The 72,089-nt window shown below is 40.3% G+C and overlaps 3 protein-coding genes across 3 annotated transcripts; all 3 read left to right on the top strand.

The window, feature by feature from the left end:
- Positions 1–4,525: 4,525 nt before the first annotated feature.
- LOC119767364 lies at positions 4,526–9,017 on the top strand. The gene is made up of 11 exons (XM_038255835.1): positions 4,526–4,676; positions 4,737–4,936; positions 5,070–5,174; positions 5,235–5,405; positions 5,469–5,603; positions 5,654–5,767; positions 5,825–5,970; positions 6,032–6,178; positions 8,325–8,599; positions 8,658–8,819; positions 8,883–9,017. The coding sequence occupies exons 1-11, from the start codon at positions 4,526–4,528 to the stop codon at positions 8,987–8,989; spliced, it is 1,713 nt and encodes a 570-aa protein (XP_038111763.1). The 3' UTR covers positions 8,990–9,017.
- Positions 9,018–16,999: 7,982 nt separating this feature from the next.
- Positions 17,000–65,281, top strand: LOC6034273 (protein patched). The gene is made up of 7 exons (XM_038254056.1): positions 17,000–18,387; positions 59,381–59,931; positions 59,996–60,476; positions 60,543–61,913; positions 61,984–62,191; positions 62,257–62,528; positions 62,594–65,281. The coding sequence occupies exons 1-7, from the start codon at positions 18,250–18,252 to the stop codon at positions 63,320–63,322; spliced, it is 3,750 nt and encodes a 1,249-aa protein (XP_038109984.1). The 5' UTR covers positions 17,000–18,249; the 3' UTR covers positions 63,323–65,281.
- Positions 65,282–69,315: 4,034 nt separating this feature from the next.
- On the top strand, positions 69,316–71,760 carry LOC6034272. The gene is made up of 3 exons (XM_038257210.1): positions 69,316–69,560; positions 69,973–71,031; positions 71,088–71,760. Exons 2-3 carry the CDS (start codon positions 69,988–69,990, stop codon positions 71,730–71,732), a joined length of 1,689 nt encoding a protein of 562 aa, XP_038113138.1. The 5' UTR covers positions 69,316–69,560; positions 69,973–69,987; the 3' UTR covers positions 71,733–71,760.
- The last annotated feature ends 329 nt before the right edge of the window (positions 71,761–72,089 follow it).

Here is a 72,089-nt window from a genome sequence, read left to right as displayed (position 1 = left end):
TACAATGTGTGAAGTGGAGGTTTTCAAACATTTGGGTTGTTTTTGAGCAATTCCAACAAAAATATTAGAAAAATGATTTTTCGAGAGGTAATTTTTGGCCAAAAACGTACCTCAACTTTAGACAGCTGCCAAAATAACAGGATTTGTTCTAGGAACGAGATTTTTTCAGCGAAGCGAAGATTGTAGAGGACCCTTTTAACAGAATCCAGTTTTATTGAGAAGAATCTGAGAAATGGTGAAATCCGTAAAAAATCACTTTGACCCAATCTCACCCCCAGACTCAATGTCACCCCAACTGACGGTATGCCAAAAATCACTTTCAATTCATGTTTCGAAAGATTTAAATAGATTTTGAAAAGTTTAATGACGAAAAATCAAAGTTTCTCATTGTAACCCATGGGCTGAAAGGAGTGGGGAACAATGTGACAGCCCTGGATTCTGGGTGCATTCTAAAGTTTGGACAAATCTAATGAAAAGACAACCCAACTCATACCCTATCAAATGACGAAAAAAAAAATGTTTTGTGTTAATGGCAGCCTATGAGCGAAAATGTAATGTTTAGTCCTAATTTACTTTAACACCCCAGAATCAAACATTTATGAATAACTTTGCAAAGGAGCGTCTTTAATCAAAACCATTATTATGGCAAAAGGGTATCGAGTAGACACAACTTTCTCCCAAATATGAGCCTGATTGGATAAAACTACGATTTGTTAAAGTCATTTTATCATTGTTCCCCGTGTCTCATTGATCTACCCTACATCATTGCGAAAATATATTTAAAAAATGTTTTTGAAGTTACAAATTATATCGATTGAGTAAATTGTAACTGTAATTGAGTTTTCTGAATTTGTGTATAATTTTAAATTTAGAAGGATTTCTATAATTTTGTTCAAGCTGACTCCCATCATTATATTTATTTAACTCACTTTGTTATTTTTCTTCGTTTTACTATATTGCCATTGAAAAAAATGGCAATAGTCTTTCTTCAAATAATCCCGATGGCGTGACGACAATTTCCCACACGTAGGACATTATAGCCCAGCAGTGTAGCGGGCCCCCTAGGTTGATGAGAGTTGGGTGTTAGTTAAGGCCCTCCTGGCTTGCGTAAAAGTTTGTACTTTCCGTTGCGTATTTCTCTCTTTCACTCATTAAAAGCGTGGTCAGTCGTCATACGGTAGATTAATGGACCCTTTTTGGACCAAAACGGAACGAAAATGGTTTAGGTTAGAGGACTCTCCCTCTCCCTCTCACCCTCTGTGGCTGACCATTGGAGTTGGTCGACGGTTGGCCAGGCCGGGGTTCCCGATAGCCAACAGCATAACAACTCACTCTCCAGAGCAACACACGATTTCTCGGTGGAAGATCAAAAGAATTGTGCCGACAAAAAGAGGCAGACTGTTGGCTTTGTGTGGAACCAACCAACCTCACACACAAATTGAGTTTGAGCGGGACGCAAGATCTGGCCGTCAGGTGAACCGATGAAGAGCGAATGGGATGGTCAGCGACTCCCGGCACGGCACGGACCAGTTGTTGTTGGAGTTGCTGTTTGCCGATGATGATCGAGATGTGCGGAAGCTGCGAAATCGAGAAAAGGATGGATTGATTGGGATCAGAGTCGAAGCGCCATCACTACTGGGTGTGTTTGAGTGTGTGGAGAAACCAAGGTTATGTGCCAAAGCCGTTGGAGAAGCCGAAGTCGATGTCGGAGAAGCAGCCAGCCGCCAAGGCAATGATTTAGTGCTAATTCATATTATCGAGTTCGGCTGAATTTCGTATTTAAAATGCAAATTCCGACAAACTGCCGGCTTGGGAAAACATTAGCTAATTTATGAATTTTTAATGCTCCGTTTTTCCGAGAGGGGACCACCTAGTGCGTGTGAGATGAGATAGGATTCACCACGATGCCCTCGGGGTCAAATACCTGAAAAGCGACAAAATTAACCCGCGGCGAAAAGCCTAGTGAATGGGTATGTGGAATGTGTGGCAGGTGGAAGATGAAATGCATTTTTTTTTTGTACGTAACTTCGGAATTTGGAACGTACAAAAAGAGATGGACTGTTCCCATAAGAGTACAAGTTTTAAGATGAAGCAAGCTTTCATTATCGTAGAAAGTTAGTTATCATTAAAGTTCTTCTTCATCTGCATCCAATAGAATATATGGAATAATTGAAGTAAACAAACACATTGGAATCACGAAAATTATGTTGTTTTTTTCGTGTGTTATTGTTAGCTTCTCCATGCTTATGGTTATCTCACCATTTTGTTTTTTTATGTCCAAAAAATAATTTTACTTATTCACAGAAACAAGTTAACCATCTGCAGCCCAAATTTTTGTTTCGTTTTTTTATTTTACCCTTGTTCAGGAGGACATTTTGTGGTACTTTTGTTCTACAAATAACTTTACTCCTCTTGTTTTATGTTTTTCTTGTTTTATTTTTAGTATTTTAATTTGCATTTACTTGTTTAGTTTATTTATGTTTTTTTGCCTATTCTACAACCTCCTATCATTACATTTTGTTTTTCTATTTTTGTCATGTTTTTGCAGTATTGAATTGCACCATTATCATTTAAATTGTAAAAAATGCGTAGAGGCATAGAGAAGAAAACAAAAGTCCAATTTTTCAGAAGGCCGAACAACTCAAAAGTCCGAACCTCAAAATGCCAAACTAGTCTGATTCGGAACCATTATTTTAAATTTAAATATTAAATGAAAGAATATTTTATTTTATAAAAAGGCAAAACTCAATTATCCATTTTATATATTTAAAAATATAGAGAAAAAAAATCATATGCATTATAAGATTATTAATGACTTTTCTGCAATTTTTATAAAATTTTAAGTAAATTTGTAATAATGCTTTAGTCAAATAATTTGATTTGCCTGTTCAGTTTACTAAATTTTAAATTCGTGGAGAATTAAGTCGCGATGGTTTAATTTATTGTTTAAGCAGAATGCCAAACTGAAAATAGATTGAAAATAGCAGTACTGAAGATTTAAATACAAGAATAATCTCGAACTATTAAATTTAATAAACAAAAACAAAACTTGTCTTTGGTTTATGGATATTTGATGAATATTATGTTTGAATTCTTTTAAAAAGAAGGTTGCATTGTTGTATAAATAAAATCTGTTTTTTACTGTTAAGTACTATTTATCACACATATCACAGAAGAAACAGAGGAGGAAGGATGCGTTAACATACCGTACTAAACGCTCGGAATAAGTTGTGGTGCATTGTGTAAGTGTAAAGTGGAATTTGGAGTGTGAAGAGAGAAGGTGGGGAAGAAGATGTTTTTTTTTCAAAGATGAAAAGTTTTTTAAACATGCATAGTTCTATTCTAAATGTTTGTTTTTATTTTGAGTGTTTTTTTATTATTTGAATTAATTTTTATAAAGTATGCTTTTGTTGTTAGTTCATGTACAGTCGACTCTCTGGCTGTCGATCTTCTCGATATCAATATTGCTCCATGTACCGATGAATTCTTCAGTCCCTTCAAACTGCATACTTCGGTTGTCTTTATTCCTCGATATTTTCTCTTGCTTGAAGAATCTCTTCCTCGACGGTCCCTTGGATTCTATTTGCTTTAAATATCTATTCCGGTTGTCAATAATTTCACTTTCTCGTGGCTTGCATAGACACTTTTCTTTGAGAAACGAAGCTTTGAAGGGTGTTTGACATTTATTTGTTTTTGTTTGCTGGGCGTTGCCATGATTCTCTCCCATAGCTGGTTAGCAAGAAAAAACAAATTTCAATCGAGTCTTCATTTTGCATCGTTCTGTAAACTGATGCTTCTCTTCCTCGACGGTCCCTTGGATATTGACATCCAGAGAGTCGACTGTATTTCTGGCAGCTTTAACTCTTTTGGTCATTCGCTGCACTAGATATAAAGGGCTGCAAACAAAAGTGCGAATACTCGTAATTTATATGTTAAATTTTGAATATTTATTACACAGTCCATTAGTTTACAGTTTTTGTTTACTGCTTAAATTTTGTGACAAAAATTGTCAGCATTTGAATAAAATAATTCGAATTTTGTTACGTTTAACCCTTAACAAACCAATACAACGCAGCGGGCTTTGATCTAAAAAAATCCCTTTTCAACAAATTTTTGATTTTCAGGTGGTTTCTGAATTCCCGAAAATCCCTGGACGTTATATTTGAACAAAACCCTTAAAGGTCTACTATAAGATTAAAATATGGTATTTTGTAAAAATCATGTTTTTTTAAAATAAAATGATAATAAAATAAAATGATGTGATACAGTGCATATTGCTAAAGATGATTTTTTGTTTCTAAAAACATTTTGTATTTTTTTAAGTACTATCAGTAGAGGTGACATTGGGTCTGGGGTAAGATTGGGAATTTCTGTTAATTTATCAAATTCTTTCCAATTCAATTTCGATTTATTTTAAGGAATAAAACAGATGCATTAAAGAATTATACAATTCAAATCCAAGCAACATAAATTTTTCAAGTACATGTCATTTCAGTTTGTCAGCATTAGCAGACAGCACTAAAGAATGGCCGCAACCAAGGGTTACTTCCAGAGCAAAACCGGCGAGAACCATGGCATTTTCGGCTACAAATATCTCAAATTCCACCGCATGCGGGACCCAAAATGGGCCGCCGGGGACAAAATGATCCAGTATGTCGGAATCACCAAATTGTATGGTAAATAGAGTTGCAGATTTTTTAGTTTTGAGAAAGAATGGTACGAATCTGAAATTTTAGAACGCGACCGAAAACTGCAAACATTGAAAACGGTGCTGAAACGGAAAGGCAAGCAGCGGCACACGCAAAATGTTCGGAAAACCTTGAAGGAAAATACTGGCCACTTGAAGATTGCAACATTTGGTGATGCCCAATTGATTAAAACTATCCTGCAGGAGCATTCCGAGATTCAGCGGGCGTATCACCCGCTTATGATTGAGGTGAATTTTAGATGAAAAGACAAACTACCGTGCGTCTCCGTCTTTCTAAATTCCATTGGTGATATTTCATGGAGACGCATGGTATGTCAGGGTAGATTTTTCTTCACAATTTCTTCTAAAATATTTTTGACAGCAAATTGTCGACAAAATCGACCAGAGAACGTTCGCTAAACGTAAAACTTTGGACCAGCTTCAACATCAGCTCAAGTTTTTGAGCGATTCCTATGAAAGTGAGCTGGTAAGAGGTTTTGACTTAATGTTTGAAATTTGGTATAATTTTCAACTCCCTCATCGATAGCTGGCGGTCGCCGAGTTACAAAACCGGACGAAATATAAAGATCCCCAGGAAGTTTTCGAAGAGACTGAAGCAAAAAGCTACGAACTCGAGCTGCGACACTGCAGCACCCGGATCAGAACGGCTGACGCCGTCAACAGGGCTTACAACGAAATCATTCGAGTTATGCTGAAGGTGTGAATTTATCTTACACGCTTATTTAAAAAGAGTATTTTTTATAAAACTTTTTTACCACAGGATTCAATTTACTACGATCCCGTTTTGAGTGCTCTAAACGAAGACTTGATTGAGCAGTATCGATTCATTCGTAAAACTATCGACACTGGACTTCCAGTGATGAAGAACATTCAAAGCTTGCAACGGGAATTTGAGGTAGAATTTCTTAATTTAAATTCCAGTTAAAAATGTTGAACTCTTTGTAGAAATTGGATATAAAAACTACCAAAGAACTGACGGATCGCTTCAACACTCTGATGGAACATCGTGAGATTCTCAACAACAATAACATCAAGGTCAAAACGCTTGTTCGGCGGGATGTAAGTCAGGCTCGAGGTATCACAAATCGAACAAGTAAATTGACTCGACTCTTCTAGAGCGACTTTGACGTAAATCCGTCCCGTTACGATCGCGACACGCGCAGCATGGTGGATTTGAAAATTCAAATGGAAGACATTCAGAAAATTTTGAAGCAACTCAAAAATGCAACCTCTTGCGGACGACCGCAGGAAATTTATCCAAGGTTTAAAATGAATTATTCAGCTGGGCTCAAATTACACCTTAACAATTTCAATTTCAAACAGAGTGAAGCAACAGGTTCGCGATAGCGAGCAGATGAAGAAACGGCTCGCGAAACGGGAACTGCAGCGCAATTTGGAGCAAATTAACACCGATGTTGCGGGCGTGCACCATGACGAGCTGGCCAACGATTTCACGCCGGATGAGTTGAGGTGAATTTAGTTCTTTAGAAAAATATAGGGTTTAGGGTGGAACGAGGTACCTATTAATTTTCAAGTAAGTAAGTAAGGGTAAGTAAGTAAGGTAAGTAAGTGCGGTAAGCGTAAGCGTAAGTAAGCGCGCGCGCAAGTAAGCAAGCGCGCAAGCAAGCAAGCGCGTAAGCAAGCAAGTAAGTAAGTAAGCAAGTAAGTAAGAGAGTAAGTAAGTAAGTAAGTAAGTAAGTAAGTAAGTAAGTAAGTAAGTAAGTAAGTAAGTAAGTAAGTAAGTAAGTAATTGAATAGAGGCTGCGTGTTAAGTTTTCGCTATAAACTACATTTGAAAAAAGAAAAAAGATGCAGTTGTGCAAACCAGAATAAACTTTTTTTTAGTATTCAAAATTTACAAAAATTCTGTGTTTTCTGCAGATTTTTAAGTTTCTAATTTTTTAAGTCACAAAATACATCAAAATGGGAGAAAAATGCAATATGTTTGAATTAAAATTATTTTTTAACGTTTTGACGATCTTTTGTCTTATATGGGTAATTCTCTACCAACTCACACGAAATCGAGAAAAGTTTCCACGACCCCTCTTCAATTTGCGTGAAAATTTTGTCCTAAATTGTAACTCTTGTCCCTGATCACGAATCCGAGGCCCGTTTTTCGATATCTCGTGACGGAGGGACGGTACAACCCCTTCCATTTTTTAACATGCGAAAAAAGACATGTTTTTCAATAATTTGCAGCCTCAAAAGGTTGAGTTGGAAATTTGGTGTCAAAGAAATTTTATTTTATTTTATTTTTTATGTAAAATTTGACTCCCGATTTAATGGCGTACTCAAAATTCCGAAAAAACGTATTTTTCATCGAAAATAAATAAATAATAATAATAGTACAAAAAATGCTTTAAAATCTCTGCCATTTTTCGTTACTCAAATGTAAATTTTTTGAAATGTCACCAAACTACGTATTTTCGAAAAAAATACTCATAGTTTCAGTTTTTACAATATGGGTATCAAATGATCGGGATTTTTTCATACATTTCGAATGTAATAGCAACGTTTTTTGAAAATACTCAAAATTTTCACAAAACTACGTATTTTCGAAAAAAATACTAAAAAATTAAGTTTTAACAATATGAGTATCAAACGATCAGGGTTTTTTCATACATTTCGAATGTAATAAATAACAAATTTGTTTGAAAATACTCAGAATTTTCACAAAACTACGTATTTTCGAAAAAATACTCAAAATTGCCGTTTTTACAATGTGGGTATAAAACGATCGGGATTTTTTCATACATTTCGAATGTAATAATATTTTTTTAAATACTCAATTTTTCACAAAACTACTTACAAATGTTTGAAAAAAAACCCGATTGTTTGATACCCTTATTGTAAAAACTGAAATTTTGAGTATTTTTTCGAAAATACGTAGTTTTGTGAAAATTTTATGTATTTTCAGAAAAAAAGTTGTTATTACATTCGAAATGTATGAAAAAATTCCGATCGTTTGATACCTACATTGTAAAAACTGAAATTTTGAGTACTTTTTCAAAAATACGTAGTTTTGTGAAAATTTTGAGTATTTTCAAAAAAAAGTTGTTATTTCATTCGAAAAATTATATGAAAAATCCTGATCGTTTGATACCCATATTGTAAAAACTGAAATTTTGAGTATTTGTTTTCGAAAATATGTAGTTTGTGAAAATTTTGAGTATTTTCAAGTTGTTATTACATTCGAAATGTATAAAAAAAATCCAGATCATTCGATACCCATATTGCAATAACAATTATATTTTTGGTTTCTTAAATGAAAAAAAAAAATGCATTTTCAAAATACAGGAAAAATACGTATTTTTGTAAAAAAAATCATGAAATTATAATTTTGATGGATAGCTGACATCAAACACTATAATGTTTGATGTTTGCACGATTTTTCATACGATTATAGCCAATGTCTCCTATTTAGCCAACATCCCATAAGCTCTGTGACTTGGTTATGCAAGCCTCGGTTTTGCATCCCCCATATGCGGTGCTAAACCTAGGCATGTCTGTATAAGAAGTTTGCTTGTAATAATCACGAGTTTTCGCAATTTCACGAAAAAAAATGATATGTCAAACTAAAATTTGTAAAATTAAATCCCATTTTTCTCTCAAAAAGACGCGTCACAGACTACAAAGCCCTGCAGGATAAAATCGGCAAGGAACGGGAAAAGCAGCAAGCTCTAGCCACCAAGAAGAAACATACGGAGGATGTGCTGCACATGTTGAAAGCTTCCTTCCGGCACATTGCCGATGTGCTGCGAAACGTAGACGTCAAAGTGCACCCGCAAACCTTTACGAAACCCAACGACGGAGACTCGATGCTGAACTTGCCACTGTTGAACTTTAGTGCTGTCTTTAGGAAGTTGCCCACGCAGCAAAACATTGAGATTTGTAAGCTTCTAACGCATATTTGATTTTGTTTTAATTTAATCGAAATTTTAAATTGTAGATTCAATTTCATCGGCAAAGGAGAAAATTTCCCATCTCATGAAGATCTATTCGGAAGCTGTTAACGAACCACCTGCTGTTGCACCAGCATTCGAGTACAAAACCAACATTCTGAAGGAGTGCAACCAGTTCCAGATGAGAAGCATGAAGGAAACTGGAAAATGTGAGTGTCTTTACAAAACTTCAAGTTTAACAAAAGTTTTAATTTCTGTAATACAATTTGTAGCAATTATGGATGACATGATTTTCGACGATCCGAGCGTTTACAACAGGAAGCAGATCAAACAGATGAGTGCTAATATTGTTGAGAAGAACTCAAAACGGGAAGATTAACTGGACCGAATTTAATTTATATTTTCTAAATATTTATTTTAAAATACTCTCACTCAAAATTGTTCCTTTTTTTGTAACTGCTTAATCTAGACTCTCTTAAAATTCCCAATAAACTCATCTTAATTATTCGTTGGTGGTTTTCTTTTTTTCCGTAGTAGAGTGCACTCTGTCCTGGCTACCCGTGTTTAAATTTAAACCCAGCGGCCGTTTGTAGACGCACCGCACACCGCCCGTGCACAAATTGTGCATATTAATTAACGTAAACTAATTAATTGCGTATCTTAACTATAAATTAAGGGATTATTATGTCTCCTCCTTCTCGCCTCTCCTTTCACTTGTGCAAAGTTATCGTTTATCATTTGCTACCACTACCCTGGGGGGGAAGCAGCACCATGGACATGGCCAGCGGCCACCGTGGACAGGACCACAAAATGCCACTGGCTGGCGGTGGCGACGACGACCTAGCCGGTAGCAATCACGTCGCGACGACGACGGCGCGAAAGCCGATGAAAAGTTGGTGAAAATTTAGTCTGGACGGGGTGTGCATTGAAGGAATCCAAAAGTTGCTTGGTTTGAAATATTGGATGGGTTTGAAGAGATTCAATGGGTTGTTTACAAAGAGATTGAATCGAATTTTGTTTGTTGATTATTTCCCTAATCGACGATTTCTCGCAACTTAACGGTCCTTTTCCGATATATTTTTAAATGTGTAGGTTACAATCCTACACAACTTGTAAAAGAATAAAATATTGTTAGTGAAGCAAAATTTATAACTAAGTACGAAAAATCCTGGTAATGAAGGAAGCCATCACCTTAACCCTCTACAACCCAACCCCGCCTTTAGACGGGCTTCAATTTAAAATAAATCGCCAAAAATCAATTTTTCAACCAATTTTTGATCTTTAAAAAGCATTAGAAAGAAGAACTCATAACATTTTAGGAAATTTCGGGGTTGGAAGTTTGACTTGTTTCATGTGACTTTGACAATGTTTTTAAAAATGTATTTTTTTAGGGGTTAACTATGGCTGTGTTTTTTTACTAAAATTTCCTACATTTTAAGTAAAAAGACGTATGCAGTAATTTTTGCAGTGTCCCAGACTATGCATCTACGCATTTTTTACAATTTAAATGATAATGTTGCAAAAAATTGAAAAAGTGACTTAAAAACATGAAAAAATTAGATAGGCAAAATGTAATGATAGTAGGTGGTAGAATAGGCCAAATACTACCAAAAACAAAAATGAACTAAACAAGATAAATGAAAAATAAAATACTAAAACTGAAACATGAAAAACCTAAAATAAGAGAAGTCAAGTTTTTCGTAGAACAAAAGTTGCTCAAAATGACCTCCTGAACACGGGAAAAATAAAAATGTTCGAAAAAAAATTGGGCAGTAGAGGGTAAAATTGGTTCACTGGAGTGCGGAAAAAATAGTCACAATTTTGGTCACATAACTTTTCGCTATCTATTACAGGCCTAAATAGTATGATTGTACTTAGCAAAAATCACGAATATGAGCTCGATTGGACGAAATGTCTCAATTGATAAAAATGAAAATCAAACGTAATTATCGTAGTTTTTCAACAAGATGCATGATGATGGCAAAGCTGTAAAATTCGTGCTGAAAATTCCGAGTTTTGCAACAATTTTTTCTCATTTCCGAAAATCACTTTTGACTATCGTCAATTCAAAAACCAAAACAGTGTCGAAAGGTGTTACTTTTCGATAAAAATGCTAAATAGTCAAAATTTTCAGCACTCAAATAAGTGCTATAATGGATTTTTCAGCACTGTAATTCGTGGTGATAATAAGTAGGCCATAAAAAGAATGAAAAATGAGATGTGTCTTCAAAACGGAACTGCAAAAAAAAAATCCTATATATCAAATTTTCAGGGTGGCCACGCAAATCCCATTTTCGACTTTTCCATATCCCCAAAAAATAAGCATTGCTTACCCAAAGAATAATTGCTTATATAAACTGTTAATGTTGTTAATGTTAACCATCGAACAATATTTCGAATTAAATTTAAAAATCAAACTATTGAAAATCACAATTAAAATAAAATTTAACAACAAAAATGAAAGCTCTCATAATTTTGAATCGGAGAGAAAACTCAATCAGTGTATAGAAAATAATCAATAGATTTTAAATGCAAAAAAAAAATCAAGTTTTATTTTGAGAATTACCAAACATAAACATTCATCTCCATCTAACATCTATGTTTGAAAAGGAAATTGCAAAAATCTAAAAATTTACTAAATTTAGAATTTCATTCTTTATTTTTATACTAAAAAAATGCTTTTAACTCAATTTTAGTTATTATTCTTTCAAAAAATCAGAATATCTAAGAAATCATGCAAAACATGTTTTTATCTAAATTTGTAGACTATGATATATTTCCAGTTCAATGTTGATTTGTCAGTAGGTATTTTTTTTATGCAAAAGCAAGTTTAGTAAGAATGCATGTTTTGCCTCTCATTTTACGCAAATTTTTTGAAAGATGGAAATTCTATAAACATATTTGTAAAGCCTAAATGAAAACTTCTTGAATAAATTTTGTCGTTTATTAATTCAATTTCAAAAGGTGAAAAGTGGTTTTTATTTGATATCGTCATCAGGGGTGACATTAGGTCTGGGGGTGAGATTGGGTCATACAAATTTCAGCATTTTTGTATGACCCAATCTCACCCCCTAGAACCAACGTCACCCCTGATGACAGGGGTGACCCCTTTGTATGGGACGTCCTTTTGGATCTCACCAATCTACCAATCTAGAGGTTTGGGTGCTCTCCCCATTCAAGCCTTCGGACTCCTAGGTTCGAGCAGAAAACTTGCAATAGAGACCACAAAAGACCCGGGGGTCGTTAATGTGGATGGTTTGATTTTTTTTAAAGGGTTAAAATGGATGAAAATAAACATTTTTGTGCATGTTTTTATTGTGAAATTGTCTCAGGAACACGAATATGATAAAATTATCACCAGAAAATGGGATCTAAGGGGACCCCCGAGCAAAAATGTACAACCAAAAAATTCACAAAAAGTAAAAGTGTCTATTTAATATGTTAAACTGCCTTATCCAAAGCGTTCTCAGTCTCAGATGGTAGTCCCAGATGTCCCCTACAAGCTGCAGGTCGAACCGAGTTGATATCTGGATGGAACACTTTTTTATTTGAGTTTGAAAATTATGCTATTTTTTCACCAAAATGCCAATAACTCTCTTTAGATTTAACCAATTGGGGTGCTTCTCCCTGCATTTTGTTGCATTTTTAAGCCCTTTCAGATGCATTTTGAATTTTGAAATTATATTGAATTTTGCCAAAGTTATAGCATTTTAAAGATTTTTGACGTTTTTGAACCTTCAAACTTTGTGTCCCGATTTGCCCCACTTCCCGTTGACCTAGAGTGCTCATATTTTGGCCAGATGCTAGTTTTATATGTACAAACATTGGTGAGGTCGATGCGAGATGGGTATGCTTTGCTCGTGGACTCGCTCTTAAGTTTTTCTGGCAAGCGAAAATCATACATACACAGCAAAAAAAATCATAGTAATATTACACCTGGGAAAGGGTACATCATTTATGTCAGAAAAATGTGTAATTTTACCACTATTCTCGTGTAACGTCACTTTTTCAGTCTAAATTGAGGTAAAATTACATCATAAAAGAAGTAATATTCAACCTTCCAAAATTATTATTGTGTAAGTACCATGCTTCTTCATTGAAATGAGTTCTCAGTACATTTAGCTGGAGACGCATTTTTTTTTGAAAGATTAATCAAATCCGGTAATTTTTAAAAACATCACAATCTCAGAACCCTGTTAATGTATTCTCACCATTTTTGTAAATCGAAATGTGGGTCTAATTATTTTGGCCAAGGAATTCCAATGTCAAGTTAGAGCCTAGTCCAAATATTTAAATTCTCCTGGTTTGGTGTGAAGTCGCTGAATAAATGCTTTAAACGTGTATTTTAATGGTAGGTACACAGTAAAAAAAAATTATGGATATATTATATCTGGGAAGGGGTTTTATATCAGAGACAATGTGTAATATTACCTCTGAAAATGTACAATTTTACTAAATTGAGGTAGAATTACATCATTAAAAATAATCAACCTTCAAAAACTACACCATTCAAATTCGTACTTTTTTTTGCGGTGTATGCAACTATTTTCAACAAAACATATTGTTTTCGATCATATTAATATATCAAAGAAAACAGTGTTTAGAATTTTAAACTCCGAATTTAAATATTTTCTTTGTTTTGAGGAGAAAACGCAGGAAATGCATTTCAAATTGTTGGGCGATATAAATTTTGAGAATAATTTGCAACGGCATTTCAAAATAATGTTTTCGCGGTTAATTTTTAAATTCTAAATTATGTTATGATTTTTGACCTCTCCTCCCCCACCCAACAGTACGGTGAGGAAGCCCGGCCGGATTGGGAGGAGTTGCCTGCCCGCCCGACGACGACGACGATCATTATCGTCATCGCGCCCTAGTCATCATTCGTAATCATCAATGGCAGCGCGCGCGATCTCCTCCTGGCTGATGGGCGGAAGCATGCGGGTGGTCTCCCCATAACCGTCGTGCTATAGTAGAGTAACGTGCCTTTGAGCTGTTTTTCTGCTGCGTTGGTAGTTGTGGTCGTCGTTGTTGTTGTTGTCTTAATTTCGTCTCTCTGTTGATGACGACGGCGACGTTGGCCACAAATCCAAATTTGAAGTAAACACGGAGTTCAGAGAGGGAGAATTACGGAAAGAGAGCCATCACACGGTCGTATTGGTTTCTGTCATGTGGACGTACGACCCTTCGATTCGATTCAGTCACCATGACGAAATGTTGGATGCTGGATGGTTGGCAGATCTCTCTGCTCCCGTTGATGAACAGTATACAGTGTATTTCAATCTGGACGATCCTTCAGGTTCGTCGGTTGGCAGTGGTGTGGTGACTGATCAACTCTCTCTCAGAGATTTCCCCAGAGTTTGGAGGAAAAGTTTAGAATAAGTTGTATTCGTGATCACCACCAGTTTAAGTCACGAATACCACGATCGTGATGGACAGTGTTGGAAGAATGGTCAGTTCATTGATGACTTAATTAACTCATACCTTCAATCAGATGGATGTTGTATGTGATAAATGGAATTAAAATTTAAAAATTCGGCAATTATAATGATCAATTATATAAAATCCCAACAATTTAGGAATCAATTTGCACAACTGACAACACTGTCCCTATGGTACCTTCTAGATCCAGCCGGAGGCTCTGCTCGTATGGACGATCCTCTCGGAGAGGCAGCATAAAAATTTGCCGTGCTATGCAAAACGAAGGAAAACAACAACTTTCAGCAGAAAAGTTGTGTCCAGCAGTTCTCCCTTGCCAGCTCGGTTACATCCTTTGCAACGTGTGCGAGAATTGTACAATTGTAACGCAGGACTACAGTTTTGGTGTTGAGATACAAAACAAGATGTTTTGGACCCATTATTGACAATCATTGCTTCTAAAGCAAATGACACCATCTACACCATCAAAAAATTAAAGAAAATGTTTGAAAATTGAATTTACGAACCATGATTTCAACATTTGAATTAAAAAAGTGTTTGAAAATGCATTATACACCTGTCCAGTTGTTTTGCAATCATTAGTTTCCAAAATATGAGTCAAAGTAAAAGTTTTTGCGGTGCTGTACATTGGAATTTCATAAAAAATAAAAAAAAATAATCCAGCCAATACATGCTAAATATGATTATCGATGCAGAAAAATGCGTTTTACATTGTTTTAAGTTGATTTAACTTTAAATTTCATAATAATTTTGAAGTTTTTTGAAAAAAATATTTTTTCCCCTCTGATTTTTCGGACCAATTTTGATGGGGTGGGTGACATAAACTTTGAAAAAAATATTTGCAACGGCCTAACATGTTTCAAAAATTAATATCTCTGGTACCAGATGTTGCACCATCCTTAACTCTAGCGCAAAATATGCCTTAGTACCCTTCATAGAGACAAAAACGAAAATTTTAAAATACTTAATTTGGAAATAGAACCTTAAGTGAGAAAAAGTCTAATGGATCATTTGACAAATTTCAACATTTGTGAAATGTCAAGGTACAGCACCGCAAAAACTTTGTTTTCTTGCAAAAAAATCCATAATACTTAATCCTTAGATATTTTGCAAACAAATTGCAAAATATCTGGATAGGTGTAGAAAGTATTTGATAACACTTTTTTCACTCAAACCGTTGCACAGTGGGAAAAAAGGACCCAAAAAATTACCGCAACATCATTTCGCGCAAACCATCGATTGCTATACACCAAAAGCTTCGTTTTGCACCAGGAACAATAATCCGATGAAAAATCGCACTGCACGGACCGGTGGCCGGAGTACAGGCCACCGGAAGATCCGGATTTTTGGAAAAAGTGTCAGATTTGTCTAATTGTGAACTGATAAGCTTTCTTCTACCATGAATAGTCATGCAAAACAATCCTAGAATAATATTAAATACCATAGGACCCATCGGAACCGGTTCCACCGATCTCCGGTGGCCACATCCGGAACCGCATTAGGAAACAGCGTAAACCTGTCATGCAACGTATCAAACTTCTTGATTTTGGATGGAGACATGAGTTATACACTTTTCTTTTAAAAACATGAAGTTTGATATGTCGCAAGAGTGGTTTCAGGAATTCGCCAAATATGATCTTCGGATGTGGCCACCAGAGAACCTAGGAACCGGTCACCAGAGGCAACAATACATTTCAAGGATACTCTCCATCCAAAATCAAGAAGTTTGATACGTCGCGTGACAGGTTTACGCTGTTTCCTAATGCGGTTCCGGTTGTGGCCACCGGAGATCGGTGGAACCGGTTCCGATGGGTCCTATGGTATTTAATATTATTCTAGGATTGTTTTGCATGACTATTCATGGTAGAAGAAAGCTTATCAGTTCACAATTGGACAAATCTGACACTTTTCCCAAAAATCCAGATCTTCCGGTGGCCTGTACTCCGGCCACCGGTCCGTGCAGTTCAATTTTTCATCGGATTATTGTTCCTGGTGCAAAAACGAAGCTTTTGGTGTATAGCAATCGATGGTTTGCACGAAATCATGTTGCGGTAATTTTTAGGGCCCTTCTTTCCCACTGTGCGTTGCCTGTAATTTATTTTTGTTTACTTTTTTTTTTTTTTTGCTTCCCCTCTTCTCTTTTTTGGTAAGTGTCAAAGAGTATAAACTTTAAAAAATATTTGCCAAAAATAATTTCTGCTTATCTAAAATATGGGTCACACAGCAGGTGCCCCTTCGATTTGCGTGGAATTTTGTCTCAAGGGGTAATTTTGTTACTTGATAATAAATCCGAGGTCCTTTCTCGATATCTCGTGACTGAGGGCCCCTTTCAATTTTGAACATTTGAAAAATACTTTGCAGCCTGAAATTGTGATGATTTGAAAATTAGTAAAATTTGATAGAAAAATAAAAAAATATTTTCATCGAAAAAATACAGAAAAAAAAGCACTGCCATTTTTCAACAAATGTATTTGTAACTTACAAATCTTATTGAAACTCGATTTTAGTCCAACGTCAACATGCTTAACTTAATTCGAGTCTCCCTCCGCTTTGCTTGACAACATTATGATGCATACACCCAAAGCAGGATGGCATGAAAAATAGTACAAATCTCATACATCTACACGTATTCTCTTAAGATTCGTCTTTTGAACATTTGATTCTTGTTTTCCTGACGTCTGATGAACTGATGACATGCACCAATTTGTAAAAAAAATGCATGAAATTTCTGAAGTTGTCGTTTGGGTGCAGTCACTGGAAGCTTTACGCTTGTGTACTCGATCCTCAAAGATGCTGTCTGCCTGTATGCGTAAGTCTCTCTCAACCAGAGAGAATCTCCTAATCGCTCTCCTCTCTTTTCTCGCTCTCCCGCTCACCAAACTCCACACGTCCACAACATCGCTCCGACCAGCACCATCACACCAGCAGACTAAGATGGCCGACTTTATTTAATCGAAAACAATCGCGAAGTGCGGACGCAAAGTCGAGTGCGATCCTCCCTGCCAGGCAAGCACAAGAAATCCCACCCAAGAAGAGAGAGGAGCCCACACACCACACTACACTACACTACGAGCAGTGCGAGCAGTGTTCAGTTCAGAGTCACAGAGTCAGTTTAGTCTGTGTTGTATTGTCGTTCCGCGTCGTCTTCGTCGTCGTCGTCGCCGATTCTACCTCCCAGAAGCAAATCGCCGTGCGCGCGCGCCTTTTCCTGTGCGCGATCGCAACCCGATCGCAAGTGTCAAAAAAGTGAATTTTTCGAACGGCCGGAAAATTCGGCGCGATCAGCGATCTGGATTAAACGCAAGCAGGCAAAGTAACGATCGAGCTGGTGTGTTGTGATCAAGGGTGATCGCGCGCAACCTAGGGAGTCTAGGTTCGATTCTCCGGACGACACCCACCACCCCGGAGTGAGATGTCATGTGAAAGATAAAGTTTTTTTCTTTTTGTTTTTACCGAGAATTCTCGTACACGCACAACATTTTTGTTTTCGGGGTCCGCTGAAGGTCCTGAAGTCGGCAGGATCCATTCCAAGAAGAGAGGGTTCCTCGATATGCAGCAGCAGTGACGGGAACCTCCCGAAGGGTCGTCGCTGGGTGTTATTCGAGAAGGGGAAGGTGCAGAGAGAGAGAGAGAGCATGGTGAAGCAAAACAGAAGAATGACGAGGAGGAGGATGATGATGGCATGATGGGAAGAAGCTTATTTTGAAGGGAGTTTGTGAGTTGGAATCCCAGTGTGAAGGTCTTTGCAGAGTACGACAAAACTCGAAATAGTGTGTCTGCCTCGAATATAGAAGAAAAAAAAAAGTGTCGTCGACGTCTGTGTCGTGCCTACGAGTGGGAGTATCGAAGTTCAGATTATTATTGTGTCTCTCCCGCTTACACAGTCCGTTCCGTTCCACATAATATATGCTGCTATGCTGCTGCTACGAATGAGATGAAGCATGTTTATGGTAATCCTACCCGGGAAGAAGAAGAAGCTAAATCCAACAGTGACAAAACGGCTCGCAACCGAAAATGAAAAATTCGATCGGTTGTAAGTCAGTGTGAAACAACAAAAATAGTTCGAAAACCTCAAACCTCCAACGACCAATCGAGAAAAAAATTCGCACCAAGTGTGACTAGTTAGTTCCACAAAAAAAAAATTAAGATTCTTCTAGCAAGAATCTAGAGAAAAAAAAGTATCAAATAAGCAAAGGAAGAATGGTGGTGCCTACGATGGATAGTTTGCCGCGAGTACCTGACACCCACGGGGACACCGTGGACGAGAAAGTGTTCTCCGACCTCTACATTAGGACTAGCTGGTTCGACGCGGCGATCGCGCTCGATCAAATTGAAAAGGTAGGTCGTGCTTTTTTTATGTTTCCATTTTGGGAAAGTTTATCATCGTTTTCGATAGCTGACAAGTGAATCAAAATATTTCATAGACAGCCTTTGAAACTTACCGGAAACCTAATTCTGGGTCTTTTTTAATTTAATTAGTTTTTCAATGAAACATAAACTTATTGGTAATTAAGTTTTATTTTTTATTTTTTTTAAATTAATTCTTGTTTCAACGAGAATTTTGAGAATTACTAGAGTTCAAGAATTCTTCTGTAAACAAGATACTTAAACAACTCTTTCAACTGCAAAGTTTGCATTAAATTTTTCATTATCTCGTTATAAATAATCTAAACTATTCTTCTCGAATTTGTTTGATTGTTTTGATATAAACTGGTTGTCAGCTGAAAATGCCTTAGCAAAAAAAGACCCATTTTATTTATTTTGAAAATTCTTTTGATTAACCATTTTAAGATTTCTTAGAACGAAAGTGAATTTTATTAAACAATATCGTGTTATTGTCATAAACAAGGTAAACATTTTTAAGTTTTTTTTTACTTATTGAAATTGATTTTTTAAATCACGTTTTTTTTTTTTTTTTTTTTTAAATTTATTTTTGCTAAGTTCCAAAATATTATGAATTATTACAATTACATCCTGACATTTATGTTTGGTTTGAGACAAAAATTGTCTTAACAAAATATTTTTTAGCTAAATGAATTATTTTGATTTTATTACCTATTCCTATTATCACTAGCGTGCACAGGGTGGGACAACGTGGGGCAACTGCCCCACCATCCTCAGAAATTTGTTCTAAATTTGGTTAGGGGGTGTCCACAAATGACGTATTTTTCAAAACGTCCATATTATTGCCCCACCTTTCTCAAAGAGCTGGGCACGCTAGTGCCTATTATTAACAGAATTAAATACAGATCAAATCAAACAGTGAACGCATGACTGTACAAGTAATTTGGACAGTTAATTCGAATTTCAAACGTGATGTGATTTGTCATTTTCGAGTTGGATAAATTACATTTTGTTCTGTATATGAACGCATATTTGTGACAGGATAAAATGCTCTTCAACGTTTCTACAAGAGTCTACCGCGTTATTTTCAAAATTCATGAAAATATATTTTTTCTTCTAAAGTTTATCGTCCTTTCGTGATCTGCTGGCTCATAATTTAGAACTTTCAAAAATATTTAAAAAGCCTTTATTTAATTGAAAATGCAATAATAAACGATTGAAATTTTAACAGGTTTTCTAATTGAAAATTTATTGTTTTAGCAATAATAAATTGATTAGCTGCCAGATTTTTCGGGGAAATTTTGAAGGAAGGAGAAAAAAATAAAAAATAGCATTGCTGAAAAAGTTTTATGCCTGTTTCCGATCTTTAGACTAAAAATTAAAAAATTCCAAAATTACAAAAAAAACATGTCAAAATTATGTAAAAAATAAGAAAATCAAGGTGTTTAAATCTATATATGTAAAAAATTTCGACAGTTTTGTTCAAACGCGCATCAGTTGATAAGGCCGTTGCAAAAAAATAAAAAATATATAAAAATTGAAATTACGAGCCATGGTTTCAACATTTTAATGAAAAAAGTGTTTTAAAATGCATCATACACCTGTCCAGTTATTTTGCCATGATTAGTTTCCAAAATATCAAAGTATTGACAAAAATTTTATTTTTTGCGATTTTTTTTTTTGCGGTGCTGTACATTGGAATTTCATAAAAATTCAAAACATTTTTAAACAAGCCCAAACATGCTAAATATGATTATCAATGCAGAAAAATTTTAGATTATTTTCAGTTGATAAGACTTCTATTTTCATGGAAATTATGAAGTTTTTTGGAAAATTATTTTTTTGCCCCCTGATTTTTCAGACCAATTTTGAAGGGGGGGCGACATAAACTTTGAAAAATATTTGCAACGGCCTAACGGAAAGTCGGATCGGAGCGCTCTTTGTTGCGATGAGTTCGTATAAGCCCAAGGAAGGTTTTTACGCTAATTAGTTGACACTTTGGCCACTCTGGAACCGATTCCGGAAAATCTGCAGATTGTATGGGAAAAGCTGCGTAAGATCAAATTTTGATCACAGGAGGCTGAATAAGCAAACAAGCTAAAAACGTCAGAAAACCTAAAAAGGGCAGGACAAAGTTTGCCGGGAAAAGCTTGTATAATATAAACAAACTCCATTCGATTAACTCTTTAAGAGAAAAAAAAATAAATTTCAAAACTTTAAGTCATATCTCTTTTTAAATTACTGCTCATTTGAGCCATAATCGGTCCGAAAGATCAGGGGGCAAAATAATATTTTTTGAGAAAACTTCCAAATATTAATGGAAATAGAAGTCTTCTCAACTGAAAACAAATTGAAATACATTTTCCTGCGTTGAAAATCATATTTAGCATGTTTGGGATCGATCAAAAATATTTTGATTTTTTGTGAAATTCCGTTGCACAGTAATGCACAAAGTTTTTTTTATCGGCTGAAAAAAAAAGTTCGTCAATACTTTGATATTTTGAAAACTAATAATTGCTATATAACTGGGCAGGTGTAATATGCATTCTAAAACTCTTTTTTCATATAAATGTTGATACCATGGCTTGTTATTTCAATTTTTATATTTTTTTGCAATCCAATTAAATTAAAACTTATTCAACTTATAAATTGTTTTCTTGTTCTAATGTTGAAAAGTATAACTTTTACAAACAAGTGCTGAAAAGTTCAACTTTTCAGCATCCATTTCAGTGCTGGAAAGTAGAACTTTTAAGCATTTGTTTTGAAAATTTGAAATCTTTCTGTTTTAAAAGGGTGCACAGCAACCAAGGAAGTTGTTGTCTTCTTATTCCAAAATTTGTCAAACTTACGGACCCAATCCTGCAAGAATCTGATCATGAAAATAGTCAAACTTTGTTGTAAATAACTACGAAGACAGTAATTTAGGAGATGAATAAAAAATTATATCGATAGTTCCCGTAGTAGTGAAGATACTAAAATGTCTGTAACAGAAATCTTGGTGCAAAAGCTATGGTTGATGTGTACCGTTAATTCGATTCCAAGTAAAAAACCAAGTCGAAAAATTTGATTAAGGTCAAGTAAGTGAAATTTGAAGTCGAAGATGCACTGTGCTACAAAGGGCGTAAGAAGGTTTCAAAAAAAAAAAAACATGTCTCATGGCTCTAAATGAGTACAAGAAAGAGGATGACGGCAAAAATTAAAATCAACAAAAGCATGATAAAAGTTTCAAATTTGAATTTTGCTTATTGAGTGTTTTTAGAACTGCCTTGAGTCAGAAGTATTTAAAATAACTAAAAAGCAAAAAAAAATGTTTATTGAACCTTTTAAAAAAAATTCTAGATCTGTCAAATGAACAAATGTATGGTTATAGTATGGTAAACAAAACATAATTTTGCTACAAAATTTTAGTTAATTTTTACCAAAATACGGTATTTTACTTAAACCGGTAGATCGTTAAGTAATTGAAAAATCTGTCAAATTTGACCGTACTCGACCGACTCTCGATATGAATAGTTACTTGATTCACAACTGAATTGCATTTTTGCAATGTCTTGAATTGCGCTGATGAGCCAAATAACTTCAAACCGTGGGGTGAATCAATACACGTGCGGCAAATTGGGACAGCTGTTTTAGCATTGCACAATGTTTGGATATTTATTATTGGTTTTGGTCCAAACAAACACAGATTACCAAAATTATTTTGAAACCTGCTGACCCTATTCAGACTGCAGTCCCGATTTCCCCCAGATGCTGGTACTCCATTTTATTTAAAATGCTAATTGTTTCCAGAAGATTTGAAGTTGCATACATATTAGATGGTAAAATCACAGTAACTGTAAGTTACTTAGGTACACATTTTTGCACCACTTCTCCGAAGGATCCTCCCTTCAAAACATCTCAATTGCACCAGTTTCCCACTAATTCCCCACCACGACGGTAAACACTGCGCAAACATGCTGACCTCATTCAATGGTGTTACAACCATTCATTGCCATCGCAAAAAAAGCAAAGAAAAACACAGAATCATTCCTATATCAAGACAAAACATCCTTGGCCTCCTTTCCCCGCTCTCCCACACTTCAAAGACCCTCGGCGCAGAAGAAGTTTGCTGTTTGCATTGAATTACATGTGCCACGCCAGCAACAGCAGCAGTTCAGCAAAGCAAAGTGTATTGCTCCCATTTCATTCCTTTATTTGCATTCCCGGGAAGGGACCGGGAATTACTGTTAAACAAGCAGAACCAACTTCAGCGTCAACGTCGTCGGCGTGGTGACCTTTGAAGAAGCCCGAGTCCTTCCCGAAAGTCATCCCTTCTTGTGTGAGAGCGAGCGAGCGGGCGGCAAATACCCGGCAAACAGATCTTCTTCCTGAATAGTGTTGCAACAACAACAACTCCAAGAAACGGGATCGGATCGCCGAGGTGAGGTCTCCATTCCACATCTCGTAGTAAAGACGTCGTCATCACAATCATCATCAACGTCATCTGGACCACCTCCTCGTCCACGAGGGTCTCCGGAGAAGGAGAGATATTCCATTAGCCATTACAACTCAATCTGCGCCGGGCCCCGGCCCGGCCTGGAAATGTGTGGAATGAAAGAAAACTTGAAAAATGATTCGAGAGTAAAGCTGAAAAAACGAAAGATCTTGGACAAAGCGAGTCGGGCAGGTCATCGGGGCAGGAAAGAGGGAGAGAAGGCTGAATAACAAACATTAAGAGAAGTGGAAAATTAAGGCGAAACGAAAGGCCGAAGGAACGGCGACGACGACGAACGGTTGATCCCAGCTGAATACAACTCAGTCGCGCGGAGCGATCGTTCCCTCAGTCGAAGAAACGTGAGAAGGCCCGGAATAGGAGGAATTGGAAAATTTGTTCTGTGGCTGCTGCTGCTCTATCCGTCACGGTCGACACTTGGGACACTCTGGGGGAGAGAACCCCAAGGACCGAAGGTCCTAGGCGTAACTCCTCGGCGGGGAGATGACTCAGTTTCGCCCAAACGCGATGTAATTTCGCCCGAAAATGACGACCTGCGGTCGCGCCGGCAAGAGCCCGCAAGGGACGCAGAAATCAAGTTTTACTGCCCCGCACACACCGGATTGGCGGCTACCTGAATTACCTTGGCGCGCGGAGAAATCGTATTGGCAGACAACGGCAGCGGTGATGATGACGAAAGGAGGAAAAAAAAGCGCACGAGAAATGTGCCACACAATACGGTGGTGGCGCAAATGTTTTTCTCTCTCTCTCTCTGTCGGAGGACCACCCTCCGAGAATCGCCATTTAACGCCATTAGACCTCGGCGGCGATGGACGGAGAGTTTGGGAAAAGGTAGCAGAAGTTGGGATTTGTTTTTTTTTTGCTTGGTTGATGGTTTAATTTCGGAGCGGATGTTGCGAATGGTGCAATTGTGTTTGCTGTGAGAAGCGACTTGCAGATCTTCGGCTCGAATTACGGTGATAGTGGACTTCCTGGTATCTGAAAAAGTGACTAGTTGGTCCTGGAATTTCTCCTGGGTAGATCTTCAGCTCTACATTTCAAGAAGATGCTGATTGGCCGGATTAACACTAATTTGAACAGGCTCACTGTAGTAACTCGATATACGATCCAATTGAGCCTGTAGATTATTAATGTTGTACATCTAGAAGTTTTATATTGACCTGATATATCCACAGATGATCTAGAACATCTCGTCATACCATTACACGATCCCCTGATACTCCTTGAAGCTACGCATGTATGATCGAAAATTGAAATCCATCAAAATTTGCCACGTCACGGCAGTAGACACTTCTCCGTAACTCCCAATAGTCCACAGATGACCTAGAATATCTTAACATATCATTAGAGCAATACCTGCTACACGGAAAAAAATGTGTGCGAGAAATCATGAATTTCGATTCATGAATTCGGGAATAATTTTGTTTATGATTCCGTGATACCTTTCATGATTTCATGAATTTTATTCATGAAATCGTGCATAAAAATTCATGAATTTATGAATTTTATTCATGGCTGAAATATTTTTACGATTTTTCATTCATGAAATCATGCATATCACTATTCATGATTTCATGACTGATTTTCATGCATAAAATTTACTTCGTAAAATTTTATTCGCGAATTTGTGAACCATGCTTTTCATGATTTCATGAAAATTTCCATGTCATTTATGGGTTTAAGAATTTAGTTTATGTTTATGACGAGTATTCTTGATCAATCAAGAACTGTTTCGCTCGAACTGTCAAGATTGTTTTTCGCTTGCCAGTTCAACCGCGTGTTTATCCGAAGCTATCCGAGTATGATCCGAGATCAAAAACTGCTGCTGCTCTATCTCTTTACGACGATAGACACTTTGGCCTTTACTTCTCAAAGTCTACAGGTGACCTAAGGGCTAAGACTTCCCAACAGATCAGTAGAATAGTCCCTGATACTCCCTGAAGCAATCCGAGTATGATCCGGAGTCCAAAAATCTCTACCATTGCCAAGTTACGGTGGTAGACACTTCGATCGTAACTTCCGGAAGTCCACAGGTGACCTTGAACATCTCAACTATTCAATTGAAGTTCTCTGATACTCTTTGAATCTATGCTAATATGATCCAAGGTCGAAAACTGCCAAAATTTGCCACGTTAAGGCGGTAGGCACATTGACCTTATTCCGAGAAGTCCACCGAAGATTTGATACACCTCAATACACCAGTAGAATAGTCCTTGATACTTCCAGCTTCTCCCTGAAGCCATGCAAATATGACCAAGGTCGAAAACTGCCAACCTTGGCCACGTTACGGCAGTGGATACTTCGGTTGTAGCTTTCATTAATCCACAGATGACCTTGAACATCTCCACTAATCAGTTGAAGTTCCCTGAAACACTCTGAAGCTATGCCAACATGATCCGAGGTCGAAAACTACCAACCTCTGACTTGTTACGACGGTATACCGTTTGAACGTAACTCCCAGAAGTCCACCGAAGATTTGATACACCTCAACACATCAGTAGACTAGTCCTTGATACTTCTACCCTGTCCCTGAAGCTATCCAAACATGACCCGATGTCGAAAACCACCAACTTTTTCAACGTTACGGCGGAGACACTTCGGTTATAACTTCTGAAACTTCACAGATGAAACCTGAGTTCCGCGACCTTCGCGAACTTAGCATACTAGAATTACCATTTTTAACCTGTAGAATACCGAAACCCAGTTCTTCGGTATTAAGAGACCTCGCTCGATCACGTCGTAGAAGGTGTCCTTGCTCGTAGATCATTTTGGCCAAACGATCACGGCTGTTCTGCTAATCGACTCTGACTCTTCCAAGCTATCAGTTCAAGCCTTGAACCACCCCAGTCGGCGATTGTCAGTCAAGGTTGCTGAACCAACTCACTCTTCCAGCCCAGAGCGCCGCCGCTACCCAGAACACTGATAACCTTAATGTGCCGTCAAAAAATCAACTCTGGGTGGTCCTCGCCGGACTTTCCGCCAATTAATGGCACCAATAAAGGCACAACCCCTATTTTGCAAGGGGGACAGGAGGGTGTGCCGCGGTCCGACGAGACTACTTTGGTTGGCCAACCTCCAGCCAGGTCGTACTCATCAACATTCCGGCCACGTCCCAGACTAGCGCTGCGCTGCGGAGGTAATGTCATTTTGTTGTGTTTTTTTGGTGGTTCGTAATTTCGACCATAGCCTGATACAATTATCAGCGCGGAGTTGTCTGGCAACAGCTGTGGACAGCGGGGAAAAACAACAGTTTTATAAAACTGTGCGATAGAAAGAGGACCGTGCAATGTAGGTACTCAATGAACACATTCGTAATCTCTCATTCATGATCGTGGCGCGAGCGCGTGCGTTTTTCATTCATGGCGAGGATCGTGTCGTCGGTTTTCATTGAGGCGCGCTGCGCGCGATGACCTGCGGAAGTTGGAAGGGGTTAGTTAAACATTCTAAACATAACTTGAAGTTTGGGTTGTGGAGAAGGTGTAGCTACAAACGAAGTGATCAGTTGACACTGATCGTTTTCATGCTTATTCTACATAAGCTGCCTGACGCCTGACGGATCACATCTGTAACCATTCAAAAATCGTCAAAATTCCGCTCAACTCAACTCAATCAAAACTGGGTAACTTTTACTCTGATGTAAGTGCTGTTACCCTAAATCTGACATTTGCCTCACTTATTCTTGAGTAAGATCGATTTGGCATCCGATCGAGCTCCTTAAGCTTAACAGCGATCATCTGGTTGGCGCTCGGATGATCGTAAATCCGTACAAATTTGGCAATTGTTCTAGAACTTTCGACAGCGACCAATCAACGTGCAATTCACGTCTCAACCCAACGCACCACCCCAAAGTTGGGAATCTTACGCGGGTTTCCCCCGTTACTGAAACTTGGTCACCGATCTAACCTTTGTCTCTCGGTAGCCGCGTCAGCCGACGACGTGCCCGGCATTCCAACTCGGGCCCACTTCCGCCCTCGGCCACATTACTGTTTCCTCTTTCCCACACTACTGGGCGGACATTCCGCGCAGCGTGATCGAGAGACAATTCGGGGAATGGGAACCAGAGAAAGCGTCATTATCAGTTTGTAACGCTTACCCAGAGTTTAGTTATATTTTGTGTTGGTTTCATAGAGCGTGTAACTGTCATAACTTGACAGTTGACAGCCTGTCATATTTGACAGCTAACTTAGTTTTGTGATAACTCAAAGTTTTACTTGATACTGTCAAAATCAGTCTTCATCGCAAAATGAGTAAAAATTACCCAATTGTAACGTTTGTTGGTGGACAAATTGAAGAGTAAAGTTTGTTTTTGAGGTTATCTGAATGTAAACAACACTGAAATAAGTGGTCGATAAGCAAAACGGATAACCATCTTCAAATGACCTTTGAACTATCACTGTTTTGACGTCTGACAATCCGTGCTCTAATCCTGCGCAAACTCCGCCTGTGTGGCCTCGGACTACCGACATCTACATTAGTAGACCTCGGCGGGGGCACTTCCTCCCTTAGACAACCGGCCGACCGGCCAGTACCATTTCGCATATAGGTCAAGAGTGGCCGGTCTCTGGGTGGTCCGAGGTTTGTTCGACTCCGATCCCCAGGGTGGTGGTGCGCAAAATACTCCCTGCGGTTTGTTGATGGATTTTTCGTCTTTTCTTGCCTCATTCGGGAACGGTTTGCTTTTTGTGTGCAAGTGAGAGCGGTATCACGAAATCGTAGGGAATGAAGTTATTTCGGGCCTGAAATTTGAAGCTGTGCTACCGGAACGAATCGCGGACGGGATTGGTTCCGGTCGGAAACTTGAGTTGCGGGGAAGGCCTGGGATTGACAATTGAAACATTAGGGTGAAAGTAGAACTTGGCAAAACTTTAGCTTAAGAAATCGAAATCCGACGTTTCGGCGCACGTTGCGTCTTCATCAGGGTTAGAAACTGTTCTTTTCTTGTTTACAACCTGTATTTGATTCGTTCAAACAAATTACCACAATGTTTGTCTGTATCATTCGAAAAACTCCAATTAATTCAACTGGTCTACGGTCTAGCCGTGCGTACGTGATCAATTGACTCAGCGAGACCCCGCGGACCCATCCAATTGAGCGTCCCCGTCATCATCGGTCCAGACTCGTCTGAAAACCAAACAATTTGGCCAGATATTGGTTCAGCAAACTCGTCGTCGGCATCATTGAGACTGTGTCAACAGCGCAGAGAGAGAGAAAAAAAGAGTCTCATTTGTGTTATCTAAATTCTACCATCTCATAAATTGCTACCGGATTTCTTCATCTCAAATATGTGTGTTGACCGTTTGCCGGTCTCCGGTTTGTTTGAATTCGGTATCATCCGGCTCGTTTCAGCTGCCGAACCGTTTTTTGACTTCATCCATCAGCGTTAAACGGCGACACGGTGAAAAATGGTTGGTTACAGTTCAATTCAAACCTTATGTACTTAGATTTTGTTAATATCGGACTAACTCAAAATTGAGTTCAAAAGCAAATGGATTTGGTAAAAATTTCAATCAATTAACTTTTACAAAAAATCAAAGTGGCTATTTTCCTCAGTGTTCCCCAAGTAAACAAATCACGCACATAATCCCGCAGATTCCGCGCGCGCTTATGAAGCGATCTGTGCGTTTTTTTTTATAACCCGCGGTTGGTTTATTTAAACTTTGCGGATATTTATGTTTACTTTAGCCTTTGTTACGTTACGCGGCACGCGTGTGTGTGTGTGTGTTTATCAACGACGACCAGGCCCCAAAAATGAAGCGATCCCAAAGTCCAAACACAAATACACGCAAAGAAATCGTCAACCGACTAACGTCATTCGACGACGCAAAGTGATCGCGATGTTTGTACCAGGGGTTGGACACTAAGACAGAATATTCTAGCAAATGTGAATAAAAAACTGTCAAAATAAAAAAATAAAGCTGTCAAGTGGAAAATTAACTGAATCAATTTCAACAAAATATTTACAAATCTACTAACTTTATCAGTTTAATTCAGTGTCCTACCCCTAACGCTTATAAAGTTATGATCGAGTTCATTATTTATCGAGGGTAATTCGACATGAACCCGAGGGGCAGGACACAGCTAATCAATCATGTTTACACTAATTAATTAGCGCAGATTTTCGTCAACTAGCTAATTGATTAGCGCTGATTTGACATTCCATTCCCATCTCATATTGAGTTATCTTGACGTTGAGAAAAGTCATTTTGACACCCTGAAAATGTCTCAATGTTTGATCTGAACCGCAGGAAAACACTAAACTTTCAAAGTAACCTGTTGTGCGGTTTTATCCGGTGCAGGCAGGTTCCGGGCACAGCCGGAGCATGGATTTCGGCGAGGCCTCAACCAGCAGCAAACTCTCGTTGGAGGCCTGCTAAATCCGGCCAACTTGGTGCTGCAGAAGAAGGAGATCAAGGACAAGGAGCTGTCGGCGAAAGGTCGGAAGATTCTGGCCAAACGAGAGCAGGAAGAGCGTGGAAAGATGCAGCAGGCCTGCCAGATGCGGAAGCTAGACGATGCGATCGATAGGCAGGACACGGCCATGATGTTGTAGGGACCAAAAAATCTGACCTAGGACAAACAGACCAAGTGTTCAACATCTACTACCGCGGCAAACTCCCGCCTGTCTCTTCCACAAGCGGTGCCTTGTCCAAGAAGATCTTAATTGACGGGGCAATGAGGACTCCGGCTCCGAAATGGGCGCTTTTTTCGACGTCGGGAGACCGGCATTCTACATGTCACCGATGTCGGTTTGTCCTCCGCATCTCATCGTCCTCATCATCCCGAATGACGAGTTTCAAGTTCTACTGCTGCGATTCTGTTCCGGTGACAACCGACTTTTTTCCCTCGCCCTTGACCAAAAGGCCGGCGGATGTACCGCAGCGTGGTGCTGGTGTGGTGGAGGTGACATCGTCTGCAAGGTCATCATTTGCGGTTCGATGGATTTCTTCTAGAAATCGTCCAGGCGTTGACACGCCGGACGAAAGCGGATCTGCCCGTAGATCGGGTTACGGTCGAGCTGAAGTACAAGATGGTCTTTTCTGTGAAGGTTTGGTGGAGAAGATTCTGCTGTTGCATGGTGTCGATTTCTGGAAAGTCAGGGAAAACCTGGAATTGTCAGGGAATTTTATTTGACCTGGAAAAGTCAGGGAAAGTCAGGGAATTTTATGCTTGGTCAGGGAATTTCGATGATCTTAAAAATATTACTACAAAATTTCATTTCTTTTTGAAAATTCGCCCTTGATGATGTATTTGATTGTTTCCAGGCCAAACATTGCAACATTGATAATATTTAATTTTTTTACACTGGTCGGTCTGGAAGGAACGCAAAACTCCATATAAAAATGCTTAAGAAAAGGGTCACGAAGAAAAGGAACAGCAACGGAAGTTGCATTTGGCATTTCATCGCGCGTTGCTTGTTTGCAATATGTTTAGGTTTAAAAATCAAATAATTTGGATTTGCGTTAAACTGAAAATGACAAATTACGAATTAGCGCACACAGGGTAGGACAATATAAGGCAGTTGCCCCACAATCCTCAAAGATATGTTCTAAAATTGGTCGTTTGCTCAGCATATAGGGACCATAGAGAAAATCATACATTTTTTCAGAAAAGTTAAATGATTAAAAAAATCAAAAGTTCATTTGAAAATTAAAAAAAAATCTAAAATTGTTAAGCTCAAAGATTCTATTTTGAATTATCTGAAATTCCGATATTTTGGAATTGTTGATTTCTAAATTTTTAAAATTCTTATTCTAAAATTCTAAAAAAAGATGTAAGGTTAGAAAATTTTCCAAAATTTCACTTTAGTATTCGTTATCTAAATTTTTATTTTCCTCAAAATTAAACTGAACTATGATTTAAAGATGATCCAAAGTAATCTTATTTTGTGTAATCTAAAATGTAAGCAGTGATGGTGAAATGGAATCAAAAATTAAATAATTGAATTCAAGAATTAAAGAAATAAAACAAAAATGTATGGAATAAACAGGGTTGTTACGGACGGCGCGAAATTGGTGCTTGTATCCCAAATATGAGTTTGATTGGACGTAATAGAAGCTGGCCTCCGCCTTTGGATTTTAAATGGAATTCAACCAGTAGAAATATTTTTTTTAAATTTAAACATTCTTGAAGAAAAATAAAAAAAAATCAAAACATTAAAAAGTTACAGCTCCAACATTCAAAACATAATTATTCAGAAATTAGGAAATAAAATTAGGAAAAAAAGTATTAAAAACTCAAAAAAAAAAACAAAAAAAAAATTCTTAAATTCTTAAATTCTTAAATTCTTAAATTCTTAAATTCTTAAATTCTTAAATCCTTAAATTCTTAAATTCTTAAATTCTTAAATTCTTAAATTCTTAAATTCTTAAATTCTTAAATTCTTAAATTCTTAAATTCTTAAATTCTTAAATTCTTAAATTCTTAAATTCTTAAATTCTTAAATTCTTAAATTCTTAAATTCTTAAATTCTTAAATTCTTAAATTCTTAAATTCTTAAATTCTTAAATTCTTAAATTCTTAAATTCTTAAATTCTTAAATTCTTAAATTCTTAAATTCTTAAATTCTTAAATTCTTAAATTCTTAAGTTCTTAAATTCTTAAATTTTTAAATTCTTAAATTCTTAAATTCTTAAATTCTTAAATTCTTAAATTCTTAAGTTCTTAAATTCTTAAATTCTTAAATTCTTAAATTCTTAAATTATTAAATTCTTAAATTCTTAAATTCTTAAATTCTTAAATTCTTAAATTCTTAAATTCTTAAATTCTTAAATTCTTAAATTCTTAAATTCTTAAATTCTTAAATTCTTAAATTCTTAAATTCTTAAATTCTTAAATTCTTAAATTCTTAAATTCTTAAATTCTTAAATTCTTAAATTCTTAAATTCTTAAATTCTTAAATTCTTAAATTCTTAAATTCTTAAATTCTTAAATTCTTAAATTCTTAAATTCTTAAATTCTTAAATTCTTAAATTCTTAAATTCTTAAATTCTTAAATTCTTAAATTCTTAAATTCTTATATTCTTAAATTCTTAAATTCTGACGTGACGTGGATTTTGCGCGAATTGGGATTTGGGACGGCGCTAATTTTTTTTTTCGATTTCTCCGTAACAACCCTGAATAAAGGAATTTGAGAGTTCAAGAATTTTTAAAATATGGTCTTTTGGGGAAACTTGCTTCAACTTCAATTAAGATCCAGCATCCGAAGTTCGTTGGATTGTACAACTGCATTTTACAATTTTTTCCCAAACAACATTCATGGGCTTACAAGGAGGAGTTTCCGTGGTCAGATCGAGCTTAAATTTGGAATCTATTCCAAAACACCTAAATATCAAATCAAGACTTTTTGAAAAACTCGAGCAGTTTGTATTTTGTTTTTATTTTTATAAAATGTATTGATCGTGTGAATGATCGTCTGTAGGCTCTGGTCAAGGTAGATTTTTTTTAAATTTTATAGTAATTTTTTTCGTGAAATTATTTTTTTAATTAGTAGTAATTTTTTTTTGTGAAATTATTTAGTAACATGTTTTCTTTAAATATCCAGAAAACCGTTTAATTTAAATACAAACATTGTTGAAAAAGACCTAGATCTTTTTTAAAACCGTAAACATGTACTTGAAAAATTAACATTTAAGTGTATATTTTTCTTAGTTTTTCAGTTTTTTTTTTAATCTTTCTTAAAGTTCTGCAAAATTACATATTTTTCATGTTTTTGACTCCAAAACCTTTAGTTTTTTTTTTAAAGAAACACAATCAAAAATGGCATCGGCCTAATTCGTTTGAAAATTCGACAAAAGGCAACAATTTTAAAATTAAACATGACTTCTTACTTTAATTCAAATTTTCAATTGATTTTTTTTTTGGAAAACTTTTAACTTTAAATTTTCTTTAGGAAATGAAGTGAAATTAACTAATCGCAATTTGAAATTTGCAGCAATTCTAGAGTTTTTTTTTAAATGGTCCTATAAGCTATTGTGTTTTATATGTTTATAGGATCTATTAAAAAAAAAAACTCTAGATTTTTTGGTAAAGGGCAACATTAAAAATGACATCACCAGATAAAAAAACATAGGACATTTTTATGGTTGCTCATTTTGGATGTTAGATAAGAAAAAAAAAGATTGACAAAATAAAAAAAAGAAGTTTTTAAGTTTTTGCAGAATCCATCGTCAAAAAAATAAAATAAAAAGGTCATTGAAGTTTTTCAATATCTTAAATTTCCAATATTCAAAAAGGAAAATGCATGAAACCATGAAAACGCTCCAAACAATATGTTAGTAAAAAAATAGAAAATAAAGAAAAATTTGTGGTCTGGAGAGGTCAGGGAAAAGTCAGGGAATTTTATTTTGGGATTTGGATCGACACCATGTGTTGTGATATGGCCGTCGTAGAAATGAATGTGGGATCACATGACACAGTAGCATGACCGCGGGCTCTACGTTCGAATAATGCCTTTTGCATGAAAACATTTTTCTTTTTTTTTTTTTTTAATAACGATTAATTCCTATTTAGTGAAACATTAAACAAATTTCCAACCCTTTGTTGAGGTTTTGCTTGATCAGCGTTTCATACAGCTCGTCGGCCTCCTCGTAGGTCTTGACCCGCAGCAGCACCGACGTCGGCGTTGGTTTCATCTCTGGAATGCACACCATCATGACGTTGTTCTAGCCCATCCCCTGCACCGGCACCGCCTTGTTAAGAATGATTTTAAGCAAAATCTGGCCGATGCTGGTGTCTGCCTGCACCAGGGTCCACCTTTTGGATGTGTATAGCGTTCCGATGCTACGGTCCGAGTAGTTTCCGACGGCTTTGAAGAACAGTTTGCACCGCTTAGGGAAGGTGCTGTCCTTTTTCTAGACCGGCGTGAACTCTATCTTGGACGGTTCATCCACGTCGTTATTGTCGTTGGCATTTTCGTCCGGCTTATTGACGTCGGTGGGTTTGTCCACGTTGGGGAAGCTGAGGACGGTTCAGGTCGTGGAACTTGTCGAGCCAAGCACGAAGCTGAGTGGTTTGGCTGCCGCTGGAGTCGGTGCTATGGCCGTGTTTGTCGTCGTCGCTGGTGCGTCGCTTCCAAAAGTGAATCTGCTAATGGCCGGCTTTGCGGCCATTGACTCCTTTGTGTCCACCTTGCTGCTACTCTCCTTGGCCTCTCATTCAGATACTTTTCGTAATTTTTAAGATCGGCGTCAGCTTGCACACCGGATTCTCCTTGACCTTCTCCGAAATCCAAGTAGCCACGGCCAGCTTGAGCGCCTTCACGTTAGCAGCGTTCTCCTCATCCCCTGTGCCCTTGCCGGCGGAGCCTGTGTGTCTCGCGGTGTGTCCTCATTCGGCGGGCTTCCAACCCCGGAAAAGACCTGCTTGCTCGGGTTGGTCGTGGCAAAGATGCTGGCTCCCAGCGCGGACGTCGTGGCCACCGCGAAAGCGAAAATGGACTGGCTCCTCCCTCGGCCGGTTTCAACGCCGGTGTCTACGTTACCCCGGCGAATCCCTAGAACGCACCAAATACCGACGACGATACACCGCTGCCGCGGAATCTGTGCCGGCGACTCCGTTTTTATGACGCGTTTTTTCAGCTCGTCCTCGGGCCCGTTTCCTCCTCCTCGTTCCAGTTCCTGACGGGGCAAGTATTCCCTGAAGCCGTGACTGCGGTCGGCCGGGAGGGCCGTAAAAAGGCTACACGTAGACTTCGTTCCGAACCAGGTTGGCCACTTCAATTTCCAAACGTTTGTTTTGTTTTGATGTTTTGACATTTGTTCGTCAGCCCAAGATAAAATTTGAAGGGTAGGAATACGCTAATTGATTAGCGATAATACTAATCAACTAGTTGTAAATTCTAATTAACTAAACGATTATTTTTAATCAATTAGGGCTTGTGTCTCACCCCTCGCATGAACCGCGTACGACGGAGTCGTCGTCGTCGCCGGTTGTCCCTGGGATGTCTCCCCTAGTAACATTTTTAAACTTACAGGTTTTATCATGGTTCTGAAAACCCTCATACGGCCTAAATAGGCTTTTATGGCCTACTTAAAACCTAAAATGTTACTAGGGTCGTAGCGACGATCTCCGGGGGCACGAGAGCTGGCTTACGGAAATGGTCGAGTTTGGCCTTCTCGGGGTGAGAAATTGTGAACCTGAATATGTTGATTATCTACAATCAAACCGATTGACGTAAGAAAAAATAGACATAACCTCACTTTTCGTCACTTTCAGCAAACGTCAAACCAGTACAAATTTGTAGCTGGTTCTTGGCAAGCTTTTACTGGGTTGACGTTTGCTGAGGTTGCCGAAAAGTGAGATTATTATGATTATTATGATCAAATTACTAAACGAATTGACAGCTGTCAGAATCACGGATCCTTATGATCGTAAATTGGCGTATCTTGAGATTTAACTGTCAAAATCAGTTTGACAGCTTTAGAGCAGAGGGGAGGCCACTATGGTAGAAAGGGCATCGTCTCAATTCCTGGTTTAAGCTAAACGTGTTTTTCTCCTTTTATGAGCTGTCAGTGGGGTTAAGTGTTATCGATGTTAGAAAATTAACTGATCATTTGGGGTGTACACATTAAATCATATTTGTCACCATGACTAGTCAAAAATCCAGCCCGTTTGACCAACGATTGTCACCAACCGGCAAAATCGGACCACATGTGAAATTCCAACCACATACTTTCAATTTCACCCCGTTCCCCACCGCACCCAGGCGTTCTCATCCGCCGTGCCATCTTTTCAAGCCCCGCACACTTTGGCGGCGGCGGCGCTTATTATGACGCGCGCGATATTTGTCAACAAAGTGGTGACACACACAGCACAGCGCTGCTATCTCCATGTGCGGTCCAACCGATTGCGATTTCACGTACGCCACTCTCTTCGCCGAGAGAAGATCGCGGGTAGTCGTGCCGGTTAGCTCGTCGTCGTCGCAAAAGACCGCCGGCGTCGCAGCGTGCCCGAAAAGGTCAGTGATCGTCACCGTCGTTCGACGATTCAGACAATTAATTCTGTACACAAACCGCACAAATCAGCGACGGTGGCAACACCTCTCTAACACTTCAAGAGAATAGGATGCGATAGGTGGGCACCAAGTTTGACAGGAGGGTTAGGGGGGGGAGCGCGGGCTGACAATAGCGACAGTAATAGAAATGCACGGACTATAATTAAAATAAATATTTATTATGTAATTATACAGATCTCTCATTGCCTTGGCTTGTTGATGGGGACAGCACAGGAAGGGCCCGCCTCGAAGCCACGTCCTCGCGCGGGGAGATCTTGGAGACCCGAGGGGGGGAAGGCAAAGAACTGGAAGTAGTCTACCGCACAGCGAGACAACAACAACACACGAGCCGAGTCAAACGAAGCTGAATGACACGAGAGAATACGACGATCAAGACGACGACGACCACCAAGATCACATCCGTGGAAGAAGAAAAATGTTTGGTTTATTATAATATTGCTTATATTATTATTGTTATTACTGTGGACGCACACACACACAAACCGACTCACGCGGTTGAAGAGCGGGATTTCCTCTCCAGGGAGTGCGGACTCCGCCGTGATCCTCCACCGATCAACCGCCGCGCGCAGCACGTTGCTGTCCATATTTGGCACAGTGGACCACCCCGGTTCATAATGCTTTCGTTCTGAATTTACTACAATAATAAAGACATTTTCCGCTTGCCTCGACTGTGTGCGTGACACAGACACCAGCACGATCGTCGGAAAACAAGAGAGAAAGAACGGAGAGGATCCTTACCTGTATTGGTGACAACGGAAAATTGAGCGAGAGCGTGCGATCGCACACGATCCTCTCCCGGCCTACTACGACTCTGTATTGGTGACTGAAAACGCGTGCGTACGCACACGTTCACCCTCTCTCTGTATTCTCTTGAAGTTTTTGTTGTTGTTGTTGCCCGATCCGACAACTCAATGATGACGGATGAAGAATACGGACGTGGGACGGGACGGCGGCAGCTGGAGGACGCGCCGCCGCTGCGGCAACAGTGCCGATGCGGTAGGTCCGAATATCAGAGATTAAACAACTCCACATATCCGCGCGCGCGTGACCTGCACGGGTGGTGGAGGGAGGGGGAAGGCCAACAACAACAACTACGAGAATAATACGGCGATGATGATGAGGGGTAGCGGAGGAGGAGGAAGAAAAAAGGAGAGTAAAACAAGTCGCGCGTAGTCGTGGATGAAGAGGAATTCGGAAGAGATATGACCGGCCGACCGACTACAAGACACCTAAATTATGTTGTTAGGAGGTTCCTCGGAATCGATCGGATCGCGGTCGCCGATCGGGGCTGGGAAGAATGCTACGCATCCGGAAGAGCTGGGTGACTTGGGGAGGCGAGTGATCGTTAAGAAGGTATAGAAGATCATTCATGGTTGGGATTCTGGCTTGAACTGGAGATCAACCAAGTCTCTGAACGATATCTGTGTCAAATACAAAGATCACGGGGTTCCTCTCCATGGTCTTTGGTAGAACGACCCTATCATTCAGTTGCTTCGCCTGAGGAACTCCAGGTCATCCCGCAAGGTCCTACAAACCCGATCCCCGTCGACGCAGGTCGTTTGACCTTGACATTTTTGCCCCGTTTCGGGCCACTTTCCCCTCCAAGTAACGGATGATAGCCGGTCGGAGGACGCGGATGAACAACCTTGCCAAGGCTCTCCCTGAAGATGTGCGCTCGAGCCACGTTGCGCAGACTCGCAGGGAACCGCGCCGAGGAGGAGGTCGCCGTAATCGAATTCACTCGCGCGGTGTGGCGCTTTTGCTTGATTGTGGCGCGGACCCAGTTAACGAACGCGAATCATAATTTAGCTGGAAACATGCGGGTCGTGGGGCGGCTAGAAATGGCGAGGTGAGTGGGTTTCTCAATCTCCTCGTAGAGTGGCCACCCCTTCTGAAGTCGCGCTCGTTGACGGTCGTTGCGGGCTTCCGAGTGGCCCCCGCCGTAAGCTCCGTGTGCGGTGCTCAAAGCACCGGGGTCGTGCGCGGCCGGCTCTCTTTTCTAAAGAAGTCATTATCGTAGGCAATCGCGGATTGCAATAAAAAGACGCGGACGGGAGGAAGAGACAAACGGTGCCGGTCACCTAGCAGGGTGGGTCACGTAACGTAGTGAGGTTTCAACACCCATAGGCCGACTACGAAGTTATGGGAATTTCTCGGACGTTAGGTGGTGTTAGCCCTTTCAGTGTGACACGCTGGAGTTCCGACGATTAAACGACCTTGTCCAATTGAGGAAGGTACGCCGATTGAAAGGAGCAATAATAAAGAAACACAACACAAAACAGTTTCAACCCGGCACTTTGGAGGAGTCTCGAGAGCGGCGATGAGAAAACTATGATTTCTTAATTTACATCGAGAGGAATTAAGTAAATTGAGGAGCGCGCAGCGCGGTGATGAATGAACCTCCACCAGATAGAGCTGTAAGCAGTGCGGGGGGAAAGGGAGAGAACAACAAAACCTCCGACCATAATAACAGATTCGAGGAGCCCGCGTGGATATCTCTATCCCGGGGTCTCTCGAGTCATCCATCACACGGCTCGGAGAGCGAACCACGAGCATAAAACGGAGAGCCCGGGCAAAAAACGCTTCAAAACAACCCAAACATCTTAATTATGTTTTATGTCCTCTTTCGGAGTCTCCGCTTTGGACTCGAACTTCGCGACAACTGCGCGACGGCGGTGGTCGAACTGCGGAATTCGTTCCAGAAGGTCCGCGCCACACCTGGACCGGAACTACCGGAGTTGGACCCGCGCGGAATGCGCCACCAAACTCCGCTAATCCAGCCCAATTTAGCAAGTTCCAATCATCCGTATCAGCCCGGCCCTAAACGATCGCTCAAACCCCTAACCACCAGGGAGTACACCCTAATGGGTCTATAATGTGCCATACCCTCAACTCCAAAACCCCCGGCTCGGACGCCATTTGTCTGCCATAGCGGGAAAATTTCACCATCGCATCGCAGTTATATCTGGGCCCGGCTGATCTAAATCTGCGCCGCCACCGCCGCGCAGAAAGTGCAAACAAATAAAAACACTGCCCTCCATTCACCGTGTAGTCGAAGTCGTCGTCGTGGACCGCAAATAAAAACTTCATCGAACCAATAATAATCATCCCCGCACACCGGGAGTCCCACCTTCCCAACCTCACCTCAGCCTGTGTACGTTTTTCCCATTGTAATATCTCAATTTAAACTTTATACTTTTCAATTGAAACATTAGTTTCAGCAGCGTGCGCGCGCGCTCCATGGACTCCGGGAGTTCGGGGCTCAGAGCATAAGTCAGGCCTCTCTATCTGTTTCTTTTTATCTGCGGCGTTCGGCGGAGTTGTGGCAACGGCGAGGTTGTGTTTTGGGGGTTGAGAAAAGTGGCGTATTGGTCGAAAAATACGTTTACTAAGCAATTTTTGACTTGTTTTCGAGTATTTGTTACCCAAATTTATATAAATTTTATTCACGGTGTAACAATAACCCGAAAAAAGCTGTTCTTCGACAGGCGTGCACAGCGAATGACAGCTTGTGAAAAAAAGATGTGTTGTTTTTTCCCACCAGCTGTCATAATACGCTCAGTTTGACAGCTTGCCAATTTCACTCAATTTAGGGGAAATTTGCCCATTTTAAGCCTAATAAGCGGTCGTGTTTGAATGATGCTGGATAATCTGGATTGTTCCTTGAAATTCACTAAAACCAAGTACACCAACGAGTAGAGCAGCTTTTTGTGAACATTTCTGTTTATTTTTACTTTTATTAAAAGTTATGCTATTCCTTTTACAAGCATATAAAAAAAATATTTCAAAAATGCATTCTAATCAGTCGAGTGCATTGGGCCACGCCCATTTTTCTATTTTCAGCTTAGTTCTTTTTTTCTTCCAGCGCTCTTTTGGGTCTGCTTAGTGCTGCCAAAATTGATGAAATTTTAAGCGAACACTCACGAAAAGTAGCATTTATAGAGAAAATTTCCTGGCATCACTGGTTCACTCCAACAGGCGCTGGTGGTGGTGTTGGTGGCCGCCCTTTGTTCTTTATTTGCCTTCGCTTCTCGCTCGGTTTTCTTCAGCCTTCGATTGGAATGGGTCGTCAAAATTCAAACGTCAAAAGACTTAGCGCGTTTGGTTTTTTGATGGCGCTTGCTAATTATTTAAATGTTTCGGGATTTTTTTTCAAGTGAGTGACTAACTAATGTTCAAAAGAACATGTTGCCGGTAGTTAGAAGCAATTTTATATCTTAAGCGCTTTGAAATCGTTAGCGCAAGTGAAAAGATATTGATGGCGACTTTCGTAAAGCAGTTGAACTCTCATCTTGCGTGTGAATGTGTGTGCCATCAAAATGATAAGAAATGGTTTCGCAAAATAGAAATTATGATCAAAAGTGCATTAAATTTGATCTTTTTGGCCAGTAAATGGCATAAATTTGCGTGCGTACTTGAGGCGGTGCTGTTGCTGGTAAGTTTATAACCTATATAGTATTTTTGGAGCTTTAATCGAGCATCAAACTCTTCATATGACGAAGATAGGTGTTTGATTAGAAAGGGTATATTTCGGCGCTGATCTAGATTATCTTTTTTTGTAAACAAAGACTCTGACAATTGAATGATGCACAATGTGATTTGTTTACCTTTTTTCGGCACCCTCAGTAAACGTCACACCATACCTAGGCAAGATCCGAAAAAAGATCCGGCAGCAATTGGTATTGATTTGACATTTGCGGAGGGTGCCGAAAAGTTTGGTTATGTTACTATTTGCAAAAGACAATGAGAAGATACAAACTGCCTCAGGTTGGATCGTCCCTAGGTTGCCGAAATGATCAAAAAAGTTGGTTCAGATCAGTTCAATGAGTGCGTTCAAACCAGGGCTGTGGAGCCGGACTTGGAGCTGGAGCTCTTTTTGAGAAACCGGAGTTCGAAAATGTTGAAGTCGGGTTTTTTTGGAACTGGAGTCGGAGTTTTAAAATTTTCAAAATTCGGAGTCGGCGTCAGATTTTATTGTAAGGATTTCGTTCTTGCTTAAGATACTGAGTGGGTTTAATTTGTTATTTTAATTTTCTATTTTTTTGTTCAGATTATTCCAATTTTTGTGGAATTTTATAAAATTTCTATCGAGTAATTACAAGCATCTAGCGTTTGAATTACCTACTTGATCTACTAATTCTACAGAATTTAATGAAGTGATTCAAACAGGCTCAGTGAGTTAGTTCAAAGCCTTCAAAGAGTAAGTTCAAACCATGTTTCAATGAAACTCAAGAGATTCAGCAAACTCCCTTCGACACCTCTAAGTGGATCAAACCTCCGTTCACCGTTTTTTACCTCTCCCTCTTGGAACACCGTCGTAGGCTGCATTCGTCGTCGGTTGCGCCATCTCTTGGTGGGTCCCCCCCCCTCCTCCCTCGTTCCACGGGTGTACATGTTGTTGTCGTCGTCGTCGTAGATTACCCCAGGTATCCCACCTCGTCGCCAACCTCACCTCCTCGCAATCCCCCCCCCCCTCCTCAAACTTCCCGTGAAATAATAACTTTATCTGCGCGCGCGAACCGGCAGCCGGGCCGGGGTTCGCCGCCACATAGTTGTTATTTGGTTTTCTCTTTCTTTCGAGGCTCGCCGGAGACTGCGCCCGAGCTGCCGTTGCGTGTCCGAGCTGGGAGGGTGACGGGGGACGGAGCCCCCGCGGACACTCTGGGGCGAGATGTTGACACGGAAAGTCATGACTAATAGTTTGTTTGGCAAAAAGGTGATAGTTTCAACTAACAACTTTGTTACATTTGATGAGATGAAATCCAAGCAATCTTTGAGTCGTCACCTTGGTCCTAACTCTGCTTAAAAGTGGCTTGTGAAGCCTGCCCGCATAAAAAAGTACCATATAAAAACTTTTTTTCATATGGTAATTGAACTTTAAACTATATTGTTACTACCATTTCCAAAAATGTTTGACTACTATTTTAAAAATGGTATTTATATGGTTGGCATGAATTTTTACTATCTCACAAATGGTTTAACCATCTGGCATAAGGGTGGTTAGCAATGGTAACCTTAAAAACTCAGTACTATTTTCGTCAAAAACTGTTTGTTGTATGGTAAATAAATGGTTTAAGTACTATTTGGCAAAAAGTAACCTTAAATCAAACAGTTCACAAATAGTTTAATATAGTTAAATTTTAATTTTGGGAAATTGAAAAAACGATTTCACAAATAGTTACCATTTCTCAAAGTGTCATTGTATGATCCAATATGGTAATCAAATGGTAATTTTTTATCCGGGTGGTCTACAATGGTCTACAATGGCAAATCGCAGAATGCTGCGTATGTCATTTTTGTTTACTTTGTTTTTTGGATGTCAGACAGGGATCGCAACAACCGATGGTCGACACTCGGCTGACATCTGGATCAACTTGATGATTTCTTTCGAATAAGTTTGCTCAAGTTTCATTGTAGATGAGCCTTAATGCTTTGAAAGATGGTGTCCTAGGTAATCCAACAAGTTATTTTGTTGAAGTAGATGAAATATTGACAAATCCAACCACTTTTTTAGTCATACATCTGGCTTTCAACGATTTCACCCCATCCAATCTTTCCGTTCGCCACGATTGGCATGCAATGACGGGGCAACAAGAGGGAGTTCCTCACCCCGTCTTGTTGGCCACCGTCAGCGGGGAAAAAAAAACCACGTGCAGCTGGCTCCGGTCCGCTGGAGCACCCCTTTCATTAGCCGCGCCTGGGTTGGGGCACGGGACGCCACTCCGCGCTCGCTGCCCCCCGGGGGGCACTCCGATGAAGTTGTTGTTGTTGCGATTTTAATGTCTCAATTCCATCACTCAAAGGAAGTCGTCTCGGTGTGTGGGGCTGCTGCAGCTCCGAGAATTGCAGAACGGTGGGCTGTAATTTGGACCGACAGACAGGGCCCCGCTAGATGTCGCGGCGCGGTCGCCACGGTTGATCTCCCCGGGATCGCATGCAGCAGCGACTACGGACAATGCTCCGCTTTAAGGGAGGTCCCGTCCGCGAAACAGCAATTAGGCACTACTTTGTATTGTTTTGAAGGCAATACTTTGTTTAGAAACGCCGCCGCGGCTGACTTCATCCCATTTTTCGCTGGAAACCTCGTAAATTGGTCAAGGGATCCTCCCCAAGTAAGAAACCCGCGGAGAATTTCGAAGTTCACCTTAAAATTGCAGCAGAGGTTGACACGTGATTACCGGGGCGACGGTGAGCCGGCTGAAGGAGGTCACAGCAATTAAACCGCGAGCGCGCAATAAAACGGCACAAAATTGACGAATACGACGACCCGTGGGACCGCCGCGCGGATGAATACGAATTGAGTTGGAAGACACGTTGAGTGTGAAATTTGACTTGGGATATTTAGTGGTTATCGAGAAGACGCGCAATAAATCACCGATTTTGGACGTTTTACACAGGTTGGGATGTTTTTATCGGATTTCGGTGGAAGAACAGTCACGAGAAGTGATTTCAAGCAATGATGATGATCGTGAGTGACGATTCATTTATTTTGATATCTCACTGAAATGATCATCATTTGAGAAGTGGAGCTGAAAAAAAAAACATTAAATATTTTTGATTGCTAGATCTATAAGCTCAACCAGCTTAAAAAAGTCATAATTTGAGACATATTTCGTGAACTTCAATTCTAATTGTTTTCTCTGAAATCCGCATTATTGATTTTTCAATAGAAGTTCTGTTTACATCCAATATCCAATGTTTTAGAAAAATCGAAATTTCTCCTAAAAATCTTCAAATTTAGAGTTTTTTTTGATAAGGTCCTATAAACATATGAAAGACAATAGCTTCTAGGTCCTTTTAAAACAAAACTCTAGAAATCTAGGTTAATTTCATCGGCATTTTGCGAAAGAGAGAACAGCTGCTTAGTCTCATTCGAATTTTCTCTCTTTGTGAGTGTTTTGTTCATACTGTTGATGAAGAAATTCTTCTCAGCGGTTCTCAACCTGGGGTACATGTACCCCTTGGGGTACCATGAGCGGTTTCAGGGGGTAATGGCGGACATTTGAATAATATCCCAGACAAAATATTTGAGAGAAGAAAAAAACAAACAGATTAGAAACAAAAAATTAACGCATAATTTTTTGCAGATTATTTAATTCAATTCGTTTTTGCTAATCATTAAATTTGAAAAAACAGCTATTTTGCATGAATGATTAATGAATACGAAATGGGGGCTGTCCATACAAAAGTGCTATGAATATTTTCGAAAATCTGTACATTGAGATGGCATGTTCTGATCACAAATCCTTGGCAAAATTTATGATAAGGTTTTCCTAAAAAAAACTTTTTTTTCGAATTGTTGGCTAAGTTATATGATTCTAAAAAATCTACAAAACAAAAAGAAAATATTCAGAAATTAAATATTTAAATGAGAAAAATCGCTTGCACTTTATAAGAAATTTTGTTATTTAAATAAAGTGTACCGTTTATTTAGTTACGGTTTAAAATCTCGACATTTTTTTGATTAGGTCCTATAAACATATTAAAGACAATAGCTTATAGGACCTTTAAAAAAAACTCTGAAAATCTACCCAGGCAGCAAAAAAAAAAGAAAATTTGGTCCAAAAAATTCCAGATTTAGATTTAGATTTCTATCAATGTCCCCCGAGTTACAGTTACAGAACATTTATACAGAATTTTTTTTTCTCCAAAATTTAAGTTTCTTATACAAAAAAAACTGACTTTTATAAGCGAAATTTTCATGTTTAAAAACTAAGAAGAACCAGCAGCTTAAGCAAAACGAGAAGTAAAAGGTTGAGAACCGCTGCTAGAGCATTTGATACGGTATGTCCACGCATCCTTCTGCCCCTGTTAGAATTGTATTTTACAGTTATCAGAGTTGTTTTGAATCAATCGTTTTTCTCAAGATTACTGAAATTAAACTGAAAACAAATAATATAACAACATTTCTATTCTTTTTATTTGCAGGTATGTCTCACCTCAAGTTTCTTAAAATCACTTAAGAGTAAGTTTTTCGGATGAAATATCTCAAATTTACAAATTCTACGGTGAAAACTCCTTTTTTCATCGAAAAAAACGTGATTCGAGCCCTATTTTCCACTCATTTCCACGGCACTTAAACCTAACCTCATCAAAGACAAGAAACGATGAGCGGACGTTGTAAGCGCTGGCACGCAGGAAATGTGAGAATCTTCATCATTTTCATCACGCTGTCTGGTAATAGGTTTCGGCAAGTGAGCACGGGTCTGGTGTCTCCAATTTCCTTTCGGAGCCGTCCATAAACTACGTACTTTTTTGTATTTTATTATGAAAGGTTGGTGGAAATTCAAAACCTGATATTTCAGCGAAGGGGAAATGTTTAAATCACGTTATTTGTGGACGCTCCCTTCGCCAACACCCGCACTTTCCCCCGCACTAATGTGACCACGTGGTGATGAGCGTTTTAGGAAATCTAGCGTAACCATCGTAAAACGAGATATCCAAATTCTCTCCTTTCACCGGGTCACGTTTTTTTCTGCTCCTCAACTCGATATCGCTATTCATCGGAATCGTGTGTCTTTTGTAGAGGCTTTCCAGAGAGGGGTTTTACTTTTTGTTGTTCTAAATTTTTAACACGACACGCACTCCGGATGTGCGAGAAGGGATTTTCGTGAGGGAAGATGCGGGTGGGTTGCATCCTTAAGCACACACACCGAACACGTGCTCAAGCGTTAGCGTTTTTTTTTTGCTCAACATAACCTCAAAAGAACGGAAAAATTGCATTTGGAGTTCGTCTCAAAAGAGTCCAACATTTATCTAGTCTCTGCTTGTTTTAAGGCTAGACTTCTTTGGAAATTTAACACAAAACAAACAAAGAATGTTTGCACAACAAACTAGAACGCGTACACGTGACGTACGGATGGGCTACGAAATTATCCGGACGTCACACACTGCTTCTTGTTGTTAGCCTGGGTAAACAGTACCTATAAACAAAAGTGCCAGATTCTGCCTGGCTGGTCCAACAAACGGCTTCTTTCGGTCAATATTTGAGCGGTGATGTAAAGTGGGCTGTGGAAGCAACTTGTTTTATGGCATGAGAATGCCCCAATAAAGATGAGTTGTTTGCAGGGTGGTTCGGCAGAAGTTGAGCTATCTTTGGGAAGATAGACTCTTGAATTTGTTCTACCAAGAAAAAAAATCAACTGTTGAAATGCTGGGTCAATTTTTCAAAAAAGTTGGAAGATTACTTTTCAATAGATTGGAGATTTGGCAACCTTGTCATTTGTTGTAGATCCTCAAGTAAAATTTATGAAACTTTAAAAAAATTTGCTGCAAAATACTGCTAAACGGATCTTATTTCATCTATGTGCATGAGTTTTTTCAACAAAAACATTATGTAGATTGAAGATCTGGCAACCCTGTCCAGTGACACGAACCCTTAAGTAAAATTCATGTCAAGTCATAACATAATTTTTGCAAAAAGAAAACTACCAAACTTGCACATTGGTAGATGAGTTTATCAATACATTACCAGTAAGCATTGGAATTCAAGCAATCTTGTCAACTAATGTGGACCCTTAAATGAAAATCATGTAACGTTTTAAATAAATCTTGATACAAACATAACTTCAATACTAATAACATTTCACATGAAAATGGGTTTTGAAAGATAATAATTTGATGAGATTGATGTTCTGGTAGCCTTATCAAATGACATGGTACCTTAAGCAGAATTCAAGTCACAATTTGCAATATACTTTTGCAAAGTGCAAATACAAACTATATCTAACAGCACGTTCGTAGATGTGTTTGTGAAAGCGTGAGAATATGGCAACCTTGTCAACTGAAATGGACCCTTAAGTAGAATTTATGTCACTTTTTAAAATAACATTTGATGTAAAAATGCTACAAAACCAATCGTATTGCACGGTAGAATATGGCCGTTTCACTAGATTTTTGATAAAAAATGTGATCTGGCAACCTTGTCAATTGATGTGGACCGTTAAGTAAAATTTTAAGTCACTTTTTTTTTTTAAATAAACGTTGATGTTTAGTCAACTTTTTGTTAAAATGAGTATTTAAGTATTTAAGGTCTGGCAACCTTGTCTACTGAGATGGACCCTTAAGTGAATCTAGAATTCGCTCAAAGTAACTGATTCTACAGTGACAAGTAAGATATCTTGTAACAAATGCCATTTCGATGTAAAATCACCTAACGATACCACACGGAGAAAAAAGCGTTCCGAAAATCATGAACAATGTGCCACGAAATCTGGAACAAGGTGATATTTCACGGTACGAAAACGTACCATGAACAATTTCCATGAACAAAAAGCAAATCATGAACAGGTGTTCACGAAAAATCGTAACGCCTGCAGCATAACGCTTAGCTTGTTATCGAAATCATGAACACTGTTCACGATTTCAGGGAACAACGTGGGAATGTGTTCACGATTTAAAGAACACTTTTTAAATGTGAAAAAAGAGTTTGGAGCTAGTAAAAAATGTTAAGTTTTCTGGATTGTAAGTTAAAAGTTTTAAGCATATCGAACAGCCGTAGTGGGCAAAATGCAGTTTTTATCTAATAATTTTGGTAAGAAGCCGTTACTCACTGTGACGGCGGCTTAGGGATTTGCCTTTATTTTTATTTTACAGAACCCCATATTTAAATGGCTGTACAACCTGCACAATAATAAGATTATTATGTTTAAAAACGTAACGTAACGCTTCTTTAAAATCGTGAACTTTAGTTCATGATTTTTATCACTTCTGTTCATGAAAACGTAGTTTTTTGTTCATACAATCGTGCACGAGTTCACGATTACATGAACAAATATTTTACGCAAAAACATGCACATTTGTTCACGATTTTCGGAACGCTTTTTTCTCCGTGCAGTTCCGAGATTTCGTACGGCAAATGAGGCAACACAACCTCCCAAATTGAGTCATTATTCCGGTCCGATTCTACCTGACTTTACAACTCCATTCTCACCACAAATCAAACCATTAAATTCGAAAAAAGAAAGAACCTCCGCCGACACTAATGGTGTTCGCACATCTACGACGAGTCAATCCAGGGAAGAGGGTACCTCCACAATTCCTGCGAACTCGTCGTCGCCGTACGCATCTCTGAAAGAGAGCAGCGGGTCCGTAGCGAATCTGATTGTTGGCCGCCATCGAAGAACCTTCGAAGCCCTCAAAGTCGCACCGACAAACCCATGGGAAGACGACGACTCCGACTCTGACTCTGACGCGAAGGGACCAACCAAAGAAGGGACACGAATAACGAGAAAAACTAATTGCTAGGTAAAATGTATAAATTTACTTAATTTCCTAGAATTTGACACAATTTCAGGAAACTGTGCTGTGCGCTCTTCGTGCTGGAATCTCTTGGAATCGTCGTCTGCGACGACGACGACGACCACCTGACCAGCGTTCTGGGCGTTGATAGGCTAAGCGCTAGATGAAGTCGTCAGCGGAGCTCTCACACGAAGGAGGGTTTAGAGTTTCTTGGACCTTCGACATTTCACGAGGATCATGCAGCAGAGGGAGTGCGCGCAGCACCCTTTTATGAAATAGAGATGTCGACTCTCCAACGCGTAGTGTTTGAATCAGTTTAAACCAGCGATTTTCCCTTTCGTGAGCTTAAACTGGGATTGAGACTTGGGTGTGCGCGCGCGCTCGCTCATTCGTTCATAAATATTAACATGCTTAGTCAATTAACATAAAAATGCTGTTTCGGGGTCGGGCCGAACGAAAACTAAGCCCGCACGCACGACGGCGTACAGACTTACGGGTAAGGATCTTGGGCAGAGCGGAGATCCACCGAAAATTATGATCGAGTTTTAAAGGTTTTACTTTTCTGTTTCGTTTTTTTTTTCCTCTTCAGAGTTACCAAATGTGCAATAAATCATGCCGTTGGGCTCTCTCGAGGTTCGGGCTCTGCCCGGAATGTTGTAGCTTTTTTGTTCGAAATGAAATATCGATTTTTGAGCCGAGATTCGATTTCGAAGCTCTCCCCTCGAAAGACCCGTGCGCGCGCGCGTAAATAATTCTCTCATACTAGATTAAGCCATATTTTAAGCAGTTTAAGCGATTTATTCATTTTCCATACTTGCCCCCCTCTAAAGTATCCAATAACCTTTGTTAAATCGCGAAATCGCATCACCGCATAATTTGGGCAGCGTGCCAAATCGCGTTGGTCGCGTCCATAACTCAACTCAACTCAGCTCTTTGAACTAGGTTTGGCAACACTGCCCGTGGTATAGGGATGGAGCGGCACAGTAGCTACTGTTACTGATCTGACGGACGGACGGACGGGGCAGGAAGCTGTTTGAAATTTGATCAGTCTCCAAGCTGTGAAACGTCTGTGTAATATACTGCGAGCTGTGATTTTTGCGAAAGGGGAAGTTGGGGTGAGTTGAGTATTTGAAATTTTAGAATGAAAATACAAAATCCACTAATTTGTACACAGATCTTCAAATTGTATTACTGTTTACATTGGGATAAGTAAATCTTTCCCAGTTCCTGAGGGGAAACACCCTTGAAGAGTATCGGGGCCGGCATTTACAAAGCGGATTCAGTGGCAGTTTCATTCTCAACTTAATGTTAACATGTTAAGGTTAATGTTAACATTCCATAGGTCGCCTACCTAAGGTGTCGTGATAAGGTCCAGTTTGTGATGATACACTACCTTCCCTTTACTAAGCAATCGAATCCAGAAGGGAAAAGATCACCAGTTGTGTTGGTCCGAGCCGGGATTTGAACCCCGATCTACCGCTTACAAGGCGGAAGCGTTACCACTAGGCTACGTGGCTCGGACATTGGGATAATAAGCTCTTAATGTCTCAGAAAATATGTTTTCTTAAGGGTCCATAACACTTGACTTAACGGTCCATTGCGCGTGATATGTTTGCCAGATTATTTTTTTTATAAATGTATTTAAAACCATCTTCAACAAAAATGGTTTGTGTTCATTCTGAAGACAACAAAATTTAAAGAAATTAAATTATTTCTGCTTAACGGTTCAAGCCACTTAACAAGGTTGCCAGAACTCCTTAAATGTATAACAGATAATGAAAAACCTAAAATAATATTTGTTTGGTAGCCTTGAGTATAATCAATTATTTCAAAATGTGTTTTAATTTCTACTTAAAGGTCCATGTCATTTGACAGTGTTGCCAGACCTCCAAAAGTCATCACTGATTTTCACTATGGTGTAATAAGACTGATTTAATATTTAATTTCAACTAATTTATAGTATCTTCTGAAAGCCAGATAAACATTACTAAAGGTTCCATTTCACTTGACTTATGGGTCCATATCATTTGACAGTGTTGTCAGATCTTCAATATGTTTGTTTTTTTTTTGTGTATTGACAATAATTGCATCTTCTGACGTGCAATAAAGGTTTATTTAGGAAATCTATTGAGTATTTTTTTTATCAAAATTGACATTGATTTTCCTTAAGTGTCCATGGAACTTGCCAAGGTTGCCAGGTCTATTGAAAATACCTATTTATTCACGTGCAAGAACATGGATTTGGCAGTCTGTTTCACACAACTTACAGCAAATAACATTAAAGTGTTACATAAATTCTACTTAAGGGTCCATTACACAACATTGTAGACAGATCTTCAATCATTGTGAATTACAAAAATCACTAGCGTTACATTAAACTGATTTGGTATTTATTGTTTTAAAATTAATTTTTGTATTTTTGTTTTAAAATTAATACAAAGATTATTCACGAATTCTACCTCTACCATATCACTTGGCAAGGTTGCCAGAATTTGTGTATTTTTGGTTGAATACTTAATTTGAGTCATATTTTTGCTACTTTTATGAGTCCAAAACTTAACTTAACCATCTCCCAACTCCCCTAACCCAAAAGCCCCTTGTATCAGCGGTTACTCTACTCGCTCGGCGACTAATTAGTGGGCATCCGACAGAACAAACAAATTCGCTCGCAGCCGCCACCACACCAAGTTATACGCAATGTTTTGCTTTCAATTCATCATCTGGACGATCATACAGCGAGAGAGAGCGACTCAAGTCGGCGACTCGATCGCAGTTGGCGTAACTCCACCGGTAGTACGCCTGAGCTCTGGAGGATTGATCCCAGTAGACAGATCTGGGTTGTGTGCTGTGTGTGTAGGGGAGAGCGTCCTTCAATTACCATAAATTCCTGAGAGCTGCGAACTCCCGCGGCCACCTCTACCCTATTACGAGTCGGGGAAAGAGTCTCGAGCTGCTGGTGGTGTTTATTTATTTTAAGACTCTTTTACCTTCGAGTTGATGACTTTCCTCTTCTCGTGTTCAGTTAGTCAGTTAAAATTTTATTTGTCCAGCCGGGCAGGGTGGTCGCGAGGAACTATATGAAGATATCATTGACTTCTTCTCTTTCTCTTTGATTGGTAGATGATGATGTTGAGGTATTTTTTTCAACTAATTGACTGTTGAAATGGAAATGTGTACTTGGCTACCGAACTTTGAGTCAAAGATTTGGGGTTTTGAACTCATCAAGTTAGTCATTAGGAGTGGACGACTAACACATTTGTGATTTGCTCTATACCTTTGAAGTATTTTGAAGTTTTACAATTCTCCAAGGTAGTCCCAACTAACCGCCTTCAAGATGTGCCCTTTTTATAACACACCAATTTTTGTCCCTTTCCCCACTAGAAACAGCTGCCAAAACTCTATCTTTGGTCCCTCGACGGTAATCTTTGATTTATATCTAATCCCAACGAAAAAAATAAGACCCCGTAACAGATACCCCCGCGGGATCCAGGTTGACCCGGGCCATAAGTTATGCGTGCGGGGTAAACGTTCCGCAGCCCGCCCAAAAACGGTACGGGGGCCGCCCCCGAGGGACTCCCGAACCGAAAATGGTTCGAATTTTTCGACCACATGCCGATCATGTTGCCAACCCAGCAACTCGGGCCTTGTTTATTTACATTCTTCTCGCGCTGGATCGTTTTTTCCCTTCCAAATCTTTGGCCGAGAAACGTGCCCGAAGTTGGAACACCAAACCTCATGCCCACGGGCACTTTTATTTATAGTTATGTCTTTATTCTACTCCCGCTCGGGATGTGGTCGTTGTTGCTTCTTTTTTTGGGATGGGAGGGGGATCATCTTTAGATTCGATTGCTCTTCACGGAATTCATAGCGCTACCTAGTGGAGCGGGAGATGTCTTCATCGCGGTGATTAACCGTCGGATTGACCCTATTTTAGGGATTTCTTCTTCTGATTGAAATTCATAAAATTCTGAATTTAAATCATATAAGAAGATTGAATTGAAACTTAGAACCCTGAAGAAGGCCAACGTTACATTATCGAACCGTCATTAACCAACTTCAAATACAACCTTCCAATCCAAATCGATAACATACGACAAAAATCACTTAAAATCACTAATATTTGGAAATGCAACACCTCACGAATGTAGTCGTGAAGTGCTTTTGATCGTGAACATTGTTCATGACAATTTCAAAGTAAAGTTCGTGAATACATGCTGTCCGCTTATTAATTGTTTTATTTTTGTGCTAGTTCTGTTTTATGTATTATCAACTGACAGCGTCGATTGTGTCAAGTAGTTACGTCATTTAGAGAACGTAACGTCCGAGATAACGCTTAGTAAATGTTCATGAAACTCGTGAACATCTATTCACGATCAGCAGTAGTTTCGACCTTGCGAAATTAAATCAAATCGAATTGCTAAATTATTTTTTTCTACAAGTTCAACGTTTCGCCCCCCGTTTCAGTCTTCTCCAGGGTCATTAGGCGTGCCTATCAGGCGATTCAAAAGCAATAGTAGTTCAAGGTGTGTGGTAATCCAACGACCAGTTCGTCTACACCAAACAGGAACATCGCGGGAGGTCCGCGCGGTCATCTTGATTAATGAAATAAATCTTTTACGAGAAACGCTCAGGCGCGCGTTCTCTGTGCACTAAGGTGCCGACAGGTGAAGTATCGTCCAACCCGTTTCTCGACGAGGGGATGGAGCAGACGAGGCTACAAAGGGTAGAACATCGTAGATGCGGTGGAATGATATTAATTTCTTATTTATTGCTCTTATAATGTCTCAATCAGCGCGCTCGCGAGAGATCGGTGGCGGCGGCGTCCCACAACCGCTGTGTCTGATGATCTGCGGTCTCCTCCTCCTCAAACTCCTTCTTCGTACGGCGGCTTGCCTGCCAATCGCTGAGGTGGGTGATCCTCGACTTGAGACATGCTGTGTGGCGTCATTGACGAATATTAAGGTGGCTCCTCTGCCTCCTTGCGCGTTGGGCTGCGTTCGTGAGGTGCAATCTGCCAGCGATGATCTTGAAGAAGACGGAGGGAGTTCGTGTCAAGAAATTTCGTTTGGTTCTAGTTGGGGGAGTTGCGAACGGCCTAAACAGCGTTACGTAATACAATGACATTCCAAATGCAAACGTCAAAATGGCCAGACCCACCCAGCACGTTGTTTGCCACAAACATGATTCGTTGAAATAACTTGTTTGGCGTCAAAAGCTCAAACAATACCACATTTTGAGTTCTTTTCAGCAAAATTTCACTGATCGGACGCCGAGCGGTACGAAAGTTCGGTATGCTCAACAAAAACATCCTCTTCTATAGAGACATTATCCCCGGTCACGTTGTGTCCATTTTCACTGCCCAGAAAGAATCTCCCCGTTCCAAAAAAAGCAAAACAGAAGAACCAGTCGAGAGGAGGAAAAAAACCGCACACGCATGTTATGGACGGTTCGAAATTTATTTAAATTATATCTCTTGATGAGTTATTCTTAATGGTCCATATCATGGAAGCTGCTGCTGCCACTGCTGCCTGTTCGGGTTTTAGTTGCATGTTTTCGGCTTCCCGAGCTCGCCACATCTGCCGCTGCTTCTGACTCCCAGAAAAAGACAACCCAAAAACTCGTGTATTTTTTTTTCTCGGAGTGTATTCTTCGAGGATCACTCGCTCGCGCTCTCTGGGGCAGGAAATATTACGCTCCGATGAGTCACTTGGCGGCGGCGTCCAGGGAGGAGTTGTGTAGCCAAGGATAATAAATCAGTTTATTGATAATTATCATTCATTATGGCGGCGCGCCGGTTCCGGCGGCGGGCGGGCCAGCGGACGGAACACCGGGGTAGGACCTGTCACGAAGGTTTCTCCCTCTCTCTCTCTTGGGACCCATTGTTGGCGGGAACAATCGTTTGCTGGTGCTTAAATTATACTTTTTTGGAGGGGAATGCTGTGTAGAATGTGCTGGAAACTGGAGTTTTGAGGTTCAGATTTGAAGATCTTGAATAGCTGTCAGATTGAGGTTAACAAGCAAGAATAAAGAAGTTTGCCAAAACAAAACCAATACTACACTAAAACCTCAATGGTTTGACACTTTTGAGTTTGAATGATGTGAGGATGTGAGCACCATGTAGAAGAGGTGTCATTCTTCAACATGGACCCCGTTGGTTTAACAATCGGTTTGAAACCAACGGGGTTTCAGTAGGTTGCCAGTAGTGACATAACCAAACTTTTCGGCTCCCTCAGAAAACGTCAAACCGGTACAAAATTGCTGTCGGATCACTCCTGGAAAGATCTGACAGCAGGTTTGACATTTGCTGAGGGTGAGGTTAAGTGAGGTTATGTCACTGCTTGTACACATCAATTATCATTTGCTCAACAATTAACCTCACTTTTCATCACTCCAAGCTGGTGCCAAACTCTTTCAAGCCTCTTTTCGGATCTTTCTCTAAAAGGAAATTGTCATTAAAAGGTTAATCAAAACACTCTCGTTAGTCGTTTTTGAAAGAGAATTTCCAGAAAATGAGACCTAACTACCATTCAGAGCAACGCTCATTAGAAGGAATGTCTCATACTATCTACGAAGCTCTTTCTAACGATCATCCCGGCAAGAAATTATAGAGGAAATGTAACCTAGCATCAGTTGGAACTAATGTAGTCATCAAACGTCCCCTGGTACGACCGACAAAAAAGGGGCGGAAGAAGTACCCTGTGATCCTCTTCCCTCCGTAAAAAAAGAAAAACCTACCGCCACGGAAAGCACCCGTCTGAGCTTCACAAATCTCCCGGGTGCGTCGACGATCGTTATTACGACCCTGTCCGCTTGGTGGGCACGACCGCCTTTAAATTATGTTCCGATAATTTCTTAATATAATTTCAGCTGGCCGAACCGACCCCCGTCTAACTCGGGCACGTCCCGGCGTCTCATAATTTTCGGCATTCTCTCCGTAATTATGCTGCCTTGGCCTGCCGGCGAGACCGTGTGTGTGTGGGGCGCAAACCACGTGATTCTGCCGGACGACCTGGGAGATTATTGATGTTTACTCTAAAATTTTACGCTAATGATCGTCAAACGTAGGGCATTTGCGTGCTCCGGGGGCGGGCACCACGGATTTGCCGGGGATCTACGCCGCGTTGGAATGTTTGAGGTTGCAAAATGGCCGCGGGGGTCGTCGGAACGCTCCACTAGGTGGCCTTGATTGGTTTTGGGGTTTTTTGAGAGAAAAATACCGTCAAGTTTCTGGGGCGTTACGCCCCCATGAAAGTGATGCTGTCAAATGTAAACAAATCTGACAGTTAACTAACCAACAAACATTTGTTTAGATAGTGTTTGTTTGAATAGTGTCCAACCAGCGGGGTTCATGGCACGTCAATTTGGGAGATACTGCTCTCAACTGTCAAAAGTTATCAAATCAAAAACATTGTTTGCGATTTCATGAACACGGTTTCGCTTTGACATTTCTTTTGAAATCGTTGGCATTTAGTTGGTGTCATGTTCTCTTGCTACAATCGATTTTTTTTTATTAATTTCAATTTAAAAAAACATGAAACAAGCTTGAAAACACCCTCAAATTAACACACCTGAGATCACCGCGTGGAAGTATAAATCAGTCTGATCTCTTGGAATCTCCCCGAACCGATTCATGGACCCACCACGAATTGGAACCATAAACGTCTTCATCACGTGCTTCTCTCGTGGATCGAATTGATCTGTCTGTTGGTGAAGCACGTTTTACGTCTTCATTTAAGTTGGTCACAGACTAGTCAGACCTGTTGATTGGTTTTCAAAGTAGCTGAACTAAAACTGGATTTTTTCTAATTTTCGTACTCTTTCTACCTCAGGTAGCATCAACATCAGTAGCATAATTTTAAAGTAATTACAAAAATGACTCTCTTTCAAGGATAAACCTTACTCACCAAGTACCTAGCAAACGACCTTCAACTCGATTTGGGAAAGCTCTTCCCTCAAATGTACAATAAACCCATTAAAATTCTCCCCCATATTTGGGTGCAACACCCGGGGTGGCCTAGAGTTTCACGTTTCACGAAAAACAAAATCCGATGCATTTTACGGTTATTGCTTTAGGGGCCCCATTTAAGGCTAATATTTCGACGGCGTGGCGTGGGTCCGCAGCCCAACCCAGCTCAGCTAGAACTCTAAAACTCGGGGGCCGTAAATCATTTTCAGTGTTCGAGCTGCGTTGTGCTCGTTTGAAGCTTTTTTGACTTGTGGAAGCAATTGACACTTGCTTCTCTACCCTCAATTGCACACACCGTGAAAGGAATGCTGCTAAGGGGGCGATTTATGGCTGCCGTGTCCTTCACCTTAAGTTGCTAGTGCACATACCGGGGTGGGAGATAACTGTCTTGAGAATAGCACAAAGCTTACTCAAAGCTGGCTCTTTTGAACAATTGCCGGTAAACCGGAAAACATTTCTTTCCAAACAAAATGGCTACCTCACATTCAAATAATGATTCATAATAAAATACTAGATATTTCATTAATTTTCAACCTCCAATCAATTTCAAGTCTCAACGTCAAAATTATAATTTTTAAGCTTTTTAAGGGCTTTTTGATATGATTATCAGATGCTCAATTTGTAAGTCTATTTGAATGTCTTCGCCATATTTCTTGCATTTTTATGTTTCAAAACCCCAAACATTTCAGAAAAGGTCACCAAATCGATATCTTAGAGCAGGGTTGCCAGAACATCAGACTTTATGACACGTATCAAAGGTATCCAGAAATTACAGATTTGTCGGAAACATCTGAGATTAGGGGCAGGGGGGCAGAATGGACCATGGGGGCAGAACGGGCCACCCTTGGATTTGGGCTTTAGAATGGATTTAGACCAACTGTAAGACAAGGGTCTTATAAAGGACGTCAAATAGCATCACCATACCGAAAACGACGTTTGAATTCATTGTATTTTTCGAATTATGAGCAAAAATGTAAATTTATTGACAAAACCACGCAAATGTTGTTTATTTCGAGGTTCTTAAATAAACTTTCTGAATAGTTGGATTGTTTGAAAAAGTTTGCTCAATGCTTATAACGTTACTAGATGCTACTACCAAGGTATACAAACAACAACGGAACCTTAAAATCATTTAGAGGCTTGGTGGTGGATGTGTTACATTAAAATCCACTTGGGGGCAGAATGGACCACCCTTTTCCTGCCTTATAAAAACAATCAAAAGTTAAAAAATTGGATCTAAATTGTTTATTTCACTCCTGGTAGCTTCACAAATCACGTTTAATGCAACAAAAGTTGATTTTTTAGTTGTTTGGATGCTTAGTTGTAAAAATAGTGTCTTTTTTTCGACATATTCACACTATTTTCAAAAATCTTTTTTTTTTTAAGTTACTGTTTTTATAAAAGTGATATGGAAACTATAATGGAAAGGTCCCTCAAGTATTTTCTTATCACCCTTCAACGTTGTATTAGGAGAAATGGCTTGTTTTCTAAGGTGGCCCATTCTGCCCGGCAGGGTGGTCCATTCTGCCCCGCACCCTGGAAAAGTAGTCGAAAAAACTTTTTTTTTTTTAAGTGGCTCAAAAATAGTTCTAAGCTAAAAAATTTTATCAACCAAGTATACAACATTGAAGGGAACATCCCAAAGCATAAGCCTACTACACTGGATTCATAAATTTTTATGTTTTTCTATGGTTTTTGGTGCATTTCCCTTAGGCGGTCCATTCTGCCCCCCCTCCCCCTATATAAATTTTGCTTAAGTTATGTATACAGGGTTGCCAGATATTCAATATTTTCCCCACATTCGAAATGTTCTTCAAAAAACCTTCCCTTCGAACCGCTTAACCGCTCCAACCTTTCTGGGTAACTTCAGTAGCTTCCCCCTCTTCTCCCCCTTCGGGGGTAATTCATGGTGAGAAGTTAAATTGAGCGTTAAACCTAAACTACCACAAAATTAACTGTTTCAAGTGCTGCTGCTGCTGTTGGTATACGTTCTGGTTTTCTGGTCGGAACCGGCACCGCAAGGTGAGATGCCCCCGCCAATCTCAGGTTTCACGTGTGGCCTCGGGGCGGAACACTGCTCGGGAACACAGCTCAGGTTGCAGCACCACGTGGTGTGGCCGAAGCCTGTGACCAGGAGGGGAAAAGAAATAACATAAATTCCGTGATTGAGTTTACTCAACCGGAAAATCGGTGGGGCAAACTGAGGGCGGCATGTGTGCAACATAAGTTTCAACTGCAGTTTCAAGGGTCGTCGAGGGGGTAAACGCTCTCACTATCGAATTACCCCCCGAAAAAAAAACACAGCGTTCTCGTAGGAGGAGTATTGAGTTACAGTACTACGCACCTACCGCGCACCCTGAGTTCAGACCACCGAAGGAGCGCAGATTTTTCGGGGGGACCCCAGAAGTTTCTTAAGCCTAATCGTAATTACTGTATAATGCGAGGGGGGCGACGCTTCGCCGCCACCAGTTTGGCGAGCTCTGCGATGATGACAGCCGGCAATAAATGTTGCAAATTTATCTCCACGGTTGGCGCATTTTTTGCCCCTTTTTTTGGGATGCTCTCTCGGCGGAATCGACAACATCTGGAAGGCGAAGCGGGGTCTGTTTTTTTTTTTGGTTGGTCAATTTCTGGGAGCCATCTCACTTTATTATGACCAGAAGCCATCGGGCGATGAACAACAACTGTTGACGGTTTTTTTTGCGGTTGCTGATTGAGCTTGGTTAAATGGGTTTAAGCCGTTGGGATTAGTTTTCTCACGGGTTGGCATTTATGTTTGAGCGATCGTGTAAAAAAAAACTAGAAGGACCTTCGGAGAATGACTCATGATGAAAAAGGTTTTTCAATTCATGAATTCAAAATAAAAAAAATGTTTTTTTTTGCAAAACAACGTTTTTTTTATTTGACAGTTAATGGTTTACGTTACCTTAACGTTGAACAACCTTGATAAGTAGGCTGTACAAGGTGAATCAAATTTGAGATTACTTGAATTCTTTCTCGTCAAATGTCGTAATCACGCAATAATAGCTGTCAGGCTACACGCTTATTGAATAGCTGTACTATTTTGGGTTATCGTTACACGCTAATATTTTTTTACATATTGCTTGGGTAACAACGACTCTACAAACAAAATCAAGGTTGGTCAATGCAAAGGAAGCTTTTCTTGATTAGAGAACTACAGATAAGTTACAAATGTTGATAGTAACGAGTTATGATTTTTTTTTACATTTCTAGTAGAACCACGACTAATTTAATCTTTTTTCTCTCACCTTCCTAGGGCAAAGCACGGGGGAGGAGGTCAGCGGTGTACATGCGTTCCCTGTTCCAGTCCCACCTGTACAACCTCGGCTGCTCGATACAGAAGCACGCGGGGAAGGTCCTCTTCGTGGCGATACTGGTACTGAGTACGTTCTGCGTGGGCCTCAAATCTGCAACCGTTCACTCCAAGGTCCACCAGCTCTGGATACAGGAGGGCGGCTCGTTGGAACATGAACTGGCCTACACGCAGAAATCGCTCGGCGAAATGGACTCTTCGACGCATCAACTGCTCATACAGACGCCCAAGGACATGGACGCATCGATACTGCACGCGAACACGCTGCTGGCGCACCTGGACGTTGTGTCCAGCGCGATCAATGTCAAGGTGCACATGTACGACATCGAGTGGAGCCTGAAGGACATGTGCTACTCGCCCAACATCCCGAACTTTGACACGCACTTTATCGAGCAGATCTTCGAGAACATCATCCCGTGCGCGATCATTACGCCGCTGGACTGCTTTTGGGAGGGGAGTAAGCTGCTGGGGCCGGAGTATCCGGTGCACATTCCGTAAGTTAAACTAGATATTTGAGGTTATGCATCTGTCATCACTGAACAATTTCTCAACTTACAGTCACTTAGCAAAGAAGGTGCAGTGGACGTCACTGAACCCGCAGGATCTCCTTCGGGACATCAAGGCCCAGAACTACCAGTTCCCATTCGACACGCTAGAGCAGTACATGAAGCGAGCGGGGATCACCACCGGTTACATCGAGAAGCCCTGTCTCAACCCAAAAGACAAGCTCTGTCCGGAGACGGCTCCGAACAAAAAGTCCCAACAGGTCCCTGATGTAGCGTCGATCCTGACCGGAGGTTGCTACGGCTTTGCCGCCACCTACATGCACTGGCCCGAGGAGCTGATCGTGGGTGGTGCCACCCGGAACCGATCGCAGCACCTCAAGTCGGCGAAGGCACTCCAGACGGTGATCCAGCTGATGGGCGAGCGGGAGATGTACGAGTACTGGAACAACCACTACAAGGTGCACCACATCGGGTGGAACCCAGAGAAGGCCGCCGAAGTGCTGAACGCGTGGCAGAAGAAGTTCTCCGCTGAGGTGAGTTTGAAGATCTTCTACGTGATCATCACTTTACTATAACTTGCTCCTCTCTCTTTTCAACAGGTCAACAAGATCATGCAGACGGAGGTCAAGCCGCTGTCGTACTACGAAATGTACGCGTTCTCCTCCGCCGCGCTGGACGACATCCTGGGCAAGTACTCCAACCCGAACCTGATCAGTCTGGGCATCGGCATCGGCGTCATTGTGGTCTACTCGGCTGGGGCGCTGCTCCGGTGGAAGGATCCGGTCAACGGGCAGTCGGGCGTTGGAGTCGCCGGAGTGCTGCTGATTGGTGTGACAACCGCCGCTGGTCTTGGGTTCTGTGCGTTGTTGGGGATCGCTTTCAACGCTGCTACGACACAGGTTATTCCCTTTTTGGCACTTGGACTGGGTGTTGATCACATCTTCGTGCTGACGCATGCGTACGCCGAGCGGGACAACAACGAACACACCGGACAGGTGCTGAAGAAGGCCGGATTGAGCGTGTTGTTTAGCGGGGCTGCTAGTGCGGGGTCGTTCTTTGCCGCGGCCATGATCCCGGTGCCTGCGCTTCGAGTATTCTGCTTTCAAGGAGCGATCCTGATGGTGTTCAATCTGGCTGCTGTTCTGCTGGTCTTCCCGGCGATGGTTTCTCTAGATCTTCGAAGGCGGCGCTCCGGACGAGCGGACATCCTGTGCTGTTGTCTACCGGCGTTGCCGACCACCAACCAGGACGTACGGTATCGAGCACAACCGCAACAACAGACTCAACCCAACCAGGACGACTCACTGATCGACTGCCCGGCCAAGGCGTGCTTCAGCTTCTCGATTTCCAAGTTTGCCGTCAAACACTACGCTCCGTTCATCACCAAGAGTTCGGTGAAGGTGCTCGCTATGCTGCTGCTCACCGGAGTCATCGGAGTGTCGCTGTTTGCCTCGATGAAGCTTCCGGACGGACTGGAGCTGACCGACCTGGTTCCCCAGAACACCAACGAGCACAAATTCTTGAACGTGCAGGGCAAGCTGTTCGGCTTCTACAGCATGTTCGCCGTCACGCAAGGAGACTTTGAATATCCGACCAACCAGAAGCTTCTCCACGAATACCACGAGGCGTTCGTAAGAGTTTCGCACGTGATCAAGAACGACAACGGTGGCCTGCCCGAGTTCTGGCTCTCGCTGTTCCGTGACTGGTTGATTAACCTGCAGAAGGCGTTCGATCGAGACTACCGCGAGGGTCGGATCACCCAGGAGCGATGGTTCCCGAACGCCAGTGACGACGCAATCTTGGCGTACAAGCTGCTCGTGCAAACGGGCCACGTGGACAACCCGATCGACAAAAGTCTGGTGACGCAGGTGCGGCTGGTGGACTCGGAGGGTGTGATCAACCCGCGCGCCTTCTACAACTACCTCTCGGCGTGGGCCTGGAACGATGGATTGGCTTATGGCGCGTCACAGGTAAGACTAGCTATTGGTCGCGATCAACGATCGGTGTTATTAACAGAGTATGATCTTCTTTTTTTAACAGGGAAATTTGCGCCCCGAACCCCGCGAATGGTTCCACTCGCCGAGCGACTTCGAGCTGAAGATCCCGAAGAGTGCACCGCTGACGTACACCCAGCTGCCGTTCTACCTGCACGGGCTGAGCGACACGCAGGACATCAAGACGATGATCGGACAGATCCGCGAGCTGAGCCGGCGGTTCGAGCAGCGCGGGCTGCCCAACTACCCGTCAGGTAAGACTCCTTTGAGCGATCGCTGGAGAGCGTGATCATAACGCGTTGTTTGATCTTCTTCACAGGTATTCCGTTCCTGTTCTGGGAGCAGTACATGAACCTGCGGCCGTGTCTGTTCAAGGCCATCGGCTGTGCGCTAGTTGCGGCATTCTGTCTGGTCGCCTTGCTGCTACTCTCCGTGTGGGCTTCCGTGCTGATCGTGTTCAGCATCGTGACCATGCTGATCCAGCTGCTCGGCGTCATGATCCTGCTGGGCATCAACCTGTCCGCCATACCGGCGGTAATACTGATAGCGAGCATAGGACTTGGCGTCTGCTTCACCGTGCACGTGTCACTGGTAAGTTGTTTGAGTAGAAAAGCTTGTTGTACGACCAACTAACGATCGCGATCTTCTTCCTACAGGGCTTCATAACTGCCATCGGAAATCGGGACCGGAGGATCAAGCTGGCGCTCGAGCACTCGCTAGCCCCGGTGATCCACGCCGTCATGACCTCGATCCTGGCCGTCCTGATGCTGTCTACGTCCTCCTTCGAGTTCGTAGTGCGGCACTTCTTCTGGCTACTCCTGTCCGTGCTCGTGATCGGTGCCATCAACGGGCTGTTCTTCTTCCCGATCCTACTGAGTTTGGTAGGGCCGGGAGCAGAGATCATCCCGCTACAGTACGCGAACCGAATTTCAACCCCTTCACCTCCCCCCAAACGAATCAACAAAATCTCCAACAAACCGATCATCCTGAACAACAAGCGATCCTCGTCCTCGTCGAGGAACTGCTCCAAGTCGCACCACCACCACAAGCACAACAACGTCAACATCAACAACGAACCCTCGCTGACCACCATCACCGAGGAGCCCCAGTCCTGGAAGAGCTCGGCCTCGTCGATCCCGTCGATCCACGAGAACCACAAGAACAACGTCAACATCAACTACGTCAACCAAGCGCCCGAGCTGCAAAGCATCGTGCTGCAGCCGGAGGTGACGGTGGAGACGCACCATCACGGCGGCGACCATCAGAACACCAAGGTCACAGCGACGGCCAACATCAAGGTCGAGCTGGTGACGCCGGGACGGGGCGCGCCCCGGATGGTGCGGACGAGCAGTACCAGCAGCAGCAGCGGCCACAGCAGTAGCTGAGTGCCGCGAATGCCCTTGTGTAAATAGGACAATTCCTTTCCTAGCCACGTAAGAAACGAAAACTTTATTTATTTGTTTTTCCTCCACCCAAAAGAAGAAGTATTATTTTTTAAACTGCTAGCGTGTAGCCTCTTTGTGTCGTCAATACTCAACGGTAGGTGCGAACGTAGAACCAGGAAATCATTTAAAAGTCTCAGAAAGAGCATTGAAGCTTCTCTTTGCGGCGATTCCAACCCTGCGTTTGACAGTTGGTCACCTGTGGTATTGTTTACCTTGGTGCTTTGCTGTCAAACGTCATCCTCAAATTTGAGTAAAAGTCACTCAAAACAAACGTCAGTGAAATTCACTAAAAATTGGACGACACGCAAGGTTGGAGTCGCTTGACAGTTTCCCACCTTCAACTTTGCTTTGATTGTGTTTGACAGATCAAGGCTAGCAATGCTGAAGGTGAGCAACTGTCAAAAGTAAGAAGCAGAACAAGAGTGTGTGACGAACAACAACAATGACGAACTGATTAAGCTAGTTTAGTAGTGACTTTAGCTCGTAGGACCCGTATTGTCTGCGGTATAAACACCAGAAAGCTAATAATTTTAAATATATATACAATCAAACAAAAAAGAAAAAAAACTAGAAAGTTTAAAACCACGTGTAAAGAGTCCTGTGTACAGCTTTTATATAATTCGATTGCGGGTTTGAGAGACGGATGATGCATGCTTTAAGGCCAAATATTCTCAGTTTTATAAACGAAATTTTTAACTTATTGTGCTACTGAACTGCAAAACTAATAAGAAGAAAAAAAGAAGCAAAACATACCCTTAAGTGTAGTGTAAATAGCAAAACAAAAAGAACAAAAACCTTACTTAACCTCCCTGCCTCCCTCCCACCAATTTCGTGCAGCAGTAACGAACGGGGAACTCGTACTTAACTAACGAAAAAGAAGAAGTAAAATAAACTAAAAGTGAGGAGAGAACGCTGTTAAGGAAAGAAAGAGTTGTGCACACATGTATGTATACCGAAAATAAAACTAAAGACAGAAACCAAACGCATTTCATCAAACACACAATCACACAAACACACAAACAAAAACCAACTTCACAAATCGGAATATTTGGCTTTCTACACTAAACTAAATTATCTTTAAACGAAAGAAAAGTAACAAACACAAAAAAACTAAATTCACTTCAAGACTTGTACAGAACATTAAAAATGCTTTCTTCTGTGTTATTTAAGAATGTTACCAACTTTGTAGATTCGCCACATTGCAAAAGAGTACGAAACAAACAAGAGAAAACTTAACATCCAACAAAGAAAAAAAGTAACGTGTTAGTGTGTTATTTGTTTTAGCTAGGAGAGCGATTTTTTGTTAGAGATCGAGTGCGCGAGAAAAATATTCAAAAAAACACTATTTTTATATACTATATAAAATTGTAAAATTAAACGAATATTATTAACCCTATGAGAAGAAAAAAAAAGAAACCTATTTATTTATTTGTCTACGACACGTGGAAACAGGGCAGGAGGAGACTGTTGTAATTGGCACACAATTTATCCTATTATCCTAACTAGTGAGTGGAAGAGTCGAGGTATGTTTTAGGGCGAGAACGAAAGCATTTTCATACACTAAACACTAGAGAAAGGAGGAAGAAAAGGCGATCAAAAAAGTACAAGCTAACGGAAAGAATGATATTTTGCTATATGATTAAAATCGCCCACACATTAAAAACTAAAACTAAAAATGAGATGTGTGTGCGTGCGAGAGAAGGAGACAAGCATGATTGCGATGCGATGTTTGTTTTAGTAGAGCGATTGTACGATGTATGGGTAGGCGGTAAGGTAACAACAACTACAACAAAACAAGAGCAAATTCTTAACGAGTCTAGTAGATTATAATAACCGAGTTTTTATATCGTGTACGGTGTTAACGTGTTTCCAAATAAATCGCGAAATGAGAATTAAAAATATAATGCAATTTTCTACTAAACAGAATATCACAAACCCACGTTGACTTTTCATCGCCCGTTTGCGTTTTCACGCAATGTCAATGTACTTGCCTTGGAGTAGAAAGGTTCGTCTTTTGTGTATCGTTGAAGTCGCTCAAGCACTGTGAATCTCTGTTGATCCACCATGCGTCTCCACCAAAATGCTTCCCTGTGAATCTTTGGAAAGGAAACGCATGGTGCATTATCATTTTACAATAAAATCTTCTAGGAAGATGCAATGTCAAGGAATTATGGGTAGGGGAACAGCATCTAGTTTCAGCGTACCTCTAATGTTGTCATATCAGCACTTTGACATACAATCACAGCTCATTAAAAGCGTTTTCAACTGAAATATCTCAATAAGAACTGAGCAAGCAAGTTTCTATCAAAAGTTCTGCAAAGTTAGTTGTTTAAATAGTGAAAACCAGAAAATTGGAAAGAGTTAGGAGCGAGTGCTTAACCTGCCTAACATACGAGAATTTCCCCTATAGCGGCAGGGTGGCCACTCAAGAAGGGAATTCGCAAAAAATCGGGAATTTGTATTTTTTGTGAAAAAGTCTGGAAAAGTCGGGAATCTCAATTAACTTGTATGAAAATTATGTTCTAACTCTTGAATAATGTTGAAAACTTTTGTACAATTTTCAAATTGATTTCACCCAATTCATTATAAGCAACATACTTTAAATTAAAGATTTCTTTAACTTTTTTGAACACTTCAAGAATGAAAGGCCCTTTCAGCCATTAAAATCATAATAAATATTGGATGATTATGATGGCAAACAATTGAAACAGATTGTTATGATTCAGATTTTTTTAAATTTATTTTGATTAAGTTTATCGAACACAAGGTAAAATCTGATTTGAACAATAATGAAGCTAATGAAACACTAATTTAAAAATAAAGCCTAATTTCAACGATCATGGCCACCGTAAAGTTTGATTCTGTTGCATTTTTTCACATTGATGAATATTCGAAAAACTTTTTCAACATGACTTTGGCAAAAGTGTTTTGTGACAGGGGCAAGAGTGAATGGGGTGCAGAATGGGCCACCCTTGGTTTTAGGCAGTATAATGCATTTTCTTACGTTGATAAACGTATTTAGCATGTCTAAGATTGATCAAAAATATTTGGACTTTTTTTTGTGAAATTTCGTTGTACAGTACCGCAAAAAGTTTTTTTTCGGCGAAAAAAAAAAATCGTCGATGCTTAGATATTTTGAAATCTAATGATTTTTTTTTATTTTCTTACTTATAACATCAAATTACAGTTCTACGATTTCATTTTAGTTCAATTTGAATTGATGATTGTAGGTGTAAAATGCATTTAAAACACTTTTTTCATTTAAATCAAAATACCATGGCTTGCAATATCAGTTTTTATGTTTATTTATATTCGTCGATTGGCAGGCCAAGGGTGCATGATACTGATGATACTCGTGGGTTGAGAGGCGAGGAACATCCCGGAAGGAGCCCAACTACATCCGTAGTACTGTTGGACAAAACAGTATGGCTCTGGTTCCTTGCAAGTGTCCTATTTTCTTACCTCCACGTTGGCTTGTTTAGAAAGGGGCGCGTCAATGTGGGAAAGGGAAGTAATTTGTGATTGTAGATGGTATTGTTTTGATTCGCAGTATGTTGAGTCAACTGCTGTGGATGTACCTGAACATCGCAGAACGGGGTTTCTCGCCTTTCCATTTCAGCTACCACCTATCTTCTGTTTATTTGTTTCACTGATTTTCTAACAAGGCTTCTGTTTATTATCGTCCATTTGATTTCGATTTTACTTTTTTGATTCTCTTATCTCTCAACGCTTTTCCACTTTATTTTACCAATTGATGTTGCTGTAACAAACTGTCTGCTTTCCCTTAATTTGGCAGCGATGTCAACACTGTTTATAATGTGCCTTTTCTTTATTTATCTATTTGAATAATTTTTCATCTGCCCATAAATTACTATCTTTCTTTTACTATTGATTCTTTAAATAGTATATTTCCTTTACTGTCCATTGTTTTCAATCTTCACCTATTTCTTCAAACAGGTTTATGGAATGATCAAAGAATTAACACAAATATTATTATTGTACTTTTGCTATTTTTTTATAAAATGCTTAGGACCAAAAAAATGTTACAACACATCGCGACAGAAGAAATTGCAACAGATAAACACGATCCAACACTAGGAAAAATTTCAGGAGAAAACAATACACAGTAAATTACAGTTAGATTTTGAATTCAAACTATAAATAATAGACTTTTTGCTTAATAAATGTTGATAGGCACACTTTAAATGGTTAGGCGCTTATTCTTACATCAAACCCTACGCAATGTACCACCTCCGGAACGAGTTCAAATGCGTAACCGGAACAGGTGCGAATGCCTGGCACGAACACTCAAAGCGTGTTCTAGCGTGTTGGTCGTACTGACTCTGAGCAAGGGTGAGATGTGCATAAGACCGGTCAAGGCCCGTTCTTACACTGAAAAATGCGAATTGCGAAAAATTGCGAATTTACATTCGCCGTTTGCCCGTGCTCAACCAACGCGATTTTTTTGCGTAAAGTTTCACTGTTTTAAAATTTATACAGTACAGTCCAGACTCGATTATCCGATGGCCAAATAAAATCACAAAAAAAATATTTTTCGTTGTCTTAGTTTTGATTTGATACTTTATACAGTATGACTCCTAAAGTACTCTGAAGTGGTTTAGAATTTTTAAATCCAGGATGATGGCCAAAATGGCGACGATGATAGATTGAAAAAATGCATTTTTTCATTTTAATAAAAAAAAGAATCATCGTGATTCCATTATTGACAACTATTGGTATCAAACCATCGGGGTTTCAGTGTATGATAAAGTTCGAATTATGATAGTTAAAGAAATTTCAACGAATTATGATAGTTTCAGAAATTTTTTAAGTTTAGGTATTTCATGCTCAAAATCTAATCCAATGAAATTAAAAACAAAATTTTGCATCGTTTCATACCTACTTTTCAAATCATGAAATTTTAGTATTTAAAAAAAAATATACTGTATTTTGTGAACATTTTAGTATCCTGCAGTAAAAACTTAAATCTTTAAAAATCTTTATAAAATTGCTTCATTTGATACCCCATTTTCTAATTACACAGAATTTAGTATTTTCAGAAAAGTACCTATGGTATTTTATGCAATTTTGAGTAGTTCACATTTAACATTGGAATCTATTGATTTTTTGTAACAAAATTTTACTACCGTTAACTGGGGTCAATCGGGACACATGGGGCGAATTGGGACAGCATTTTTAACCATGATGGAGCACAATATTTTGATTTTTCTGGTTGATTTCGGTTAGAACAGACTCAGGCCAACAAAATGTGTACATCCATTTCCAAATTTAAAAGCTTTAAGTGCTCTAAAAACTGCTGTCCCTATTCAGACTGTAGTCCCGATTCACCCCAGGTTACGGTACGCTTGCAAATTATGAAACATTTTAGTATTTTCGGAAAAAATGCGGTAGTTATGGAGTTCTTACAATTTCTACCTAATTATATAAATCAAAAAAGTTTTTGGTGAAAGCTTTAAAGTCTGAGATGATTGTTTTAGAATGGATTTAAGTCGGATATCCAAAAATGCTGCAAAATAAGTTTCAGGGTAACGTTTTTTCCACGTGTAAACAGTGTGCCTCAGTCTTGTCCTCAGTACTTAAGATGAAATTGTGGGTTCGAGTCCAGCCTGTAGTCTGGTTTGAACAGATTATCGATTTTTACAAGAAAATACTCTTTAAACTAAGGGACGACATTCAAAAGAAAATGGCAACTTTAGAATGTCTTCCTTTGGTTCAAATGTGCACCATTTTAAAGTATGTACCTATAAAAAGCAAAAAGAAAGAAAAACGCACATGATACACACTCTTTTCCTCCCCTAAACCCAGCACCACTACAGCCACACCCATCAACGCTCCATACCTTTTCTCGCAGATACTTTGCTCGCATCGAAACTGTCATCATTGAAAACGCTCCCAAATGCTGGTGTTGTTCATTGGCGTCAACATTGCTTAACTTTACTGATGACATCAACTTCATCAGATGTTTTCAATCCATTTTCATTCACAACTCAGATCGCCTCTCGAGACGCAGGTAGACCGTGCTCAAACGTGAGTCACGTTTATACCTAATCCTGTGCAGTTCTGATTTGTCTAGAGTTGTTTCAATTTTGGCATTTATCCTTTTGGTGGGTGAGAGAGACAGACAAGGACTTGAGTGCTGTGAAAAAAGGTGTAAAGCGTGAGTATTGCGTAGTGAAATTGTGAGTTATTAGAAGAGATTTTATTTTTGGAATTCTGCGAATGATTCATACGCTTATTATTTGCACCTAGTGGTGCAACAGGAATTTCCCTGAATTCTCTCCTGAGTTGTAGTTTACTGGAAACGAAGCAAAAGCTTAGTGATGTACAATTATTGAACTATCAACTCGAATACCCTCGACATCGGATCTCCCAAGAAGGAGTCGATTAGGAAATTAGGTGGAAACATATTTCAATTTATAGCATTTTATTGAATATCAAATATCTATCGATATAAAATTTTGGCTAATGCTGTAGTTGAAAGGAATTCCATAACACCATATTTTGTTTTAAGTAAAACTAGATGTATGAAGTACAAGAAATTTAAATGTTAATTTTTAATCCAAAAACAGGAGTGCCTTCCCACCATGGAGGACATCAACTGCCTTCCAACGGAGGTTCTATCCCACATTCTGGGCTTTCTCGAGCCAGAAGATTGGAAGTTAGCCAGCCAGGTTTGCCGCCGATGGTACAACATCCTGCAGGGCGCACGATTCCAGCGCCAGATTCTGATGAGAATCAACAGCACCTTTATGGACCCACCTACGGAGCAGGAAAAGTGTGCCTTAACCCATTGCCGGAACCTGCTGATCACCCAGTGGGACGAATCATACGACTTTGAGTGGTACGACGAAGAAGACGAAGACGAGGAGGCAAACAGTGTGGAGAGCTTCCGTAACATAGATGTGGTCGAGTTTAAGTACTTGTACCAGCCCTCACCGGAGCTAAACGCTGGCGAGTTACTGTTCTGCCAAGAGTTGAACCTGGAGAGTCTGGAGTTGTGCAGCACATTCGCCGGCTGTCGGCACATCCTCGAAGACCGTCTTCAACAACTCCAAAATCTCACAGAACTATCCCTCGAAATTGATGAGGGTCGCAAATCCAACCCAATCTCAATGGACCACACCTTCTGGGTGCTTCGCCACGACCGGTTACGGAAGCTCAAGTTATCGTTTGCCCAGCGAATGAACAACTTCAGCGTAGTTACCCCTGCGCTAACCAGCCTTGAAGTGCGCCCCTTCACAGTCTTCAGCATGCCCATCATCACCCAGTACGCGAGCCAACTCCAGCGCGTCGACATCCATATTGAATACTCCGAACTGATCAACGACCTGCTCGCTCTCAAATTCCCCTCCCTCACGAATCTTCGTTTGCGAATGGACGACGATCGGGACTTGCAGGTGCGCTACGCTAATCTTCAGCACCGCCATGCCGACATCTATCTCGACGAGCAGTTCGTCAAAAATATGCCAAAGTTGAAGCGCTTTCGCTGTGAAAGCCACTTTCTGTTCTACCGGATGGCGTCGGCTCTCGCCAGGTTTGGCCACCCCCAGCTGGAGGAGGTCAAGCTGGACTCGATGCATTTTGACGCGGTGCAGCTGGTCATGCTGCAGGAGTTGCCGCGGTTGAAGGTGAATTGCATTAACGTGAACTAAAATAAATAGAACTAACTTGAATTATTTCTCAGACCTTCAAAATGCACCGCAGCGAAGCACTCCCACCACCGGAAACTCCTCGCATTCTTCCTCGATTGTACCTGCCCCACCTGCAGGAGCTTTCACTGGTGTACAACGAGTCGCACATCGTGTTCGACAAAGGACTAACCGGACTCAAAACGCTCAAAATGACCGTTTGGTCAAGCAGAAATCACAAAATCCTCTACAAAATCTGCAACAATCTCCCCAACCTGGAGTACCTCCGGCTGATTTTAAACACCAAGCTGGTCAACACGGCCTTCCGCTACCTGAACCGGCTGACCAAGCTCCGGTCGATCCGGGTAGACAACGTGGAGCTGACCGAGCGACTCTGGCAGTACTGTCCGGAGATGGCCGGAGTGCGCAAGTTGGTCCTCACCAACGGCAATCTAACCATGGGTACCGTGACGGCCCTTGCGCGGCTCTTCCCGGCGCTGAACGTGCTGCACCTCGAGGAGTGCTATTTCCAAGGCTGTGATAAAGAGAGGGGTGAAAGCGATGAGGAGGACAGTGGGAGTGAAGATGAAAGGGAGGATGATGACGACATTATTCAGGCGCAGTACGAGGCGCGTGTGAGGCAGTATTTTCCAAAGTGTAGGGTTTCACTTTACCGTACAATGTTCTTGAAGAGAAGATGAATTATATTGTTGATTGTTAAAAGTTATGCTAGCTGAGGTTGTTTTACTTTTCCGTGAAAACGCCATCCTAAACTGCCGATGTACGATGATTGGTGGCATTATTTTCGGTTCGCTTCGACGATCACAGTGGTATTCAAAAGTGCCAATATTGTAAAAGATTTTGTCAGCGAGATCTTCCCGGGTGCGTACTTTGCGTCTATCTATCTATCAATCCATGCTCTGCTTTGCGTTACATTTCGAGCTGTCAAAACAATGTGGTTTTGCTTCTCTTTGTTCAGCTTTGGCGCGTGAGATAGTCCAAGTCAAATTAATTTCAAATATTGCAAGAATAGATTGAGATATATTAATTACATACAG

This window comes from Culex quinquefasciatus, chromosome 2 (genome assembly GCF_015732765.1).
Source record: "Culex quinquefasciatus strain JHB chromosome 2, VPISU_Cqui_1.0_pri_paternal, whole genome shotgun sequence".
NCBI lineage: Eukaryota > Metazoa > Arthropoda > Insecta > Diptera > Culicidae > Culex > Culex quinquefasciatus.
The sequence above is the reverse complement of the archived record's forward strand: the minus strand, read 5'-3'. Positions and strand labels throughout refer to the sequence as shown.

What these genes read in the sequence shown, in the direction of transcription:
- LOC6034273 (XM_038254056.1), top strand. Translation starts at nt 18,250, where the DNA reads ATGGTGGTGCCTACGATGGATAGTTTGCCGCGAGTACCTGACACCCAC. An exon ending in GAGTATCCGGTGCACATTCC is followed by an intron (nt 59,932 to 59,995) that starts GTAAGTTAAACT and finishes CTCAACTTACAG; the next exon opens with TCACTTAGCAAAGAAGGTGC. An exon ending in TCACCGTGCACGTGTCACTG is followed by an intron (nt 62,529 to 62,593) that starts GTAAGTTGTTTG and finishes TTCTTCCTACAG; the next exon opens with GGCTTCATAACTGCCATCGG.
- LOC119767364 (XM_038255835.1), top strand. Translation starts at nt 4,526, where the DNA reads ATGGCCGCAACCAAGGGTTACTTCCAGAGCAAAACCGGCGAGAACCAT. An exon ending in GCAGCAAAACATTGAGATTT is followed by an intron (nt 8,600 to 8,657) that starts GTAAGCTTCTAA and finishes TTTAAATTGTAG; the next exon opens with ATTCAATTTCATCGGCAAAG. An exon ending in CATGAAGGAAACTGGAAAAT is followed by an intron (nt 8,820 to 8,882) that starts GTGAGTGTCTTT and finishes TACAATTTGTAG; the next exon opens with CAATTATGGATGACATGATT.
- LOC6034272 (XM_038257210.1), top strand. Translation starts at nt 69,988, where the DNA reads ATGGAGGACATCAACTGCCTTCCAACGGAGGTTCTATCCCACATTCTG. An exon ending in AGGAGTTGCCGCGGTTGAAG is followed by an intron (nt 71,032 to 71,087) that starts GTGAATTGCATT and finishes ATTATTTCTCAG; the next exon opens with ACCTTCAAAATGCACCGCAG.